Source organism: Sceloporus undulatus, chromosome 1 (genome assembly GCF_019175285.1).
Source record: "Sceloporus undulatus isolate JIND9_A2432 ecotype Alabama chromosome 1, SceUnd_v1.1, whole genome shotgun sequence".
Lineage (NCBI taxonomy): Eukaryota > Metazoa > Chordata > Lepidosauria > Squamata > Phrynosomatidae > Sceloporus > Sceloporus undulatus.
Window position 1 is genome coordinate 200,943,160 of NC_056522.1, and position 72,089 is coordinate 201,015,248.

At 41.3% G+C, this 72,089-nt stretch overlaps 2 protein-coding genes and 1 long non-coding RNA gene across 5 annotated transcripts in view; all 3 read right to left on the reverse strand.

The window, feature by feature from the left end:
* Nucleotides 1-20,722: 20,722 nt before the first annotated feature.
* Nucleotides 20,723-51,521, reverse strand: LOC121928662. Its single transcript, XR_006103543.1, has 3 exons — nt 49,365-51,521; nt 46,018-46,267; nt 20,723-21,005 (listed from the first exon to the last, which is right to left on the reverse strand). It is a non-coding gene; the product is annotated as an uncharacterized LOC121928662 (long non-coding RNA).
* Nucleotides 51,522-54,757: 3,236 nt separating this feature from the next.
* NUP35 (nucleoporin 35) lies at nt 54,758-66,481 on the reverse strand. Of its 3 annotated transcripts, none has more exons than XM_042444907.1 (9): nt 65,903-65,986; nt 64,374-64,545; nt 61,256-61,383; nt 60,157-60,217; nt 58,398-58,539; nt 57,604-57,673; nt 57,357-57,485; nt 55,899-56,063; nt 54,758-55,786 (listed from the first exon to the last, which is right to left on the reverse strand). In XM_042444907.1, the coding sequence occupies exons 1-9, from the start codon at nt 65,978-65,980 to the stop codon at nt 55,709-55,711; spliced, it is 1,023 nt and encodes a 340-aa protein (XP_042300841.1). In that variant the 5' UTR covers nt 65,981-65,986; the 3' UTR covers nt 54,758-55,708. The 3 variants fall into 3 exon arrangements, with proteins under 3 accessions (XP_042300841.1, XP_042300842.1, XP_042300840.1); XM_042444908.1 differs by lacking the exon at nt 65,903-65,986 and adding an exon at nt 66,289-66,481 and having other exon boundaries at nt 54,759-55,786; nt 64,374-64,544; XM_042444906.1 differs by having other exon boundaries at nt 54,759-55,786; nt 64,374-64,544; nt 65,983-66,124.
* A 2,264-nt stretch (nt 66,482-68,745) lies between these two features.
* DUSP19 (dual specificity phosphatase 19) overlaps nt 68,746-72,089 on the reverse strand; it is a 6,779-nt gene continuing 3,435 nt past the window's right edge. Inside the window, exon 4 of the mRNA XM_042444909.1 lies at nt 68,746-69,293. Within this exon, the coding sequence (XP_042300843.1) occupies nt 69,072-69,293 (222 nt within the window). The 3' untranslated portion in view covers nt 68,746-69,071. The remainder of the gene's footprint in view (nt 69,294-72,089) is intronic.

Here is a 72,089-nt window from a genome sequence, read left to right on the forward strand (position 1 = left end):
CCTATGGGCACATGATTTAAAAAAAGAAGATGATGATGATTTTGCAACTACTTGCAATTACTTGAATGGCAAGCCAGGCGATCGGGCCAACAGCAGCTCAATGGGGCAAGTAGTTGCAAAACCAATGAATTGAATCTTCTATCAATTTCTTTTTTTAAAAAAAATGTTGTTCCCAAGCCAGATGCATTTCACTGATGACGTGCAGATGATTCACATGCATTTTGAAGTGGCGCAAACTAACAGGGATGACAATCATGCCAAAAAAGTACTGATTACAAGGGGATAATGAAAAGACCTGCTTTCATAGTGGGAACAACGGACCTTTTGGAATCGATTAACTGACACGGGGCAGAGACGAAATGTAAACCGGTTTAAATGTAAGTGGGACTGGGGCCCAAGTATAGGTATTTTTCTTTTGACTATCTACTGTCCCATTTTAGATGGATTGTTGTTTTTGTTTTGTTTTGTTTTTTTATAGCCATAAAGTAAGTCTTGTTTTTTAACCTTACAAGAGTATCCTGTTTTATACCAGAGGCTCCTGATGGACTGGGGCACACTGTGTGCTCTGAATAATTAATACTAATAATTTCCAATGATCTGTTTATAGGTAGCCTTGAAACAAATTATTATGTTTGGTGGTACAGTATATAGTTCTTTTTCAGAACCTTGAAGATGATATTGTAGAGATCACATTGTTTAATCTATGTTTTCAAACTGGGTTTATATTTCAAGTTCTGTTGTAACAAAAGATGACAATAACCAGGAATTCTGCTGTAATTTATGCCTTGGTGTAGCTGTAAGGAGGAAATCATTTATTTGGTGTATAGAAACAATCCTCTGAAGAAAATTCAAAAAATACAAGATTCTCATTTCTTTAATATTATGAATATTCAAATCTTGAGTTTCCCGGTACCTTATTCTCTTCAGTTCATGTGTCCTAAATGGGGGGGAGGTCCCAAACTACAGCAGATAAAAGCTCATTTTGAAACTCTGTGTGTGTGTGTGTGTGTGAGAGAGAGAGAGAGAGACCCCTTATCCAATAAGCATCACATATGTTTTTCTTTTGAGTTCTCATTAACATGAACTGTTAAACATGGATACTTAACTATTTAAATCCTTCTGATGGTCAGCCCTCATTAGTACTTGGATGGGAGGCCACCAATTAATGCCAGATGCTATAGACTGCATTTCAGAGGAATAACCTAAAACCACCTCTGTGTATTCCCTGCCAAAGAAAACCCTATGAAATTCATAGTGGTGTCATAATTCAACAGGTGACTTGAAGGCACAGACACATGCACTCAGTGCTAATTACAATGTATGGAAAGAGAGGAACAAAACCATTCACACAACCATTTGCAAGAATACTGCTCCAACTGGTGTAACAGCCAGGATTTCTTTGCAACTTCAGATGCTGCTCAACCTTGCCCAAAGAATATCTAAAAGGGGATATTTGAAAGTATAGATGTGGCAAACAAGGCTGAAATAATTATCACAGCACCTTGCTCTTTAGTCTACCTAAGAACAGTTTTCTTCTTTCATTGTCCCTTGTCAACTGCTGATGCCTCAGGAAGCTATTTTTTATATATTAAAAACCCACAATAGCTCCATTTACTGCCAGCTGATCCACAATAAAGGCAAATCTTCCTAGTTTGCCATCTTAAAACGAAAACACTTGAATTCTTGTATGCCTTACAGTTCAAGATATCAAGGCAGTACTTGGCTCTGTAGAGAGAGAATTACTCTGACTGATCTCATAATCTTCAGCTGTTCTTTGCAAAATGGTCTGCACTATATACCAAAGAGCAATGTTTTATTGGTCTGACTCACATCTCTCACCAGACTAACAGCAGTCTATAGTATAATTGTGTGTGTGTGTGTGTGTGTGTGTGTGTGTGTATAGATAGAGAGAGAGAGAGAGAGAGAGAGAGAATATAGTAGAATATAGTCGTCTCCACATTTTCTGGGGTTAGGGGCATAGGACCCCCATGAATGTGGAAAAGCTACATATAACAAAAACACTATGTTTTTACCTGAGATAACACCTCTCTGGGAAGCTTTAGACATTGACCATAGAATTATGTTGGAGGAGCTACAAATGCCTAGTGAAGTGTTCTCTCCAGGAATCTCTAGGTCCTTCAGTGTGACCTTTGGTTAAAGCTGACTATAGAGTTGCGCTGGAGGACCTAGATATTCCTAGAGAAAACATATTAATAAAATCCATAAATAATCAAATCCGCAAAAGTTAAGCCACAAATGTGGAGGAATGAGCTAAAGACCAGGGCTGAGCCAACCATGAGTCAGAATAAGGCAATTGCTTCAGGCAGTAGATACTGATGGGCAGCAGCAGCAATTCTCCAGCTGTTTTTCCTTTTTTTTCCTTGGCCATTTACACCTTTGGGAGGAAAAATCTTTTTTCCCCTTTTGTCATTACAAAAGTCAGAATGAGTATTGACCACATACAATGACCAAACTCCCCACCCCCAAAAGCCACATTTTTGTGTAGTCCCTCCACACAAAATTTACTGGCCAGTGGAGACCAGAGGAGCAGCAGAAAAGAATCCAGCTATATTCCTATAGCTTCTAGCTATATTCCTATAGCTGGAATAGTCCTATAGCTGGGTTTACAGCACTGACGTCATCTTCCAGGTCCTCCAGAGAACACCTGGGAGATCCTGCAGGATATCTTGTCACTGTGTCCAGAGTTAGGAACATTGTTGTTGTATGCCTTCAAGTAGTTTCTAACTTATGGCAACCCTAAGACAAACCTAGCTGAACTCTTTTATGCCACTCCCCTGCTCTCCACTGGCCCATAAATTGGTGTAGCAGGACTTTGATAAGAGAGAGTTTTATAGTTCTTCCTGAACAAAACTTTACAAGACATCTCCCAATCCAGGATCTTGTCTATTCATAGATAAAGAAAGAAATACTATCTCCTTTGGAGTAGATGCATATAGGACCACATAGATATGTATCAGGTCTCTGTTAGGCTGGTTTTCACACATTCTCCATAAACAAATACATGCACATTTTAATCTAAATAAATAAACAGCATCTGTATCAGGCTACATACTCTTATCAATATTCCTCCTCTGTCCCTTCCGCAGGACTGCATATACCCATTGTGATTCCATAAATTGTGTTTCAACTTGAAAGTTGGCCATATTTTATTGTTAAGTATACAGCAACACTTTGAGAAATAAGGCTTCAGGAAGCAGAGAGAAGAATTAGATTGAATCTACACAGGCTAAATAATGCATCTTTACGTCAGTCCCAGTCCTTTTGGAACACACAACATTCCTCTCCTACTGATGTGAAAACACTTCTTTTCAGTGCCTAAGGACTTTAAGGCCATTTTAATAAAAGCACAAGTTTACTGTTCTTTGGAGGAAGAACTGGTTTTTAAAAACTTGTAGTTTGACCTCCAAATTGGGATTATGGTGGAATTGGGGGGTGGCAGGAGAGGGGTGCCAGGGTTGTGGATGGTCACCTAAGTCAAGTGGTCACTCAGGTCACAGAAGGGCCACAGAAGGGTAGCTCCCTTGTTTATATTGGTGTATGGAAAAGATGGTATTGTTTTTAGGATAGGGGGAGATTTAGGGACAAAAAGGATGACCTCAAAAGAGTGGCTTGCTGCTGCCTCTTTGAGTGCCGGATCAGGGCCACAGCAACCACACGCTGCAGCCCCGTTCTGGCACTTTGCCAGCTGTAAAAGACACAGCAAAATGCTGCTCCTTTTACAGCCAACAAAAAGTCAGCCTTTCTGCGGCGGTGGCAGTTTTCGGCACTCTTTTCAGCGTGCATTGTATAAATGCCGTGCAAAGGAGCATGATGGTGCTACCCACCATGCGGTCATATGCACTTACCCTTTGCATGCACACATTCGCAGGTTGGTATTACACCTCCTCTTTCTCTATGGCTTCACTTTATGGAAGCACTGGTGGGCAGTCCAAAGGAAGGGAAAACAAAGGCTATTTCATTAAACTAACACATGAATATGTGCATGAATTGTGTGATTTTTTCCTTAATAAATTTTATTAAATTTTAAAACACAGCCAACAAAGAGACAACAAACAATACAAAAAACATGTAAATATACCATCCACATACATTACAATACATACAGAAAGTAACTTTCAATTAAAAAGACTTCCGAAGTCACCTAATAACTGATTCATAAATCCTGTATCGTAACTGTACATCTTTTTTTACTTTGTTCGTACCTTAATGCATACCCTTCAACTATATATGATCTTTTTAATGTATTTGTAATATTTATATCACATTCCATAATATAATACAAAATGATACAAGCTTTTCTTTCAAAGTCTTTATAGCTATACATGTTGGATATGCTTTAGAAAATATTACAAAATATTGCAGCTTCATCCAAATTTTGTTCTCCATAGAATTATGTGATTTAAAAAAAAAAAAAGCAGCTGCAGTGATTGTGTGACCAGGCATAAGCCCATACAGCAAACACAAGCACACAGTAGAAACACCCCCTTGCACAATGTGGTAACATAGTGGGGGTCCCATGTGGTTTTCAAAACTGATTGGATTAAAGCAGGTGTACAGGGAATAAAGGGGTCAAACTGGAGCAGCTATACTATGCAGTGGAGCTGGCATGCAGCTCTTGTGTAGCTTCAGCCCCATATAAAAATCTCTTTGTGATGTGGTGCTGAAAAGCAGTAGGGACAGGAGAGCATTGTGAGTATTCACCAGAGTCTGATTGCCTTTCCTGATCTTCCCAGAAACACTTTACTCATATTACTGCTCCAGTCAGGTACCTACAGATGAGAAGAGTGTGGAAAGAACAACCATTTAAAAGGATTTAATAAAATATTCATAAGCCAGGCATTCAGTCTTACAGGAAAGCTGACTGCCTTTTGGATGGCAAAACAGATCTTTGCTGCCTGTTTGTTTGGTTCTAGTTTTTAATATTGTCAGGGGATAGGGTTATCTAATGGACCATTTAAAAGCTATGGGTCAGAGACCAGAGGTCAGATCAACAACATCTAGGAGGAGCATAAATTAGAGTAGTGTGGTCCCTCACAGTCTCCTGCTGCTTTATTTTCCCTTCCACTTGTTAAATGGAATCTTTTCCATCATCAAGCAGGAGCAGGAGAGAGAATGCTTTGTTGTGTCCTTCAATTTTGAATGTGTTATTGTTATGTGCCTTCAAGTTGACTCCAATTTATGGAGATCCTATCAACCCATTTTTTTCTTGGTAAGCTTTATTCAGAGGAGGTTTGCCATTACCTTTCTCTGAGGCTGAAGCTTCTCGGCCGTTGCTCAGCCAGCTGCTCAGTTGATGATTCCGGGGTGACTTGGTGCAAAGGGAGCAGCGACTGAGACTGGCTGTTTTGAATTTAAACTAGAACAGTAGACCTAATATCAAAAAATGTGCCCACTGAGCACTAGGGTTGTTGCCTAAAAGGAAAGGGGGTGGCAGCCTGAAAAAGTTTGGGGACCACTAGTCTACACTGTAGAAATAATGCAATTTGACCCCACTTTAACTGATGTGGCTCCATCCTACAGAATCCTGGTATTTGTACTTTTGTCAGAGAAAGCAAAAAAAAAAAAAAGCTCTTATAAAACTACAAATCTACAATAGGATAGAGCTACAGTACTTAAAATGGCATCAAACTACACTCTTTCTACAGTGTAAATATGCACCCCAGAACTTCCCAGAGTACATTCTCCTTGTTTTAGCTTATTTTATTTTTGATGGTAGTGGTGGTGCTGATGTTGTTGATGTTTAGGCCACTGTGGTGGTAATCCAGGGTGTCTGGAGGCCACAAAAAGGGATGGGAACACATGTAGTCAATAGAGCCAAGGCCTGACTCAGCATAAGACTGTAGCTAATAGTTAGTAGATGGATCCAAGGATTGACTTGCGATAATGCAGCTCCCTGTGCATCTTGATCTGTTTTCTGGAAGGTTCCACCTGAATTGATAGTTTTGTCTTTCTACAGTTCAGACTAGAGAGAAAACAGTACAATTTTAAATACAGTGTATAGTTTAACCCTAAGTATCAATATGCCAGACACCACAGAGATCACCTGCCTAGATTTAACACATGATTACTGAAGATCTCATGGGTTTCCAAAATAAATAGGACCCATGACTTTCTCTTCTCTCCCTCAGACCAACTCCACTCCCACTTCTCATTTCTTTTCTTTTATTCATAAACACATCTCTGATTCCATCTGTGCAATGTCCCCTGATGCACTTTATCATTTCTTTGAGCTGCCCCTGCAGCACTGGTGTGCCAAAGGGGCAAGATATAAATTGAATAAAATAAAATAAATCATGGGAGTGAATTATAAAGTCACGACTGTGACAGAATTAATAGTGTGGGAAGAATACATATCCATGGCTACTCATTAGCTTCACATTTCCCAACCTGGTGCCCTCTAGATATACTTAACAAGCCCAGCCAGCATGACCAATAACTGTCTCCTGCCATATTCTCAGCCCTACTCACCAGTGGAAAATGAGGTGCACTAGTTGTTTCAATTCCACTTCAAAGGTTGCAATCCCATCCTCCAAAACAAAAATTTGGAGAAGAGCGGCTTATAATGGCAGAGGTAGTTTTCTTATTATTTCTTTCTCTGCTTTTAAAAAGAAAAAAAATGACAATTTTGCTAGCAGCTTCTTGCCACTGCTGTAATTTTTTCTTTCTCAGACTGCATCCGCTCTGCAAAATTAATGCAGTTTCACTCTGCTTTAACTGCCATGACTCAGTGCTATAGAATTCTGAGATTTGTAGTTTTGTGAACTATTTAGTCTTCTCTGGGGTCATTTAGACTTTTTTTTTTTTAGCATGACAATATGAATCATCTCACTCACGCATTCCAGGTTTGTTATTCACTCTGTGGAATAGTATTGATGCACATTTCTGTGAGTTTGGTTGCTCACATGTGCAAGCATTCAAATAAATGTGAAATCGACGATGTGAATGCATTCAGAACACATTAAAGGCATGCCACATTTTATGCCAGGTCTATTCCAGTCTGTTCACATTGGTTATTTACACTACCAATGAGGTGAATCTTTTTTTAAAAACTTGGAAGGAAACCCAATATCAGTTATCATTGATTAAGTGGTCTTTTTGGCAGCCCACCATCATCAAAAAAACTTAATAGGGTGCATTCAGGATGTGTGTGAACAATGGAGATTTAACTCAGATTTATCCTGAATTATTTTCACAATGTGAGTAACCCACTCCCACCCCTGCTGAGAGAGCTCTAGGGCCACAACAAACTACAAATCCCAGGATTCCATAGGATAGACCCATGACAGTTAAAGCAGTATCAAACTGCATTGATTCTGCAGTGTCTCAGCAGCCTTGGAATGCCTTTGGACTTTAATCCAATATTTAAAGAGGCAACGGAGAGAAGTTCCTTACCCCAATTATTGTAATCTTCCCCCACCACCCCATAACATATATACCCCCAAAATGTAACCAATACTACTGCCTCATAAGGAGACCAGTCCTAGCATAGGCTTGATCATGCCCTTTGTGTGTATATTGATAACATAGAACATAGAAAGGAATAGAACCAAAGCAAGGCATATTGCTGCCTATTCCACAACTCTGCCCATTCCACACCTCCTATAAAGAAGTACCAGATGGGTCTTACTTCAGTGGAGGTGGGCACAACTGGTTGAAGGTTTTCATGTCAGTAGGACAGTGAATCTACTTTGGGTTTTAAACCTAATGTTAAATGGTTTAGGGGCTAAGTTCAGCACCTTGGAAAACACCTTAGAAGTTCAGTCTGGAACTTGGAACCCATGCTGCCCTACTACCATGAATGCAACCAGGCAACCCTGGCGATGGGAGATCATTCTTCATTATAGGCCAGTTTAAGGGGTTTGGAATAGGCTGTGGGGTACACAGAGCTTGCCCTCCAATACTAAGTAGTAACCAGAAGGATAATGAAGAACATTCCAGGAATTGCTGCTGTTGGCACGCCTCAGCATCTGTCACCTGAGCACTTGCCTCACTTTGCCTAACAATAGGCCAGCCCTGATGAAGAGGACCACCCTTTGATTTTCTACCATAGGCCTCACTGTGTCTTTGGCCTGAGGGCAAGGGTCTCTAACATATAATCACTCCTTAAATTTTGCACAGCATCCTAAACTTACAAATGCTTCAGTCATTCAAACATTTGGGCACTGAGCAGGCAGAGGGGAAAAGCCACCTCACCTCCACCGTTTCCCAATTCAAAAGAAGAACCCACTGACTGCACCACTGACTCCCACAATAGGCCAAACACCTATGGGAAGACTGCATCACCACCCTTCTTCTGCAAGGACTGACCCACCAAAATTGGACATTCATGGGAAGAAGCTGTGCTACACCATTATTATGTTTTTGTTCTGTTGCAAATGCATGTGCATGAGTGCACAGGTGCAGCCACCCTCATCCCACCCACCTGCAAGCCCATTCAATGCCCTGTGCAACCAACCATGTGACCAGCAATTCGATCACACAAGAAATTGGCTGCTTGTACCACACATTGGTGCACACCATGACACATTGGCACACCATGATCATGGAGGCACCTCTGCACATGACCCTTTTCCCCTCTTCCCCATAGCCCCCTGTTGGACCAGCCAATTTGTTAATGTTATTATTAAATCCATTGTATTATTGACAAGTTTTTGTGTTGGTCTCATTTCACTTCAAGTAGAGTGTGATGGTCAGTGGTGAAGCTGATCCATGGTGAATGTGCAATCGATTCATGAGCAGGCAAGAAAGAAAATATGGGCAGCAATGTCAGCTCAGTGGCCCCTTCCCCTGTCTGCACACTGATACATATAGTCCTCATGCCAGTGCTATCGTTCCCACTTGAACTGGAGCAAACCAGGGGTTATTTTGCTCTGGTGTTTAGCCCCAGAGCATGCCTTTGTTCTGGTTTCCTCCCATAATGGCTACATGCATTGTCTGAACAGGTAGGGTTCAAAATAGAGTGGAGCTTATTCTTTTAGGCTATGCAGACAACACCTTGGATACTGATGTATCAGAGTGTGTACTTATGTCTTTACTCAGAAGTAAGCCCCCATCGGGAACAATAGAATTTAATTCCAGGTAAATCAGTAAAGAATTGCAGCCTCAGAATCTTTGGATCATCCAGAATGGCTTTATTAAAAACTCTTATATTCAATTACTAACAGCTACTGACAGAGCCCAATTTTTATGGCAGAAAAATATTGCCCTGTGGGAAAACCAGCACTAACTGCCATTGTTTATTATACATTGGGAAAGGTCTTGCTCTGTGAAGAAACCTTCTGGCAATGAATGATAAATGCAAGTAAACTGCACCATCTGCTGGTCAATTTTCATACAAAAGAAAGAAAATCCAGTTGAAGTCCTACAGGCTGAAAGAAGTCTTCTGGTCATAGGACTTTGTCACACGGCTGGCGGGGGGGGGGAGGTGTCAAGGGTTTAAACAGGCATTTTACAGTTGCGGCTAAGATTTTTATACACATCACAATTAGAGAGGATTTATTCCAGGAATAACCAGGAATGCTCTAGCAAAAAATTATTTGTGGGATTTTCCCGTGAATGATTTGTTGCTGGAGCATTCGTGGTTAAAGTCCATAGTTGGTCTGTTCAGGCATTCTGTAACTGTAGAGAACAAATATGGGAGGAGAGCATGTGAGGAGAAGTGCATTTTCATTATCCTTCACACATGATTTCCAGAGAATCTCTGCTATCCATGATCATCCATTTGATTAAGAACTGTGGAAAATCAGGTTTCCTGACCATGGGGAGACCAACTGGGAGAGTTCAGGCTATTTTCAATGTCAGTTGGATGATGAATCCATCCCAGGTTTTAGTTTTAAAGAGCTATCCGCGGTTCTAAGTATATTTTTTGGACAGAGTTCAGCATCTAGGACAGGTCCATTGGTGCAACCTGGAAGAGATTCCCTCCACCTGCCACTGTCCTCCATGGACAGAAGAAGCTCTTCTCTTCAGGAAGTCATTCTTCACATAATGAGAGCAGCAGATGTAGTCATGGAGAGAGCAGAGTTCCCTTCATCCTTGTTTATTATCCACAATTATAGAACATTCAAATAGTGCTAGTGTTAATATACAAAAGTATCTAGTTTTCTAGTTGGACTCCTGGTTTCAGCAGCAGCTGCAAAGCTGTGGATGTAAGCCATGGAGAAAAGTTTCAAAGCAGAGCAGATGTGCCTTGATTTCAGGATATGCACACAAATACCTTTGAATTAGAGCTGCTGAGAGATGGGCAATTGGGTTTACAGAGGTGTTACAGCATGGTGAAAAGCCTAATCTGTTCTGCTCTATAAATTGCATTTACCATACTGTTTATTTTACTGTTTTAGGTTGTGACTGTTTAAAAATGAGAAAAACAATATATAAGCCAATTTACTTGCAATCATCCCAACTACTTAAAACAAATTAAACAAAATATGTCAAGTAACAATGCTGGCCATCACCGCATAATAGGTCTCCATGCCTGAAAATTCCATTTAAGTCTGTCAAAGAGAAAGCAGAGAAGTCTGTCAGAGAGAGGGGGGAGCAACCTTGTTTTTTGCTGTTCCAGAGACAAGGACCTGGAGCAATGTATTCTAACTACAGGAAAAGAGATTCCACCTAATTCCATTAGGAAGTTGTTCAATAAGAGTTCTTTGACAATTGAACATGTTCCCTTAGAGAGTGGTAGAGTCTCCATCTTTAGTGGTTTTTAAACAGAGACTGGATGGCCATCTGTTGGGAGTGCTTTGATTTTGTATTCCTGCATGGCAGGGGGTTGGACTGGATAGCCCTATTCGTCTCTCCCAAGTCTAGGATTCTATGAAAAAGTTTAAATTTGGACTCTCTACTCCTATTGACGGAGCAGGAGTGCTTCAAGACAATTAAGGATTGTTTTTTGAGTTGGGAACATAAGAAAATTTATTCTACCTCTCCCAGAGTATGCTCCCCTTTTGTATTTGGCATCCATCCGTCTTGTGTTACTAAGGGGAGATATATGGAAATTCCATTTGCTAACCGTTTATGTTTTTGTGAAGCATCCCCAGATACCCTACAACATATTGTCTTTCTTTGCCCATTGTATCAAAAACCGAGAAAGAAATTGATAATGAAACTGATGGAAATGAATTACTGTGTAATGGATATAACTCTAGTGCATTTATTGGAGGATTGTAATGAGCAGATTACACGATTGATGTCAAATTTTCTAATGGAGGCAACAAAAATTTGGCACAATTTGAACAGCTGTAGTGCATAGAATAACTTGTATAAGGAAGGAATTTTAAAGTATCTATGTAAATAATTTTAGTTATAATTTTAATTGTGTATTATGTTTTTGAGATGCCTAATAAAGGTTATGATGATGATGATGAAAAAGTTTTACCCATTTGTTGATTGGTCTGAGGGGAATTAGGTTGTTTTTCTAATCCTCAGATCAGAGCGTTAAGGCTGTTAAGAATTTTTTTTAGAAAGGTAAGGAACAAGAAGCTGAATACATGAAAAAAACCCTGTGTACAAATTGTAATATTCAATTGTAATAATAAAACAGGAAGGAGGTGCATGTGGACAAGAAATCCGAGCATCTTTAGGTAGAATTGGCAATGGTGAGGAGTGCTGTGAATTGCAATCTGGCAACACTTGGGGGCCCACATGATTTTTGCCCATCATTTGGACTGCCAACTGACTCAGTGTAACTTACTTCTAAGTAGATATGCATAGGACCACACTATAAGCAACGTAGCAGTTGAGTCGGGTGCAGAGGTGGGAATGAAGTGGCCCTCTAAATATAGTTTACATCAACCCAACATAGCCAATGAAGTTATGCTGGGAGCTGTAGTCCAAGAACATCTAGAGGGCATCATGATTCCCACTCTTTGGAGCAGCAGTTAAAGAAAAAGGGTGAATACCAAATGTAAAGGAGCCTAGGTCTTAAGGACATTTAAGGATTGTCAAAAAATGAGGATTTCAATAGCTACTGCTTGACATGCAGGGGTCATGCTTGAAAAAAAAATCCTCCTTGGACTAAAATTCTCAGAATCACACAGAAGCTTCCAACTTCTAGAAATGGCCGCCAAAGCAGCTTACAGGCCCCGGCCTCATGTGGGATGGACTTGGGTGGCGATTTCTTTGCAATAACACCCAGCTGCCTCCTGAATTAGGACTAAATTTGAGAAAGGTAAACCAGGGTTTAAACCCATGTGATAGGGTCCTTAGACACACACACCATTAGAGGATCTTCTGTTAAGGGAAAATACACTCATTTTTCAAGACAATCTCAAATCATGTGCTGCCTCTGACATCCAATGGATTGAGGAAAATCCAGAACAAATGTATTTATCAATTAATACTGGCTAAAGACCTTTAATCTTTCAAAGAAGCAGGAGACACTTTGAAGAGCTTTGTAATCCACAGGATGGACTATTTGATGCTTTGTTTGGTCACTTTTGACATCCTAGCAATTGGATTAGTTTGTCTACTCTCTTTCAGGGCCTTTACCTGACTTGATTGATCAATTGATTGATTGATTGATTGCCAGAAAGAGAAAAACAGATTGCTCACTGAAAGCACCTTTGAAAACCAAAACTGTTACCTTTTATTCTTTCAACCACCCCTCCCTTATTCTGTAGTGTGTTACCATGCAGTAATAAGTTTCTAATTCTACGTGTTTTAATGGAAACATCCTGAATAAACACTGATGCAAGGCTCCTGATGGAGTTGATCGGTTTCTAATGCAAACACAAATCCTGGCAGCCCTCCCACACTTATGAATATTAGATCGAGGTCCTCTTCAGAAATGCTGATCTCCTAATCCTCTAGCATAGCAATGCATCACCAGACATGAAGCTAAGAATCTCTGTGTGATGGGACCTTTCCAAGACTTGTTATTGTTTGCTGCTCCTCTCCTGCACTAGCATCATTTTATGACACTGGAGGTACAAATAGAGGTTCAGTTTAGCTGCTGACTAGTAAAGAGGGAGGTGCAAATTTCTTGCCACATGACAAGCTTTAGGTTGCAAGCCAAAGATGTGATTCTGCAAAAGCATTCTTCTGGAAGTTATAATCTGGGTCTTTCAGCAACTTCATTTTCTAAATGTAGTGATTAGAACTCTGCATTCACCTGGTAATCTTTTTGTCTTATCTGTGGAACAGATTTATCATCCCTGTGGACTAGACATAGGCGCATTACAGAGCGCCGAGAAGCAGCGCTCTGCCGCCGTCCCGGTTGCTATGTCCGTGAACCGCAGCGGCCAAACCGCGCGGTTCCCAGGCGCAGCAAGAAAGAAGCCGTACTATAGGCCCATCTGTAATGGGCCATAGATAGGCATTTCCCATTTGACCACTGGCATCACTTTTTAGAGATGGAGTATATGAAATTTAACTGACAACTAACCATGAGAAGCATTGGTATACACTCTCTGGAAGACCAGAAATTCCCCATCCTTGACCAGAATGCCACCTTTATGGAACTCAACTTTGTGAGCTATAAAGAAGACAAGAGCTGGCACCAACATGTAGCATCGTTTGGTAACTGCTTAGCCTCAGTGCCCTATTGCTATTTACTCTTCCTTTTCTGCTTAAAAAATTATGATGTTAGCTGACTGGATCTAACCACTTCCATGAAAGCCTGCTACTAACTTCTGACAGAGGAAGGCAAACTCCTGATAACATACTATTCAGAGTACTTTTACAAACAACCTGGTTTTTAAACCAACTTCCTCATCCTCAATCTGTGGAGAGGCAGCAATAATTGCTGTGGAAGGATTAACCTCTTGTTCACTCCACCTGCTTACTCCTTTGTGTATGTCAAATTGTAGCAAATGTTCGTGATGGGTAGAAAAATGACTATTGAAGTTCACTTGAGAGTAGAGGTGGTTAAATGAGCCCTTTTTTGAAGCCTGGTGTGGAAGAATGTGAATTAATGGACAGGACTAAATTTCAGCAGGAGAGCAAATGCTTTGCATGCAAATAGTCCAAGATTCAGTCCCTAATATGTCCAGGTAGGGATGCACAAAACTGTCTATGTGAAACCCTGGAGAGCCAAAGTCAGCAATACTGAGCTAAATGGACCAGTAGCCAGACTTGGTAAAAAGGCAACTCCTTTACAGCCCTATGTTTTCAGTGGCATTTAATCATTGCTAACTTGAGCTGACAAGCGATTCAGTGTTTAACTCTGGGTGAGCCATAGGAAATGAGTTCCAAACCAAGGGCATCCGAGAGTACATTTGGTAAAAGCAGAACAGAGATGGGGGGGGGGATCACATGCTAAAGTCTTTGGGAATCTTTTGAGAGTCAGTGGCATTAAAAGCGGGGGTACAGTCATGTGGCCTACACAAGATGACACCCCAGAAGATAGGTCACACCTGTTCAAGCCTTCCTCCTGTGGGGCAGTGGGAGTTGAGGCAAGGTTGCCCCTGCTGGCTTTGCTATGGCAGCCATGGCCTCTTCAGGAGGAGGTGGGGGTGGTGACAGCAGTCTACTCATGAGTAAGGCAGGGGTGCTAATGAAGCAGGATCTACACATGAATAAGGCAGGGAGGTCTACTCACTAATACGGTGGGGTATACTTGCAAGTAGGCCACTAGCACAGCAGCGAAGGAAATGGTGAGTGTCCCCAGGGGTGGGGGACACTGTTGGAAGTTAGACCATATTAAAAACACAAATGCTGAGTAATATCTTTAATGCTGTCTTTAAATGCTGACTCCACACTCCTACTCAAAAAAATACCGATAAAAAACCAGCAGGAAGAAGTTACAATATATCTGCCTGACATGGTTCTTCCACATTTCTGACACTGAGAAAAATTCCTGCCTGCAACCTCTTGCCATATGCAATTGTTGCTGTTGTTTCTAACTTTCCTGAAGTCGATTCCAACTCATGGCATCCCTGTGGATGAGAATCTCCCAAAACCTCTATCCAATACTGCTCTGCATAGATCATGCAGGCTCATGCCTGTGGCCTCCCTGATCTAAACATCTGCCACGTGGTCTTCCTTTCTTTCTACTGCCTTCTATCTTTCTTAGCATCACTGTCTTTTCTAATGATTCATGCTTTCTCATAATGAAGCCAAAGTATGACATTCTTAATTTTGTCTTCTTGGCTTCCAAGGAGAGTTCAGGCTTAATCCATTCTAGGACCCATCTGATTGTCTTCTTGGCTATCCACGGTGTTCTCAGCACTCTTCTCCAGCACCACATATCAAATGCATTGATATTCTTTCTATCAACTTTCTTCACTGCCCAGCTCTCACATCCATACATGGTAATGGGGGATACTATAGCTTCAACAATCCTTCCTTTAGTGTTCAGAGTTACTGTATATCTTTACACTTTAGGATCTTGTCCATTTCTTTCATAGTCATTCTTCCCAATCCTAGTCTTCTTCTGATTTCTTGAGTGCAATCTCTGTTCTGATTAATATTTGATCCAAGCTATGGGAACTCTTTGACTATTTCAATTTTCTCATTATCTAAGATAAATTCTTGTAGATCTTCCATGGTCATTATTTTTCATTTTCTTAATGTTCAGCATTAGGCCTACCCTGGTACTTTCCTCCTTGACCTTCTTCAGTAATTGTTCTAGGTCTTTGTTTGTTTCTGCTAGTAGTATTATGTTGTCTGGGCATATCTTAAGTTGTTAATATTCCTTTCTCTAATCTTCACTCCTCCTGTCTCTTAATCTAAGCCTGTTTTGCACATAATAAATTGAACAAATAGTGTGATAGAAAGCAGCCTTCCCTGACCCCTTTGCTGATTGGGGACCATTTTGTTTCTCTGTATTCCGGTCTGATGGCAGCCTCTTATCCTAAGGATGGCTTATGGTTCAGTACAATTAAATGTTGTATAGCTTTTTGTGATCTAAGCAGTCAAAGGCTTTGCTGCAGTCAATAAAGCACATGCAATTTTCTTCTGGATTTCCCTTGTGCACTTCATTATCCATTGGCTGAGTGGCTTCCAGGTGTCTTTGGGGCGTGCAGTGTCAAAACATCATGCCCCCAAGCCACCTGGAATCCGGCTTTTCTAGGGCTATCTGTTCAGCCCCCAATATACATTCCCATCCACAAAAAGGAGAAACAAAAGAATGCAGCAATTACACATTTTATATCGTTCTTCTGTGTACCATCTCAATTCATTTGTTTTTAATTTCATCCTGGTCATGTATTTTGCTGCCTTTCTGGTCATTCAGAATCCCCAGCCTTGGTTTAAATTTCTCTTTGAATTCCCAGAACTTTATTCTATTGGCTAGCTTCTATTGCTGGGGCATTTTTATATCACTATTAGATATGCAATAAGAAAAGGCGGCTCTAAAAGATAATAATATATCAACCAGGACCCCCAGTTAGTGGTAACAGAACATCTGGGCAGAAAATTGGCCTGGATTGTATTGCTTTAAATAAAAAAATGTTGTCAACATTCGGCACTCCTGATATTAATCAACTGTTATTCCCCTCCTGCCTCAGCATTGGCCAGGCTGGCTAGAGCTGATGGGAATTAGAGTTCAATATCATCTGAAGGGCCACATGTTTGGGTGGGTAATGATCAGCATATGGAGGCATCCCATGCCTGAAATGGCAAGGTGAGGCCCACACACCCAGCTTGGACTATGAGCGATCAGTGGACATATGCCTCTATACCCTTGACTATGGTATTCTAGGTGACAAATGATAACGTTTTCCATACATGTTACACAAACCCACCCCAGATAAGAAGTATACTATGTGTACTATTTTTTCTGATCTATTTAAACAGACATTTTAACTGTTTTACAGCCTGTTAGAGAAAGCATTGCTATTAGGTCTGAGCTTTTGAAGTCAAGTGAGTTACACTTTATTTCAGCCAGCATCTGAGCTACTACCCACTATGCAGAAAATAAGCCTCACTTACTTCCCTCTGTGTATAATCAGATCAGCTCCACAACTATAGAAAGAAGTGACTAAAACACCACTTAGTTTGGTGATCTAAAAGGCAAGGTCTCCTTGTGTCTCTCCCCCACTGTTTTCAAGGCCACACTGACTCCCTTCTTTTCTGCCCCCACCCCTCTACAATATACTGCTTCTCTTCTTTCCTGAATCCATAATCATTTCACCTGATAAGAATATATACCTCCAGGTTCTCATTTGACAACAGACACTAAAATCCTGGTCCTCATTTGCATGCTCATTTGCAAGACTTGTATTTATTTTTACTGCTTTTGAATCCTTGATATTTCTCCCAGCCCAGAGTCCACCAACATGTGTATTTCATTTCAGCACAAGGCACAGAACATTTTAGTACTATGACATTTCATCTGGGCTTCAGTAGAATAATATCTATAAATCTGTAGACCTGGAGAAGACTAATAGGAGAGCAAAAGATCAGACAGGGTTCAGAATAAACGGCATGTAGGCTACTACATATTTAATCTTTTAGCATTTTAGGGAGGAAAAAGAGCATTGCCTTTAAGTATTTAAAAGCTACTGTTGACAGGTTGTTTACTGGAAGTGCAAACTACTAATTCCTATGGGCATGTTGGTTTCTCAGCCACCAATGAATCTGTGGAGTGTGAGAACCCATTCTATGAACAAATTCTGCATCTACTTGCTTGTTCATGTAGTGACCTCTGAAGAGATGCTTGGGGTGGGGGACAAAAACCAAAACCAAAAGAGCAGTTATCCATGGATTCAAGCTGGAATAAGGCAGCATCCTCCTTATGTGCTTTTTTGCACGGGTATAAAGTCCACTGGTTTCTAGAGAGCTTTGAGAAAAGAAAACACATGGAACACAATGGACATCTTCCCAAGTCACTCCTGCTTCAATTAATCCAAATGGAACAAATGTTCAGTTAAACTCATAATGAATAAAACTGGAGACAATCTTCAGCCTAAAGTAGAAGTGACTCTCCAGATGTTGTTCAACTGCAACTCCCAGTATTCCTCACCATTGGCTATGCTGGCTTGGACTGCTAGGAGCTGCAATCCAACAGCATCTCAGAGGCTGTCTGGTTGCCATCCTGACCTAAATCCAGCTGTTTGTCCCCACTAAACCTGAACAACTGAATCAGTGGAATTTATTTACACGTTGACTTACCAAGTTCCCATTGATTTAGTGGTCCTACTCTACTTGAAACTGATAATTGGATTTAGGATTTAGGCCTACAACCAGCATTTTTCTCTGTATAACTACCTGCTGTGAATCAGCCCAAGCTTTCTCCAGCTCAGCTGCATCTGAAAGCAGCTGTATTTATTAATATAAACCATCCTCCTTAAAGGAACAGATTTTCCCAGTATATTTTCTCTCTCTAACATTATCCCCCCCCCAAAAAAACCCACCTTCCTCCTGCAGCAGTTTTCCAGTTTAAGAACTATCTCTCTTTTTCTTCCTCCTGAGTGTAGGATGAATTTGCACAGAGCACTTACCTTTTATTTTATGACTGATTGCTGAGCAATCTTCAATAAAAGGGAGTGCATGTCTGCATTTCCAATGCAAGGGCACACTTCAAAATACATGGTGGTGTAGTGGTTAAATGTCAGTACTGCAACTACTCACTCACAAGCCACAAGGTTGTGAGTTCAATCCCAGCCAGGGGCTCCAGGGTCAACTCAGCCTGGCATCCTTCCAAGGTCACTAAAATGAGTACCCAGCTAGTTAGGGGCAATTAGCTTACACATTGTAAGTCACTTAAGGAGTGCATAATTGCACTGATAAGTGGTATAGAAATGTACTTGCTATTGCTATCTACTTGGTTTTCTTCAACCTGGTGACATCTCAACACAATGAACTACAGCTGCCAGCATGACCTTAACTTAGGTTGGTTGCAGATGGAAGATGCTGCAGTTCAAGACATCTGGAGGACATCTATTTAAAATAAAATGTATATGAGAGAGCTGGCTTAGAGCATAACTTTGGACCAAAATCCTAAACATATTATTAGGGAGTAAGCACCACTGGATAAATGTATAGAACTGTTAGGCTGAGAACTGAAGAATACTCTTGTATCTAATGGATATGTAGAAGAGGGAATTTCAGCCACTGTTGCTTGTTACCTGGTTGTATGAAAAGCAACATCGGCTGAAATTTTCTTGTCTATACAACCATAAATGGTGTAAGAGCCCTCTCCAATTTTCAGCTTGAAAACCTTACACAGAATTTACTTCTGTATAGGCATGCATAAGATTGGAATGTAAGTTTATATCCTGATAGCTAGGAAACCCTTCTCTAGTGCAAAAATAATAGGAAAACAAAGCAAGTAGCCCGATGAAGATATGGAATCAGCTTCCCCAATGGAGTTTAAATAGAAACAGGGTAAAATCCAAAGCAATTAAGCACCAAAGGGAAACTTATCAGTTATTCCAAGTGACAAAAAAATTCAAGTCTGTGTTGTTTGTTGGCTTTGTATGGGATTCAAGGCTGCTTCAAGTACTGAAGAATAATACTGAGTAAAGTAAAATGACTGCCTCATGGAGCTGATTTTGAAAGAACAGCAGATGGTTGCATAATTTATTCTCTTTGTACCCATCCTTCCAAAGAGGAAAAGAGAGGCTTCGGGTGCCAAAATAACCTGGCTGGCTCACTATTATGCACTTGGATAAAATGGGCTTCTTTGGAGCCATATCTGGGAAAATATGGAAAATAAATAAATAAATTACTGTTTTGTCTCATACAACAAAATGTCTTGGTCAATTCCTTCCAAAAAGAGATTTCCACATTGCTTCAGATAATGTGCCACAGCAAACCACATTTTCAGCCTCAGAGTTTGCTCCATTATCATCATTATCTTTATTTATAACCCACCTTTTCCTCAAAAATTGGACTCAGGGTGCCTACTGGAACTCAAGACAGCCACCATAAAGCTATATCAATAACCCTTGTGCAAAAGGGAGATATTTTATTAAGGCCTTCAACAAAGTCTCCCACAATATTCTGGCAAACAAGCTAGTACAATGTAAGCTAATCAGTGCAACAGTTAGATGGATATGTAATTGGTTGAACAACTGAACCCAAAGGGTCTTAACCTTCTCTTTTCATCCTGGAGAGAAGTGATCAGTGGGATGCCATATAGTTCTGTCCTGGGGCCAGTGCTATTCAGCATCTTCATCAATAATTTGGATGGTGGAATAGAGGGCATGTTAATGAAATTAGCAGATGACACCAAATTAGGAATGGTACCTAACACCCCAGAGGATAGGATCAAAATTCAAAGTGACCTTAATACATTAGAAAGCTAGGCCAAAGCTAATAAAAAGAATTTTAACATGGAGAAATGTAAGGTACTGCACTTAGGATGAAAAAATGAAATTCCTAGATATAGGATGGGGGACATTTGGCTTGACAACACTGAATGTGAAAGGGATCTAGGAGTCCTAGTAGACCACAAGTTGAACATGAGTCAACAGTGTTATGCAGCAGCTAAAAAAGCCAATGCAATTCTAGTACCACTCTATTCTGCCTTGGTCAGGCTTCACCTGGAATATTGCATTCAGTTTTGGGAACCACAGTTCAAAAAGGATGTTGATAAGCTGAAGCATGTCCAGAGGAGGGCAACCAAAATGGTGGTCTGGAAACCATGTCCTATGGGGAGTGACTGAGGGAGTTGGGTATGTCTAGCCTGGAGAAGAGAAGGTGAAGAGGTGATATGATAGCCCTGTTTAAATATTTGAAGGGATGTCATACTGAAGATGGAGCAAACTTGTTTTCTGCTACTCCAGAGAATAGGACCTGAAGCAATGGATCCAAACTACAGGAAAAGAGATTCCACCTCAACATTACGAAGAACTTCCTGAGAGTAAGAGCTGTTTGTTTAGGACTGTGGTGATGGAAGGCCTTGGGATAGCAGCAACTGGTCACCATGGTCCTCTGATGGTTGGAGAGGAACTGGGGCTGGAGTGGCCACTCCAAGCTGGCCATCTTCTTCACCCCCTACTGGATGGAATGATTGCCCTCTGGATCTCTGAAGAGCTCCTGTCCACTGGTGTCAACAATACTGAGCTGGCTGGATCAATTCGCTGATTTATTCACCTTCCCTATGATAAATTCAGATAGAAGTAAACATAATCATAAGGTAGTGACACAGAACTGCTCTGACATGGCAGAAGGGTACCAAAAGAGGCATACTAAACTAACCCACCACCCCACCCTAGCCCACTAAAAATATGGTGGTTCAGGACAAAATGTCTGATATCAGCAAAGTACTAAGAAAGATAATTCCTGATGTTCTTTCACAATAGGAGCAAACAGAGTTGAGCAACACAATATATGGACTGAGGAGAAATAATGCTATTCAGGAAGCATGGGGCAAGCCATGACCCACATATCTGCCAGAGCTTCACTTTTAAATTTTACTTTGAAAAGATTCTTGCCTTACTTCTTTTGTCGGTAGAAACAAACCCAGAATGAAAGCCAAATTAGTGGTGTCTATCAAAATGTGTCCCTGAATGTATGCTATGTTTTAATCATCAAGGTGATCCAGTTTGCACTGCCTAAGTAACTATCGCGAGGCGGGATAGCACAGGTTATGGAACATGCATTTTCTCCAATATTGACATACTTTAAGGACAGGACAGTTTAAGACAACAAGGAACATAGAACCAGAACTCTGAAAGTTACTTTTTAAAAATATTTTTCCTGCTGCATATTATAGTAATTTGAAAGTATTACCTTGCTATGGTGTTTTAAAAGGAACTTGTTTTGTCACACATTGCATTGCTCATAAGAGGGCTTTTTGTTACTTTTTCAACAGTTATTTTTTTCAGATTGTTAAGAGAATAGCATAAAAAAATTATATCCATTTGCCTCTAAAATACCTTAAAATGCTCTTAAATTGTGAGTTTTCAATATAACTATAAAACATTGCTTGTTAGTTCAATAGCTATGTTCTGTTTGTTGCATTTTTTTAGCGATGTAACTTTGTTATGCCCTTTGTTTCTCCCCCACCCCACAAAGGCTTGTGATAAACCCTAAAGCCAGATACATTGGCTCAGTTACACAAACTATATAGCATCTCCCTAATGGGCTGACATAGTGATTGGTACCTACCCTAAAGCTTTTCTTACCAAGAGCTGGGTCCCAAGATTGGTCCATAAATCATCCAGTCAGCATTTCTCTTGTAGAGAAGGATACCGAACCTGCCTACTTTGACTCAAACTTGAATCCAAATCTGGATAAAGAAAATCACTAAACATGTGATAGGACTAGGGTGGGTGATGGATGTAGAACATAGGAGTTTATCACACTAAGGAGATCGGGACTTTATCCCGTGAATATCTCAGAAAAATCATGTAATTACACAAAACGATTTCACACGACATTGCACAAACCCCATCATTAAAATGGTCACAAATAAGCATTAATGTTCATCTTTTTACTTTTAGGATTTCAGCAACAATGCATTTCTGATATCACTTTATTTGTGCAACTGCATGTGATAATCATTTGTGCAATTACTCGGCATTTTCCCTTTATTACCGGGATGCTTTAAATGGGCTTTAATCTATCTTTAATTAGTCCCAGTGTGATAGTCTCAGTGTGATAAACTCCATAGAATGTAAAAGTCAGAATGACCTGAATATCCACCATTTTCCAAGAGAACACCCAATATCATGATCTGCAACAGCTTCTGCAAACTCCATCAGTGTTAATATTCTTCCTCTTGGAACAGTAAGCTAATAAAAAGAACTGAACAATGAATCAATTTTCTGTACCCTAATTTGAAGGCACTGGGATTGGCAAACTTTGATAAAACTGTTTCCATTGTTTAGAAGATTGAGCTGCCATTGCAAACCATCTTTTCATGACAGTGTTTCTGAAGACTACTGCTGAACAGCATTAACCAAGGATTCAGTTTTATTGGCAAATTCAGTATGTGTCTCTGGGTCTATAAATAAGTCACCTGAGAGATCTTTAAAAATTCGTATGTGAAACTACTGGACTAAGATGTGTTGCTGCTGCTGTTGCTGCTGCTGTTATTGTTGTTGTGTGCCTTCAAGTTGTTTCCAACTTATGATGACTCTATGACAAATGTATCATGGGGAGAGGTACAGTATCTTCTTTAAAAAAAAATACTTTCAGTAAAGGCTCTGATTGAAGTTTCCTGAACAAAATATAGATTAAGTGGAGTAACTAAAATAGAGAGAAGTAAATAATGGATTTCCTCAGTTCAGAAGACCTGGAGAAATGCCTACTTTCTTGTCAGTATTCTCCCTAAGAGTAACATTATTTACTCTATTAATAAATGATCTGAAATCATTGAGGTTTGATCTGGGCCCATGAGGTAATCAAAAATGCAGGTCAAAGTATTTCAGAATACTAAACTTGCATGTGGATTTCTCACTCGTGAAACCCCAACGTTCTTTCTAAACTGTGCCATTGATCAGTGGAAGGAAATACCGGACTTAAATATAAACAAAGGCAACAAGGTATACAACAAACAAAATCCATTCCTAATTTTACATCTGGCTTTAAAACTATTTTTAGAAAAAAACAATTAAAAGTTTTTGCAGCTGTCACAGTCACCTTCTAAAATAGCCACCATTACCTCAAAATAATTTTCCACATGAGAATAGGACAGCGAGCATAAGGAAGATTTTCATTTGGCTATAACCACCCAGAAATGAATTCTTGAAGCCACAGTAGAGAGTAGAAAGGCCTATCAAGATTATTTAATGTAAAGAATAAGAAGCAGGGACTGGAAATGGAACAGCAAGTATCAATAGGAAAGGCTGTAAATCCCAATTTTAAGTATCATTATGTTGTAATACGTCTCCCCAATATAAAAAGTCTGACTAAATCAGATGGAATAAAAAGAAAAACAGGTAATGTTCAAGAGAGGCACTGGGCCATTGACAACACCACTTTCTGAACCACTGAATCTCATTTGAGCAAGGTGCAAGCACCACTGGACTGAACCAGTGACAACACCACTTTCCTTTATATGTTGCAGTAGACATTAAATGACTAGTACATATATATTTTTCAAGTTAACACTGAAAGATATAGCAGTGTTAGTCTGTAAAATCAGTATGCAAAGAGATCTTGTAGCATTAACTGAGGAGATTATTGCACATGCATTTTTTGCCTAATCCAGCCACGGGACGGGATCAGGCTGCAACAGGGAAAAACAGGTATTATCACACACAAAATTGCTGCTGAACAACTGGCCGACCACCACTCATCCCCGAGCTGCACTTATCCCACTGATTTTGGTAGTACGGAAGCTTTCCATTCATCAAAATCAGCGAGATTGGGGACCAGTGGTAGTCACCCAGCAGCACAGCAGCAATTTTGTGTGCGATAGCACCTGTTTTCCCCTGTTCCATCCCAATCCCATCCCATGCCCAGATTGGGCAAAAAAGTAAATGTGATAATCTTCTGAAACTAACTTAAAGAAAGAAGTTGGTAGCATGATTGTGTCCAGTTCTGGGCGCCACAATTCAGAAAGGACATTGAGAAACTGGAGCGTGTCCAAAGGAGGGTGACAAAAATGGTGAAGGGTCTGGAAACCATGCCCTACGAGGAACGACTTAGGGAGCTGGGGATGTTTAGCCTGGAGAAAAGAAGGTTAAGAGGTGATATGATAGCCCTGTTTAAATATTTGAAAGGATGTCATATTGAAGAGGGAGCAAGCTTGTTTTCTGCTGCTCCAGAGAACAGGACCCGGAACAATGGATGCAAGCTACAGGAAAAGAGATTCCACCTGAACATTAGGAGGAACTTCCTGACAGTAAGGGCTGTTCGACAGTGGAATGCACTCCCTCGGAGGGTGATAGAGTCTCCTTCCTTGGAGGTCTTTAAACAGAGGCTGGATGGCCATCTGTCAGGGATGCTTTGATTTGGATTTCCTGCATGGCAGGGGGTTGGACTGGATGGCCCTAGTGGTCTCTTCCAACTCTATGATTCTATGATTCTATGATCTTTCGTAGACTGGAGTCTACTTCCTCAGATGTGTGGGATGGAGACTCAAGTAGACTCAAGTATAAAAAAGCTCATGCTACCAACCCCCTTTCTTTCAGTTAGTCTCAAAGAATCATAGAATCATAGAGTTGGAAGAGACCACCAGGGCCATCCAGTCTAACCTCCTGCCATGAATATGCAATCAAAGCACTCCTGACAGATGGCCATCCAACCTCTGGAGCTTATAACACAGGCCCTGGGGGATGGGATCAGAATGGAATGGAACGAGGCGGGAAGGGAACAGGACGGAGGAATCACGCATATTACTACACGGGAGAATGCCACCGATGACACTGGAAGTTCCCGATATGTTCCCCATCCGTCCCACAACAGCTGATTTTCAAGAACTGTTCAGAATTGTTCTTGAAAATCGGCTGCTGTGGGATGGATTGGGAATGGATCAGGAACTTCCGGCAGCATCAGCGGCATTCTCCCGTGTGGTAATATCCATGATTTCTCCATTCCGTTCCCTTCCGTTCTGCCCCAATCCCATCCCCCAGGACCTGTGCAATAAGCTCCTCTGTTTTAAAACCTCCAAAGAAAGACACTCCAAAGGTGCTACAAGATCCCTTTACATACTGATTTTCAGGTTAACAGTTAATTGTATAGTATAGTATTGTTATATAATGTTGTTTTTAATCTGTTGTGCACTTTGCAATTTGTATTTTCAATATTGATGTGATCCTACCTCAATCTGTAGGGAGAGGTGGGAAATAGAAATAAAAATTTATTATTATTATTATTAATCAGTTTGCCCTCCCTTTTGGCAAAATGAAAACATCAGTCTCAGACGATGGATATGGAGTATCCACCATCATCAACAGCATTATACACTATACAACTACAGTGGACCCTTGTTATACGCTGGGGTTTGGTTCCAAGATCCCCTGTGTATAACAAAATCCGTGTATGCTCAAGTCCCATTAAATATAATGACATAGCAAAATGGTGTCCCTTAGAAAAAAGGGAAAATCAAGGTTTGATATTTGAAATTTATACTTTTTTTTTAACCGTGTAAGCTTGAATCCGTGTATAAAAAATCCGTGAATAAGAAGGGCCGACTGTATGTGTGTGGCATTTAGATTTTCTACCTCATCAAATGCCTCATGACATAGGTCCAAAATACACTGCAGAAACACTCCAGTTTGAGACCACTTTAACTGCCCTGGCTCAATGCTAGGGAATTCTGGGAACTGCTGTTTTGTGAGACATTTAGCTCTAGTGCCACAACAAACTACAATTCCCATGATTTCCTAGGACTGGATTATTTCTGCAGTGTGTTTTGGACCATAATCTGCTGTAATTAATATTTCTGCCTTGCTGGAAACAGACTTAAATTACAAGACAATACAAAGTGGTCTCTTGTAGCTGCAATATATACATTCTGACCAAAACAATGGATTATGTATCTTTCTCCTTAAATATACTTAGACAGGATAATAAACGGCCCCTTTGGCCAGTAATTGTCCTCTCTCCTAAAGAACTCTTCAGCAGGTACTATGTCACTTTCAAGAGAATGAGACTAAAGCTGCAGGCTTGCTCCCATCAAATACAAAGCCATGCTCTGCTGTGTTGCTTTCCCCAAGATTTGGCTGAGAGGCTAACATGACTTTCTCCATTTTTATCTTCTCTTTGTAAGCACTCTTGAAAGTAAATCATTGGCTGCTGATTATCTACTCTTGTCAAGGAAAGACAGGGAGGGATTTATGGTATATTTTTGCTACCATGGTCCTAATAGCATTTTTTAACTGCAAAGTGGTGTGAAAATGTTGGGTTTACCTATAAGGGACTTTTCCTGAGGCCTTTCTCACAACTTAGCCCTACTCTTTATTTAAACAAAACGTATAGCCCCACATGGCCCTGTTGGCAAGGCACATCTCATTCTCTTTCCAATTTCACTGTGCTCTTTTGATAATGAAGAGAAGTATGGTGCAGGAAAATAGGCTTCTACCTCACACCCACTCTGACTTGAAGTATTTTTTTCATGTTAATTCACATTGCTCCAAGCAGATATTTTCCAGCACCCATTTACCATCTGACATACGCATACCCGGCCATCCCCTCCATCCCTGAAGAAGCTCCGCCGTTGCTGCTAGAAAATAATTATTCTTGCCAGAAAGCTGCATACTGCTCCAGGGCCTTCCTCTCTCTGTCTCTCTCTAATTTGACAGAGCCCTCAGGCTACAGAATGGCTGCCCCATAATAAATCCACTGCTCTTGGAAACATTTGCAAAGGTCTCTTTATTTGTCCATATCACCATGAGCGCAATACATGCTATGAATAACCACTCTTTGAAACACTGGCTAGGATCCAAAGCATTGCTTAGGCTCACACAAGGGGCTTAAATAAACTTAATGGGATTCCCTCCCTTCTACACACACACACTCCTTTGAATTGCAGGTCTTTTTGAATGCCTGATTCAAGTGACATATCACACACTATTTTGGTAGCTTCTCCCATGATCAGTTTCAAAGCTAGATTGTCAACTAATGTGGAAGCTGCTGATAGAAGGAAACAGCTACAAAACTTCTTCTGGACTCACAGAAGCAGTTACACAGTTATTTGGTACTGGGCCATGACTTTGGCATTAACCTGCTGATGTAAGTGAAAATTGAAAGACCTCTAAAGATTCAAAGAATGAATCTGATTGCCTCACAACTGTTGTTGTTGTTGTTGTGTGCCTTCAAGTTAACAATGACTTATGGAGATTGATATCAGTGTGGTTTTTTTGGCAAGATTTATTCAATGGAGGTTTTCCATCACCATCCTGTCAGGCTGAAAGTTTCCCACTGTCTTCTTGAGACAGTATGACTTGCTCAAGGCTACCCAGTGGAGCTCCATCATCGGTCATAGATTTTAACCCTGAGGTTTTTGGATGCACATGCTAACAAAGCATTGTTCCAGGTCAGCCATGAATATGTTTTCATACTGTGATGCCATGAGGGTGTCCAAGACAGTGCCACTGACTTATCTTGAACTTTTGATGATGATGATGATGATGATGATGATGATGATGATGATTTATATTTATATTTCCTGCCTCTCCCTGAGGATTGAGGTGGGATTACAACAATAGAAACAACATTACAAGATAAAAAACTACAATTTCATATAAAATACACTCAATAAAACAGTAAAATCACTATCAATATAATACACAGACTAAATCATCATTTAAAAAACATATCTTTACAAATAGAGATGGGGTATGTCTAACTCTCTTATAGCAGATTGTGTGGATAGGCCTGCCAGAAGAGATCCGTCTTAAGTGCTTTCTTAAAGACATCTAAGGTGGTAATGAGATGGATCTCCTTCGGCAAGCCATTCCATAATTTAGGAGCTACGACAGTAAATGCCCTGTGGGAAGTTGTTGTTAACCTGGTGTGTACATACCCTAATAAGTTCTTCTCGGTTGTTCTGAGAGTGCGGAGCGGATTGTGTAGGGAGAGGCGTTCCCTTAAGTAACCTGGGCCCAAGCCATGTAGGGCTTTAAAGATAATAACCAAAACTTTGTACTGCCCCCAGAAGCTAATCTGTAGCCAGTGAAGAGATTTTAATGCTGGTGTTGTGTGATCTGATCTAGATGTTCCAGTGACCAATCTGGCTGCCGCATTTTACATCATTTGAAGCTTCCGAACTTGGTACATAGGTAGCCCCATGTAGAGCACATTACAGAAATCTAAACAAGAGATTACCAGTGTGTGTACCACTGCTTCAAGGTCCTTTTGGTCCAGGTAGGGACGCATTTGGCGTATTAACTGAAGTTGGTACCATGCACTCCTGGCCATCATATCCACATAGGATGATAACTGTAAAGATGGGTCCAGGAGTATTCCCAAACTGCGAACTTTTCCTTTAAGGGAACTGTGACCCCATCCAGGACTGGTTGACAAAATTCCGTCCCTGGAGTTGTGGTACCTATCGCAAGTACCTCCGTTTTTTCTGGATTCAACTTGAGTTTGCTTTCTCTCATCCAGTCCATTACCGACCCAAGGCAGGCATCCAGAGGAGAGATGCCATCCTTAGTCACTGCAACAGTCGGAGATTTTGATGGCATATAGCCTGTGAATTGAGTTCATATATCCCCAACAAGCATCTAGGGGTTGCTGTGTTGGCCATAAAGCAAATCCAATAACCTCTGAAAAATGATACGTTTACTGGGCCAACCAAAATGCACAATTACATGTTGCAAGCTTTCAAGATCACACTGGCTTCTTCTTCAGGCAAACAGGAGAAAAAAATCAAAGATGTTAGTCATAGGCCAGCATTTTCTGTTTCTGGTCTTAGTTCAGATGGTAGGGAGGGCTATCTGCAGGCTGGCACCTCCCCCTTTGGCCATGTGGTCACTGGGAGATTTTCAAATTCAAGGAAATTTAATGTCCATTTGCAATTCAGAGAAGTTGTTTCCTTGGAATCCAGCATGTCTCCTTCCTTTATGAAGCCACAAGTTCCTATGTAGGTAGAGAACACTGAATTTCTCAAGAAGTCTTCATGTTTTGCATCAGGAAAACTTTAGGTGATATAGAGACAAAGCATGCCAATCAGTCCCAATATACAAATAAAATTTTTATTTTTTTATTATTATTATAAGCTGGGATCATTGGTCTAGAAAGCACAGATCGGTTCTTTCCCTTCTGCCAATAACATCTGTCAAAGAATCCATCTATTTTCTCTATAAACCAAAAAGAAACAGTATTCAGGTGGTTGGATGGTTGCTCAGGGAAAAGCAGACTTAGCTTCCCATTTCCTTTCTCTGAAGTCCTCTTTTGTGATAAGTATTTTACCTTCATTTTGCATTTGCAGCACCAAATGTAGCTCTAACCTGTTGGTAGAATTTAAGGAGAAGAGGGGGAATATCCTCTCTCATTTATTTCCATGAGAGCATCTAAGTGTTAGATCTAGGCAATCTGATCCTTAAATCTTTATAATGTTTAACATGTCTGATGTCACTTTTTATGTGTAGCAACTTTATCTTCGCTTCATTGTGCCAATAGCATATATTTCTCGAGCAGAGGCCCTATTCTTTCCATCCAAATGGCAAATTGGATTTTCTTGTCCAAAAGAACATTTCTTTGCTTTTCAGTGTTTCTTTTGCTTGAAAAGGGAAAAGGGTCCTTGTCTGCTTTGTCACTTGCACTGCAGATTAAAGATCGTCTCTCTTTCCACATGAAATCTGAAGCACTTAGGAAATGTGTTGCCAATTCTGTCCATTGTTAAAACCATTCACACCACTGACATACACACTTTTATATTTTTTAAAAAGAACAAATGTGCTGCAGCATTCTGCTCTCAGTGAAATGAAAAGATCGGCATAGACATCTTCTTGTCATCCTACAAAACCCACCTCAGTTTCAAAACACAGTCGAAGGACAATAAGATCACTGAGCACAAGGAGACACTAATTCAGCATTTTGTACCATCATTAGAGTTTCATAGACTCAGAGGCGTGAATATTTCATTCTGCTAAGGATCTATAGAAAACACGTGTCAAAGCCCTATATGGGGGGGAAACCAACTAGTATATTTAATTTTTAGTAGATAGTTCAATTTGATTTAATCAGTCATAAGAAAAGAAAGGACAAGTTAGATTTTGTAAGTTAGCCAGTGAAGCCACATACATTTGTGTCAATAGTTATCACAAACATAATATAGATACTGTTCTGATTCAGGAAGATGTGAATTATAATGAGCATAACCACAGGATACATGCAGACACTGTTTTCCTCAATCCTCCCACACTATGGTTGGTGTAAATTCTGTAAAGGACTGTGTCCATGACCTACCCATCTGATTATCCACCATGGTCATCTTGTCAGTGTGCATTAAGCAGTGTTATAACTCATCTGAGGTACTGCTCTCAAAATGTATACACAACTAATGAAGACAAATGACAAGCAATGTTGTTTGGCTCTGTTCACAAATGGCTGAAGACATTGTATTGCCTGTGGTGAAGGACAAGATGGCACCATAAGCCATGCCTATCCCATTTCCTCAGACAAAAACTGATCAGACATGCAGCTGGATTTGCTTTTAACCAGTTTTTTTTTTCTTATGATATCTTCAGTCTCATAGACGTCTGTTCAGAACGATGCGCAAAATAATAATCTTCATTATTATTTTGCACATAAGAGAACTGAAGGGTGATACCCAAAATTTAAAACATTGGTATAACAGAAATGAAGCCCTGCAACAACAACAAAAAGTGTACCTCAGGCTGCATCAGAAAAAATACAGTTAGCACCACTTTAACCGTCATGGCTTCATGCTAGAAATCCTGGGATTTGTAGTTTGTTGTTGCATCAGAGATCTCTGACAGAGAAGGCTAAGTATCTCACAAAACTACAAATCTCAAAATTCTATAGCATTTGGCCCTTGCAATTAGAGGGGTTGTCTGCATGGGCCAAATGGCTCGGGTTCACCCCAGCCTTGTATCATCTAGTGCAAATGACAAAGGCCAAAAACCACAAAGCAGGATCGAGCTCGATCCTACCCTTTTGCATACATATCTGGCAGATCCAGCCTATTATTATTATTATTATTATTATTATTATTACTACCCTGGGGTAATTTAGCCCCAGTTTTCTGGGAGTTTCTAGGAAAACCAATCTGTGCATATGTCCCATACTCACGCATACACACCCCTTACCTTTCCAGTGTTGGATCCAACTGAAAAGCCTCCCAGTTGCCCCATTTGATGCAGAAATGAGGCAACTGGCCACATGGGTGCAACCTCCTCCTCCTCAGGCAGGTGATTAGAAAGGTAAGAAGTGACCAGCTGGTCCTGGGTTAATGCAGGGATGGGTGAGGTTATCCTGACCCATCTCCTCAGGGCCAAAATGGTGTCAAGCTGCATTATTTCTGCAGTGCAGATATTGTCACTGAGTGCTTTTGGTAAAGGTTTCACCCATTCCAGTCCATCTCCCCCTCAATTTTTAACTCTCCTCAATAGTCAGCATTCCACCCAGCCAGGCTAAGCATGCCCAGGCCACACTGAACTTTGAGGGGGTTCTTCAGTTTTGTTTTTTGCTTCCACACTTGGTGGGATTAAATGGATATACTGGTGCTCAGTTCTAGCATCTTTAATAGCTTGGTTTTCTGTATAATTCTGTAAAATTATTTTGTACTGTATGCAGCTCTTACATCTGTCTCTGTAGATATTTAAAATAGCTGCTTGGTACAAATCATCAATGACTTTTTCTTCACCCAAAATGCCAGACAATGAAAAGTTCCTCTAGCCTTTGAATATTTGTGTGCCTCTCTGGCGAGTTACAGACCGCCCAAAACGGGCAGTCTGCCACTGCTGCGAGTTACTGCATCCGGGAACCACAACAGCCAAACCGCACGGTTCCTGGGTGCAGCCAGAAAGAAGCGCCAAAATGGCGCTTTTTCTGGGCCCTGGAAGTGGCGCTGCGAGGCACTAGTCGCGCACTCGCGGCATCCGGATGCTACGCGTCTGCAACGTCAAAATGGTGGTGGCCATTTTGTACAGACTTGGTCCGTACTAGGGTTGAGGGGCGTCAGGAAGTGACGCCCCTTCTCAACCCTAGCACGCCCCTTTGGTGCGTCTGGAACTTACTCCATCCTATCTTCTTAGCCTCTCCATCCAGTCAGTTCCTTCTCTCACCTCATTTTCTGTCCCCCCATTAGCATTGGTCACCCTGATTCTTTATGTGGCTGTTTTGAGAAGTGTTCCCACCTTAAGCTATTTTTTGTGCTCTGATTTATTTTTCTGTACTTGTATACATCTTATGCTAACCCTCTGCCAGCTGATACCTTTCTCAAAATGTTGTCATGCAGAATGGTTCTATCCAAGGGCTTCCGCCACATTCCTCACCCCACCCCACTAGAGGCAGCTAAATCTCTTCTGGGTTACCGTCTGAAATTTAAAGGAGTTATCCAAGGTGTTACACCTATTTCAGGGATGAAGCACAACACCATGAAGCCCTTTTTTAAACCCTACAGCAGATTCTCCAGGCCACTAACATGGAAGCTATCAGCCAAGAGTGCCCCCCGAAACAGCAAGTCAGCATCTCTGTGCTAAGTATAAGTAATCTACATTGGGCCCTAGGAGGTAGGTGGGAGTGCAGCAGGAAAACACAGGCACAGCAATAACTAAACAATAGCAATGGAAGAAGAGGACAAGGAAGAGGAGAAGAAATAAGACCAGGAAGACAAGGAGGACAAGGAAGAGGAGTTAAATGCTGCCACTGCTCTCATTTATATTATTACCAACTCAGTCTATGAACCAAGTGGTGCTAAAAACAGCGTTAAGTAAATGAGTGCCATTGAAAGAGAGGGGCCTACTGTAAGGGTTTGTTGCCCAAAGTTTCCTTTTAAAACATTTTAAATTAAAAATACATTTTTAAAAACTCAATATGGATTGTTCCTAATCCTGTAGTGACAAAAGCATGAGAACAATTCATAGATGAACTCTTGATAAACAAATATGGGAGCAGGATCAGCCCAGGACGTTTAGCTGCCTCAGGTGAATTATAACATCGGTATATAGAAAAACCAACTTGACTGGCTGCTGGATTTTTCTTTGTTGGTGGTAGTGGGACAGCACCCTCTGCCAAGCCTGAAGGCAACCAGCAGTTTACTTCAATGGATGCACTGCAACTTTCTTAACCCAAAGCATTTTCCTCCAGTGCCTTGCATTTTCTTCCCAGCTTCTGCCTCCTGAGGCAACGTCTCTACATCAAAGTAGGTCTAACCTGCAATAGGGAGCATTCTTCATCGGGCAAAACCTTATTTTTAATCAACTTGCTTTACAAATCCATTGTCTCATTTTGTTCTCTTTTATAAAAAACAACAACAACCACAACAACAACAATGAATTGGGTTTTAAAACAACCATGTTAAGCCCAAAAGACTCCAATCCCTGATCTCTATTTTGAAAGGTAAGTGCAAAGAAAAGAACGGCTTCATGCAAGATTTGGCTATATTAATCATAAATTAATTGGTGAAGCAAAAGTGAGGGGGGAAATGTTCTTCAAAGGCTAAATGGAAGAAACCCTCAGTGCTGTTATTCCACACTGCCCTGTTATACAACACAATTTATACTTTGAATGGTTTTCAACCTTTCACCTGCTACACATTAGAGATATTGCTCCATATTTTAAAAGGCTTTTCTTTGGAGATCAGTTTTCATCATGGCATCATAAACGAAGCCTGCCACTTCCCTAAGTGGGCAATTGTTGACAAGAGCCATTTAAACTGTCATGCATTCTAATAAATAGCTATTCAGTCCACAAGCTCTCAGAAGAAGGAAGCGGGAGGGGAGGAAAGACCACAAAAAATAAAACCACCCACACACAGCACCAAAGCCTTTTAAGATATAGATGGAGCTGAGAGCTCCGTTGCTGGGATAAGCTTTGTGAAACAGTGGGAAGGAGAACGTTCTAACAATGCCAACCCACAAACACAGTGGCACTGAGGGGAGATGCAAAATGCTGGCATAGATAATAACCACCAAAGTGCAGTGAATTCACAACAGCTTCTTAACCACCAATGGAAATACCTAGCTACCCTCTCCCACTTGTTGGCTGGGTATGGGCATGGAAAATAAGCTATTCATCTTTACAACAGTGCCTCATGAAATGATTGGTTACCATCTGCTATATAATTTTGTATGCCTGCCCTTGTAAAACAGCCAGCATGGCATAGTGATTTGAGTGTTGGACAAGACTCTAGAGATCAAGGTTTGGTTGCCTGCTTGGCCATGAAACCCACTGGGTTACCTGGAGCAAGTCACGCGCTCTCAGCCTCAGGAGAAAGCAATGGTGAATCTTTCTCTGAAGATGCCAGCCACAGATGCTGGCGAAACATCAGGAAGAAACTTTTCTGGAACATGGCCACAAAGCCCGAAAAACCCACAAAAAACAATGGCGAATCTCTTCTGAACAACTCTTGCCAAGAAAACCCCATGATAGGTTCACCTTAGGGTTGCTATAAGTTGGAAACAATTTGAAGGCATACAACAACAATAGGTTAATAATAACAACAACCTTGTTAAAAAGCTTCTTGCAAGTACAAACCTCACCCAGGGCATTGGGGGCATATTGTTTGGATTTACAACTCCCATAGTCCACCCCCTAATTTTGGCATTCTGGGGATTGCAGTAAAAAATGTGCCTCCCCCCAGCAGACTCTTATTGTCTGTTTTTGAATGACCTGGCTTTCCTAGGTAGAAACTGCCTGCATACATGCTAGCATGCATCAGAGATAAAGAATTAACATCGTCCTATTCTTTATGGGGACTGTATTGCCTCCAGATGTAGTTGGATGACAACTCTCATCATTCCTCAGTATAGGCTATGGTGGTTAGGCTGATGGGTGATGCAGTTCAACAACATCTGGAGGGCCACACCCTTAGTCTAGGCCCTCCATATTTGAGGGCATGGAAGAATGTAACCATATGATCCATTCTCTGGATCATATTGGAGACTGTGGAGACCAGTTTCTATCCCATTAGTTTCAATCAGCTTAAGACGATCGTAACTATCACCACATAAACTGTACACCATTTCACCTTAGTTGCACCAAATAGAGATGGAAGTTGGCCCTTGTTATGCTTCAGTTTTTATTCACTGAAGAGATTTTTCATTTGAGCTATACAGGATGAAGGGTTTGACAGAAGGAGCAGAATTCTAGACTGTGGGCCTGAGCAGATGCGGCAGGAACCCACACTATCCTGCCCCCAGTGCTCACTCCAGTTAGTTCCCGAGTTAGCAAAGGGAAGGGCAAGTGTTCACACACCTGTCCCTGCACTGACCCAGGACCAGTGGACCACTCCTTACCTTGCTAGCATGTGAACCATTGCCCCTTCCCCCCCCCGGTCACCCCATCTGACACAGAAATAAGGCACCTGGGTTCATCCATGTGTCAAGGTGCCCTGTTTCTGCACCTGACAGGGCAACCGGGGGGGGGGAGTTCTCAGAGAGTTTGCATGCCAGCAAGGTAAGGAGGGCAGGAGGGCCGTCAGAATTTGCCCAGTTTTGCCACAGAATATCTTAGAAAATCTGTGCAAAATCAGGGCTATTTTATCCCCAGAGGCTCTTTTCACTGAGGGCAGACCAGAAGCTCTGTACTGGTGGGATCAAACCTGATCCCATCATGGGTGTTTCAGCCTGCATCATTAAACTATATTATGCAAGGCTGAGGGGAACCCAGGCCATTTGGTTTGTGCAGCAACCCATGAGAAAACAGATAGATTTCAAATATTTGAAAGGATTAAGTGTCCTTGATAAAAGCTCCTCCTGTGTAGAAAATTAATACAGTGGGGTGGAAGGTTTAGCACCACCCTGTTATACCTCCTTTTCTTTGTGCACAGAGGGTTTTTTACATGGACCAACATCCAAAAATGCAGCAGTGTATGTGTATGCTTCTAGATTTCTGTTACTTCAGGTGACTGCTGCATTCCAGGCAAGTACAGAATGGCTCTCAGTTTTACTACTGCTTGGGGAAGTTCCTTTTTTGGATTACAGTTCTCAGAATGCTGGCTGGAAGATTTGAGAAGTTCTGCATCCAAAACAGGACTGTATCCAAGCTCTGCCTAGAAGTAAGGACATCCATCACCTCTTTGGGAAGCAACCCAGAGAGGTAGGACATAACGTGGGCACCGGAGATGTTCCAAGTCTGCATTGCTCCCTCAAGGACACCTGGAACTCTGCTGACTAGCACTTTGCTTTGTTTTGTAGCTTATTCTGCAAAACTGACCTCCTCAAGTTCTTTGGGCAACTTTAGTTACTGAAAACATCCACTCACTTTTATTGTTTGCTGCTGCCAAGCAATGCATCAATCCCACATAAAACTGTCACCCAACATATCCTTCACTTTACAGCTTCCCCAATTTCCCACCAGTACTAGTAACCAATATGCTTCCTGATTGTTCACAAAGGTCTTAATTTAAAGGATTTCAAACAGCAGCAAACACAAGGGAAACCTGAATGGCTGAAAAGTCTCTTCTTGTTCATTTCGTGGGTTTTTTTACATTTGCTTAGCCTCACAATGCTTCTGAGCAAGAAAGATGACAGTGGCTTTCTTTTTCAAAACCAATGGTTTGCTGCACCATTGGGTGAAATCCAAAGATTTAGTCAGGGTTGTTTCCCTTGCTGCCTGGCTTAGCACATGTAATGAAAATTATGTCTTCCACATCCATGCCAAGTGGAATACATTAGTTGCAAGAATAACAGAGTCAGCATTATACTAAGATAGACAGCGCTGCAGAAAATTGGCTAATGCATTCTGATGCAGATGGCATTCAGCTTCCAGGTTTTAGAATTAATGAATGACAATGGGGGATCTTGAACTGGTTTTAGGAAAGGTCTTCCCTTTAAACCACCAGCACAAACAAACAGTGTTCCTCAGATGCTTAAGGCTGGATGATCCAAAAATGAAGGTAAATCTCCCAGACTGCTGCCTCACTTCAAAATTAATGCAGTTTGACACTGCTTTAACTGTCTTGGCTCCATCCTATGGAATCCTGGAATTTGCAATTTGAAGTGGCACCAGAGCTTGATGACAAAGAAGGTGAAATATCTCACAAAACTACAAATCCCAGAATTCTATAGCATTGAGCCATGGCAGTTAAAGTGGTGTCAACCTGCATTAATTCTGCAGTGTAGATGCATTCACAGATGTTTCTCTCTATGCTCCAGATATCCTAGCTGGGCTGTATGTCTACAGAATGATTCAAGATGGTCAGAGATGAATGGCAGCTTCCTTGTTTCTATTTGTGTAGTGCTTTGTTTCACTGCATAAGTGAGTTCCATTGTTTTAACTGAGGCTTAGGCCTGTTACAGACTGCCAAAATAAAGCTGCTTCATGTCTCTTTGGAGGTATGCTGTTTAAATGATGCATGCATCCTAAGAATCCGGAAGCTGCACCAAAGCTGCACTCCAGTGCTTAGGAATGGAGTGTGGCTTTGGCACGACCTCCAGACTCTTAGAACCCATGCATCATTTAAATAGCATGCCTCCAAAGAGACCCGAAGCAGCTTTATTTTGGCAGTCTGTAACAGGCCTTAGTGTCAGATCAATGTGAAAGGATTTCAGCCTGAAGTGCAATTCTGTATGTGTCTGCCTAAATGTGGGTTCCATGTGTACATAAAATAGGTCAAAGGGGCCTTGTTTCTGGCAATTAAGGGAAAACAGACATAGCATTGTGCATCTGTGGTAGATTAGATTGCTACTTTGAGGTAGTTGTGAAGAAGGGCACCCCCTTCAACTTGGGTCCAAATCCAAATCTTTGTGCCACTTACCATAATTGAAAATCAACAAACAACTGTACCCTTTTCTATTGGTCAGAACTAGATCACATTTGCAAGCATAGTACCCCTTCATTGGGCCAAATTTCACACAAGTAGATCTGGGGAAGTTTGTGACACACATCTTTCAAAAGTGGTGGCGTGTGACTTCCATATCAGTTGGATGGTGAATTCACCCCAGGATTTAGTCCAGACTTTAGAGGTGGTGCTGTCTTCTACTAGGTTCAATAGCTTAAATAGCTCATTTAAACAAATAGACTTCATTTATATACCGCTTCATACCACCTAAGCAGTGTCTAAGCGGTTTACAACTGTAAGCTAATTTGCCCCCAACAGTCTGGGTACTCATTTTAGCGACTTTGGAAGGATGCAAGCCTGAGTCAAGCTTGAGCCCTTTTGCTGGTCTTGAACTCGCAACCTTATGGTTTTGAGTGAGTGGCTGCAGTACAGGCATTTAACCACTCTGATAGCCTTATGCCTGAAGGGCGGGGTATAAATACCATAAATAAAATAATAATAATAATAACCACTGTGCCACCAGATTAAAACCCAGACTGGATTCACAGCCCCCACAAGCATGGGAACCACCAGCTAGCACTGATGTTATGTATGTGCTGGGGTCTTTTCAGGGAATGGAAAATAACTTCTTTTTCAAATTTCTTGTCAGCACTGGATGAAAATTGTATTTGTTGCTTCTTCTGAAACAATAAAGCCAATAAACGCTGGAAGAAGGAGTTATGAGAAGGTTTGTTTTTGTTAAAGCCATATTTCCCTGCTGTTAAAGGACACAATTATTTCCATTACTTTGGGATAGGAGAGCAATTGCTAGGAAGATTATATAGAGGATGAAGTTGCCCACTTAAGAAACACAGGAACTTACCACAGGAACTTTAAAACCAGCTCAAGCCTCCTGGACTGCAGCCAGGACGCAGGATGGCGGTGGGGATTATCACATGCTAAATCGTCGCTTAATCGCCAGCTGCCATCAGCCCGGGTCCCAGCCACACTCCACCAGCACTTTTTAGACGCTAGAAAGCTTCTGACTTCAAAAAAGTGCTGGCAAAGCACAGCTGGGAGCAGGCTTGGACCTGGGCTGATGGTGGCCAGCAATTAGGTACCAATTTAGCATGTGATAATCCCAGCCTCCATCCCGCATCCCGGCTGCAGCCTAGGAGGCTTGACCTGGTTTTGAAGTTCATGCGATAAGCTCCTTACTGATTTCAGGACAGGTGCAGTGTTTTTTGTGGAAGGAGAGTGTTTAAATGGGGGAATTATATGCTTCCTCTTACCCTTCTGCATTCTGGGGGGAAAGGTTTCCAGTAGAAATTTATATAAAGATGGCATACATCATGGAGGCATCCTTAAACAAGAATCATGCAAAAATTGGGAATTATAAATTAAGTGCTTAGGAAGCTATTGATGAAGTATGAAGTGGAAGACAGAAAATGACTTCAGCAAACACACAATGCTTTGCCCTGACAGGTCCCTTCAATTTAAACAGAACAAATCTAACATCCCTGCTCTTGTAAGAACTAACACAAGGGCACTTAATATTGGGCCAGCCACTTGATGTGCTACTTCAGCATCCCTCCTGCAAAACAGTGGAGTTGGAGAGCCTTGCTAAATCCCTTAACTGTGATTAGCATTTTAGAGCTGCAGCACACAAAACTATACCCCTCCCCTCCTTAGAGATCTTTTGTTAGCATACCCTATTACCTCTATGGCTAGATTTGGGTTTTCATAATGAAAATCTAGCACAGGGCTAGAAGTCATGATGATGGGATCACAATGAACCAAGGTAGCTGGAAATGGACCAGTGTCAGGGTCACACTAACCAAGACATGACAGATCAATAGAAGAAAAGGACACACATTGCTTAGTTATGTTAAACAGTCCACATTTCTCATTTTGCATTTTCTCTCAAAGAGGAAGCCAAAGAGGACAATAACTGAAAATTCCAGAGACAATTCCCATGCTTTTCCTTTGATGTCCCCCCTATTTTCCTACCTATGTGACCATAAAACCAAGATCCCACCTGTGCATTGATACTGTAATGTCAAAACAATTACATTTTCTGGAATGCTTTGTCCAAGTCTTCAGTTAATCATTAAAGCTTTTGTAGCTCCTTTTGGGGAATACAGCTCATGCTCCAGGGGCAGGAAAAAGGTATGAATGCCCCTCAAACCTCAACCATCTTGTTCTCTTTTCTCTGTGCACCCTCGGATGCTGTCCAAGTCTTTCTACATGTTCCTACGAACCCTTCTTCAGGATAGGTAAATATACCCTTCTTAACTTTCCACTATCCAGCATTTCAAACCTTCCCTTTCAGTAGCTTTGTGTGAGTGTTACTGCCGAATCAGTTCTTACATGTTTGAGTGATTCCTTGCCTATATTCTAAATAAAAACTCATTTAGTCAGGACTGAAGTTTCTTTGTGGTTAGTACTGGTATAAACAGGTGTAAACATTTCCAAAGTTACCCACCTCTTTCATGCCTCCTTTTGAGCTAATAAATTCCTCAACATTTCAAAAGAAATGCTGACATTATTGGTGAGGACCCAAGCCTCCCCACACAAACACACACCTCTTTGGGTAATACTTTGTAGACATGGGTCCAAAACACACTGCAGAAATAATCCAGTTTGAAACCACTTGAACTGCCCTCGCCCAATGCTAGGGAATTCTGGGAACTGTAGCTTTGTGAGATATTCAGCCTTTTTTTGTTAGAGAGTTCTTGTGCCACAATACACTACAATTTCCAGGATTCCCTAGCACTAAACCAGGGCAGTTAAATCGGTCTCAAACCGGATTATTTCTGCAGTGTGTTTTAGACCATGGTCATTGTGTCTCTGCACCTCCTCAAATCCAAACTGCTATCAAACTTTCAAAATGGTTCAGGTGCTGCTTCAGCAGTTGCCCAAATCTGCCTGATTTGATTTAGAAATCAGCATTTCTTAAATGTGAAGAGCACATCCTTCATTATTAGCAATCACAAGTCCAGGTGTAAGTCAAAGGAAATGGAAAGAAATTCTGCTTAGTTCCCTAATGAGGAACCAAATAATTGCCAAAAATAATTATGTGACCAGTTTGGTGTTTATTATTGTCCGCTGAAACACAGTTAGGTCCCATAATTTTTCAAGTGCTCTGACAATGTGGCCAAGGAAGTAACAGACCTCCTAATATTTGCCTGTGCAAATAGCACTTTCTTTATGCCTCAGCATGATGCAGTCTATATTGGGACATCAAACTGTCCTTTAGATACAACGATCAGCAAGCATTGTACCTGCTTGGCTGAAAGTTGAAATTTGGTTTTTTGCCAGAATCTGTAGGTAAAAAGAGAAGCCAGAGGAAGCAAAGAGCTCATTTCAGGCTGGCAAAAAGCAGTCCTGGGGGACTGAAAAGCAGTCCTGTGCTGCTGGGGTTTTTTGGGGGGAGGGGGTTGACACTGTTGACCTTCCGATTTGTACAAGTCACTTGAAGACTCAATTACTCTAATGCTTGGTCAATATCCAAGGCAGCGTTCTGAGCAACATAAAAACATTAAGATCATGAGCTCATGCAATCCATTGTGCCAGCAATGCAGAACAAAAGTCTCCTTCAAAGGGAAGAGAAGGTGGCACTAGACCTACAAAGCTCCACTTAGGGAAAAGCTTCCTTATTATTATAGCATGGGTGGGCAGGATAAGACAAGAAACAGAATTATGAAGGAATCTGATAACTATTTCTTGAGTTTACCCAGCTCATCTTTAGCATACTAGGCTGAGACTTGGGAGATCCATGATCAAGCTGACACTGAAACTCAGCTTGGGCTAGTTCTTTAGTCAGGCCCCTTTCCCACTATAAAAAGAATCAGATTGCTGAGCGAATTAAATGACCCAAGTTCCCATTTGAAACTGGTTCCTGTTGCGATGTGATCGAATCTGTCATGATGAAGCGAGGTAAAGGCAAAAGAACCGGTTTTTCAAGGCACAAGCTAAAAAGAGGTTCTTTTGAAAAAACACGATTACAAAGGTTGTCGAGTAAGTGGGAACGAAAGATTGAAATTCCAGCATTCTGGAGGGGAGGGACTGATGGCAGAGGGGTGTTTATCATTCCTCCCCATTTTTTGGGTTGTCAGCCCCCCCCAGTGCTGTCTTGTCATTATTGGTGTGATGTTTGGTTCTTTTAAAAAAAAACCTAAGCGACAGAATAGTTTAGCAACTACTTGCAAAAGTGCTAAACCACTCTGTCGCTTAAGCACTTAATTGTATTTACCAAAAAAAAAAAAGAAAAGAAAAGAAAAGAAAACATGCCCTGTCCTCCTTCTCACAGGCCTCCCTGGGTCCTGGTGCCCTCCATTTCCATCATCATCATCATCATCATCATCATCATCCTCCTCCTCCTCCTCCTCCTCTTCTCCCTTCCCGGCCTGGTGATGTCCCTTCCCCGGCCCCCAAGCTCCCTTCCAAGCCTTGCCTCCGTCTCCTCCTCCTCCTCTTCTCCACCACCCCCCCCACCTTGCCTTGCTCCATTGCCATCCTCCTTGTCACATTCTAACAGCCTCACACTCTCTCAGCCTCAGAACACACTCTCTCAATCTCCAACCACCGCCCCCCCCCCCCATTTCCAAACTGGGTTTACATCAGATGATTGACAGGGGAGTTTAAAGCGGTGCTCCCAGTGGGAACCACAATCGCCTCAAGAAAACCCCAATCACACAGGGTAAGGAAAAAACCCTTTCATAATGAGAACTAGGGGTCTTTTGAAATCACTTTCCAAACCAGGGCAAGAGTGAATCACGAATCAATTCTTCCTACCAGTGAGAATGACCCCTGACTCGCCTACTTCACATGGTGAGTGTGGATTAGGAGAGCCATATACACCACCTTGAGCTCATTGGAGGAATGACAGCATGCAGAGATAACAAACAAACATGCATACCAGTTGTTTTTCACTGGTAGTCTGTTTATGAAGGTTGTGTGTAGGGTTGCTAGATCTCAGGGCCTGGCCCTGAGTCTTCAGTTTTCATGGATCATCTCCAGGTGGTAGACAAAGGTGCAAATTCTCCAGTTTTCTTCATCTCCAGGCAAGAGATGCCATACTCAGAGGTGGTTTTTCTACTTCCTTACTCTGAAATATAGCCTACAACAACCAGTATTCACTAGCACTCTGCCATCCTATTCATATCTGCCTAAATATCAAGATGCGGTGGCTTAGTGATTAAGATGCTAATTCTGACAACTGTAAGATCAAAAGGTTGGCAATTCAAGGCCTGAGTGCTGCATGATGGGGTGAGCGCCCGTCACTAATCGCAGCTTCTGTCAACCTAAAAGTTCAAAAGCATGCAAATGCAAGTAGATAAACAGGTCCCACTTCAGTGGGAAAATAACAGCATTCAGTGCAGTCATGCTGGCCACGTGACTACCTGAGTCGTCTTTGGACAATGCTGGTTCTTCAGCTTAGTAACAGACATGAGCACTGCCCCCTAGTCAGTTAAAACCAGACATTCATGTCAAGGAACCACCTTTACCTTTGAATACTTTAAAAGCACCAGATCCTATCTGATCTTGGAAGCTAAGCAGGGTCAGCCTGGTTAGTACTTGGATGGGAGACCACCAAGGAATATGGGTGCGGTAGGCTATATTTCAGAGGAAGGAACTGGCATAACCACCTCTAAGTTTTTCTTGGCTAAGAAAGCCCTATGAAATTCATGGAGTCACCATACATCAACAGGCAACTTGAGGGCATAGTCTCTATACACACATACAGTATATGCTTATTTTGATGTGATTAGAAATGTGTCACTGCATTACTGAGTCTTTAATTGTTTGCCTGATAAAATTTGGGACAAGTTTGACTGAGAAAATATACATTAAGTGGCATTACCTCTTTTCCTCCATGGGAATTATCTGTTGCAAACTGTATTTCTTTCCCACCCCCCACTTTCAGCTATGGAAGGGGAAACAAACATGTGTAACCACATTTTGTGTGCATTTTATTACCTCTTCAGTAAAGCCATTGAGAGTAGGAAGAGATTTTGATGAGGGACATGACATAGTGATAAATGGTTTTGTTTGATTTACCAAAGGGAGGGGAGAGCTCTCCTGTCCCACTACCCTGATCCAAATACTCCTGGTTTTGTTTTTTTGTTTTTGCAACAACCAAAAAGAGATTCAACCACATGACTTTGATATCATATTTAGTTGGACCCTAAGAATCATTTTATATACAGGAAACTCACATTTATCTGATGGAATAGGGACCGAAGGAATGTCAGAAAGTGAGATTGGTTGAAAAGTGAAACCCAGGGGGGTTATAGATTGCAAATGCACTTTGACCATGGAAGATGTCAATAGCACACTACATATCACTTTTTAATATGTGCAGAAATTAACACTACACACACACACACACACACACACACACACACGTGCACAAGTGGTCTTAAGCAATCCTCGTAGGAAAGAACTGATAAGAGAGGAACTCCATCTCTCTCTCTCTCTCTCTCTCTCTTTTGTTTTTAAGCAAATACATTTCTACTGTATATTTGTTTTACGAATCATTGGTGCTATACAGACCACCCAAAAAGGGCAGTCTGCCGGCGGCTTGTTTTGCCGTGTGAGGAAGCCGCAGCAGACAAACCGTGCAGCTTCCTCACGTGGCAAAAAGAACCCTCAAAAAGCGGGGGGGTTTCTGCGGCACTCATGACGTCGCAGTGCGCCAATGGCGCACTCGCAACATGACAAGGGGGCGCGACATGCAGACACTATGCATCCATCACGTCGTAATGGCAACGCACATGTAGACAGGGCACCGCCATTTTGCCGCCACCAGTACATACTAGGCTAACCCTAGTACATACTAGGGTTAGGGAGCATCTGAACGGTGCGCGCTCCCTAACCCTACTGCCACCACCATGCTACATTTTGCCGGTCTGTATCCCACCATTGACACCTAACTAGTGATGGATCCCATGATTTATAAGCACGTTATTCATCAGTGTCTAGTACTGTACAGGGTATGCAAACAAGCCAAAATGCTAGCCAAAAAAAAAAAAAAAATGCAATCCCTCTACATGAGCCATGTCGGGAGGCCCTCCTGATGTTGTTGGATTGCAAATCCCACCAGCCCTCACAAACATACCCAAAAGTGAGAGATGATCTGCAATCCAACAGGATCTAGAGGAGCCTCATTCCCCATGCCTGCCTTCTCTGTCTGCAGGTGTGCTCCTTCCTAATCCACCAAGGTCAGCCAAGCTGTGAAGTTCTGAGCACATTCTGACAGAAGGCAAAGGGCAAAGCTTTCTAGGCGGCACTTTGAAACAAGCCATGACAAGGGGCATAGAAAGGGCAGTCACTGCCTCAAGTCTGCCAGCAGCAGTAAGCAGCTCCCATTTGATGGCTTCAGGTGAATCTTATCCCAATGCATAATTCAAGCTCTGTCCTGGAAATGATTTGTGCCAGCCCAACATATAGTCAGAGGGTTTCTGTTTGTAAAAGGACACCAAGGAACCAGCCAGGGAATATGCTGGAAAGGAGTAAAGTAACCTCTTTGAACATCTAACGGTTGTACCATATAAATGTCTTGAAGAGCCTTCAAGTTGCAGTTTTCAAAGGAGTGTAGGGCCCATTTCTACCTTTAAAGTACTAAAATGGTGTTGAGAAAAACAGCTTGAAGGATCTTAGAAGATGTTTCAGAATCTCACTCGTATCATCCTATCATTGGTTTTCCTTCTTTTTCTCAAGAGTGTGCAGCCACATACTAAACAGTCAGACTCAACATACCCACTGACAGTGGTGGCACAACCTTGCTACAAAGAATAAAATTCTCCTTTTCCACTCACCTGCTTTGCTTAATATTCAGCTCCCAAACTTGCTGTCAGGTTGGCCGTAATAAAATTGCCTTGATGTAGAAGATTATATAACTGTGGGCTCCATTTGCACCTTTGTTTTGGTATGGTCATTCATTAGCTCACACAGTAAAGGGCAACCAGCTCCTGGAAGCAGCAGTTGTCTCTTTTCCTTTTTCCTTTTTCCTTTTGTCAGAAACCTAGGGAAGAGCCATAAAAATGTGGCCTTGCATGATTCCTACACCTATGAAACAAAGCAAGGGCAGGTTTAGTAACAGCTATTAACTCAGATAGGTAAATGGAACATGCATGTGTGAACTCAGTACATCTGTAAATTCAGATGCTGAAGTCAAAGCAGGGAATGCTGTCACCTCTATATTTGAAAGAAAATTGATGAACCTTTAATCTGAGCCAGCAGGGATCTTGTTTTCAGCCAGCAAGTGTTGGGAACAGCGTCATTAATTTAAGAAAAGCACAATGCCTTCTATAGCAAAGGATTTATGAATGCCACCTTTATTCTCATGCCCCCAACCCACCCCTTTCAGCTAATGTGAAAGAACAAATAATGTTGCTTAAGGCTAAAAGGATTTTATATAGTATAAAACTCACTAAATATGTACAAAAATTAACTAAACATAAATCACAAGCATGTTGTCCTTTAGCTACATCTCTTACACATAATTTGACTTCAACAGGCTCCACTTTGCCTAACACCCTCTGAGGGGCAGCTTCAGCTTTTTTAGGAATGGAGTTTCCTATCACTAATGTACATATACCTTACAACAGTTGTGCAACTTCCACATTTTACAGAAGAGGGATGTCTTTATTATTATCTTTCTATTGCCCTGTTCCTAAGAACTTGTGCAACTTAAGCATAAAGCTGAAGAGAAAAGAGAAAATACACCATCTAGTGCTGAAAGCAGATAGTGCCATATTATTGAGGGGGGGGGGGCGACCAAGTTCAAGTCTGACTGCATCTGCACTGCAGAAATAATGCAGGTTGACACCACTTTAGACTGCCATGGCTCAATGCTATGACATTCTGGGATTTGCAGTTTTATGATATAGTCTTATTTTTAAAATTTAAAAATGTAAATTTTAATGATGAATGTAAATAGAGGAAATGTTAACAACACATAAAGCAATTAAATAGAAGATAGGGGAAGGAGACAGAGGCCTGGTAACAGACGAAACAAAAAAAGCAGCTTCCGGCCACTTTGAGGGCATGGTGTTTAGACAGCGCATGTAACCAAAGTGGCCCAAAGCTGCTCTGATGCCACGCACCAGTCCTTTGGACCATAGTAAAAGGAGCTAGGATAATCTGGCTCCTGGCAGCACGGGTAGCCCGTTTTCAGAGTAGGTTATGCAGTCACCATGGTCCCGGCCTGCTTGTGGCTGGAACAGCCTCGGGTCACTCCTTCTCAGCCATCTTTTCTAGGCCAGAGGAAACAGGACACTATAGAAGGAGGGATTATATGAATATTGCCAACAATATAGGAGGAGAAAGCAACTTTGAGAAAGGTCAAGAAGATATAAAGGGGGAGAGAGAGACAGAGGAGAACAGGGACAGGATTCAAAACTGTCCTGCAAACAATAACAGGATTCATAAAATCAGGGATCATTTTGGGGGGTAATATAATTAATGTTCAATTACAATTACAATAACTTTATTACAGCCATTTTGCCAGCACAATAATTAATGTTCAACATTTTGGCAAGAGCATTTTGGTCAGAAACACAGTTTAGTCTTTAAAAAAAAACGCAGAGATATATGCATGTCCAACATGGAAGCTTTAAAAAGAAACACATTGGCCCAGTCCAGTCCGGCGCTTTGCGCCGACCTGGCCACATACTAGGGTTGCATGGGGGCAGACCATCCGCATGCCCCGCAACCCTAGTACGTGGTGGCGGCATCATCATGGCAGCCTCCCGTCCACAAGGGGCCTGCCATGATAATGTCACACACGGCACATGCGTGATGTCTCTGCACTGCCCCAGGCGGCCCCTGTCTCCCATGGCTGCGGCTCCCTGGGTGTCCAGGGGCATGAAGCCCCAAGGACACCCCTTTTCCGCTTCTCCGTGGCCCGGAAAAATTCTGGAATGGGGCCGCAGGGCTGCCAGTGAGGCTGCCCTGCCCACAACCCAGAGAAAAAGGGGGCATCACAAACCCACCTCTTTGGGACAGTCTGTGCCGCACCATTGTTCCCCTTAGGAATAGAATTACTTTGACTATTATTCCAAATATAAAACTCTATGCAAATAGGATTTAAAATGAAATAACCCCAGTTAAGAAATCATCTGTACAAGTATGTAGGGATGTTGTTAATTTCAGCATCAGGGTTTTTTAAATAGGTGCAAAATGTAATTTTTTTTTCATTTTAGTACAAATGTTAGGCTATGCTTGTTTATACTTTTTTTTATAAAAAATCCAAACTTGGTTATCTATTTCTTCAGGTGTTTCAACTATCCAGATGTCAAAGAGGAGCAAAGGCCACTACCATTCACTCATGGCTTTACAAATGTAGCGCCTTAATATGGGCATGAAACTGTTTTAACCCTTACTAGCAAAGGTCGGGGGGGGGGGGGGGGCTGGTACTTTTTTGGAACTCTTATTGCTACCCAATGGTCATTTGCACAAAACTAAGATGGCATCCAATGTGGAGCAACATTTAATGCAATCCTTGCTCACAGTGGGAGTCTTCTCATGTTGCTTTTAGTTTTCCTATAACAAAGAATATCTTAGGTGTCTCCAATGTGATGTGAAAGTGAAGTGCTTTTTCTTCCTATTTCTTTCCTAAGATTTCTTTCTCTCTTATTGTCTTTCAGATAGAGAACATCCTGAAAAAATGGACAGTAATCATGAGGAGCATTGGAGGAAGAGGGAGGAGGCAAAGCCAAGAGGGCCCCCCTCCTCTTCTGCTGCCTTGGCTTCTTCCTCAAGGAGAGAGCCATGGCAGTGAAGAAGAAGCAGTTGGCACTGGCGGCAGCACTGCACCCTTCAGCAGCTGGAGGAGAACCCAATCAATGTCACCCCTCTTCTGAGGTGTCACCCAATGTGATTCGCACCCCCTAGTGACGTCACTGGTCCAAACATATAACAGTGTACAAGATTTTGCTTTGACAGTTATACAATTTAAAAGTTAGTTCTTATCATTTCCTAAATCTCACACAATCCATGAATTCCTTTGGGGTCCTTAGGTAACCCGCTAATTTTTCAAGGTTTTCTGTGGTCTGTTTTTTATCTCTTACTCAAAACGATTTTAATAGATTTTGACTACATCAAAAACCTCCAAGGCTTTGAAGAGGATGGTAAATAAACACTATAAAGGTTCCATACCAACCTTGGATTCACTTTTAGAATAATGCTGCAGGCCTGTTTTCTTTTTATGGCAAACAATTCACCTTCTGTAGTGGGAAAGAAAAAGAAAAAAAAAGAATTCAGACCTCAGAGGTTGACATTTCCTTAACCCAAATGAAAACAACATTTGCTGGAAAAAGCAATAAGATCTAAGACAAATGTAAATGTGTATATATAGCCACTATGAAATAATTTTTAAAATTTTATGATGTCTCATTTAGGGATAAGAAGTGAAATAATATCACCATTAAAATGCACACAAATTAAATGTTGGCAATAGTCACTCAGAAAACAGTGGGATGATTAATATTTATTTCATCATTCTTCAGCATATACTTCATATTTCTGATGCTCCCTGGCATGATTTTCCCTTCATCGCCTTCATCCTACAAATGAACATGTTATGTTTATGTGTGCAATTCAATTACAAAGAAATAGAAAATGGTGTCTGAAATCAATAGTCTATTACAGTACTGCTATGGCTGGCCATTTCAGCTCTAGTTAGCGTACTGAAATATAAGCCTATGCTGCATGTTTGTAAGAACCAAAGTACCAGAGCAAAATTCGTATTTTTTCACCAATAGCCTTTCTTGCATACCATTCTATGACATCCCTATTTCTCTGGGTACATTGTTAGAAATAGAAGAGCTCAGCCCACACAGGAAGAGCACCAAAGCTAGTCAAACTACAGCTCATGGGAGTCATGTAGATTCCAAGCGTTTGTAAAGAATGAATTAATTCATTTCCCACAATATCTATTGTTGTTGTTGCGTGCTTTCAAGTCATTTCTAACTTATGGCAACCCTACAGCAAACCTATCACAGGGTTTTCTTGGCAGGTTTTTTCAGAGGGGTTTGCCATTGCCATCCTCAGAGGCTAAGAGAGTGTAAGTTGCCTAGAGTCACCCAGTCTGTTTCATTCCTGAGCAAGGATTTGAATCCTATTCTCCATAGTCATAGTCCAATGCTCAAACCATTGGATTTAAAATTAAGAGAACATGAAGACCAGCCTATTCATCACATGTCATTTATTTCAGTTGTTCACACAGAAATCCATCCCCCCCCCTTCACACACACACACAAACAACTGCAGAAACTGGAAACGCCAATAGACTTCAACTGAACATTAGAAGGAACTTGTTGACAGTAAGAGTTCAGCAATGGAATAAATTGCCTAGAAATGTAGTGGGTTCTCCTTCTGTGGATTTTTTTTTAAAAAAGGCTAGATAGCTACCTGCTGGGGATACTTTAGCTGGAGATACTGCAATTAAGCAGGGGGTTGAACGAGATGGTCCATAAGAGCTCTTCCAATTGTATGATTCTAGGGGATTATCCACATGGGCCAAAAGACCTGGGTCCCCTCAGCTTAATGTTATCTAGTCCAAACAACACAGGCAAAGCAACAGGGCCAATATTGGACTTGATCCTGCCAGACCAGATGTGGATCTGGATGATCCAACTTGACCCCAGTTGATACCACAAAGTAATTTACCCCTTATTTTCTGTGGAGTTTCCAGGAACCTCCATAGCAAACCCAGATTGTTCACACTGCCACATTCTCCTTACCTTGCTGTGCATTGCTCTGACTGAGAAGCCATCCCCCGCGTCACTGCATCTGATATGGAAATGGGGTGCCTGGCCATATGGGTGCATCCAGGCACCCAGTTTCTGTGTCAGACATGGCAGGAGGAAGCTTCTCCATTTGAGTGACACATGACAAGGTAAAGAATATGCACCTGTACTGGATCCAAGATCCAATATTGCACACCTCATGGTTGGTGTCAATGTGCTATATATTTGCTTGGTTGGACAGATACTGGACAACATGCTGAGTCTTGACACATTACTCTTCTAGTTCAACTAGCTTATGCAGCAGTGCTCTCAGATCTGGAGCAGAATTCCCAAAAAGCAGATGAAAAGGTTAATTAATTTGCTAGCAAAGCACTATTCCATAGAAGGCTACCATTAAAAGTTTCGGAAACCAAATTGAATAAATGGCAAGAAATATCAAATACATATTGTAATAGAGGGGAAAGAACCAAACTAAATAAACAACTTTGGTATAAATCACAAAAAAGAGGGAGGGTTGGACCTTCCCAATATAAGAAGGTATTATGAGGCTAATCAACTGAGATATGTGATAGAAGGTATGTTAGGTGCGACAGATTTAGAATGGTTAGAATTAGATACAGAGGAAGTAAATATGAGAATATGGAATATTTTTAGGGAGTTTACTAAGAAAGAAATTAAGATAATTGGAAATCCACTTATGAAAAATATATTAGAAATATGGAGTAAATATAAAAAAGAGTTAATGACTGAAGATTCAATAACACCAATAATAATGGAAAAGAAATTTCCAAAGAACTTGAGAGGATTGTTAGGAGAAGGAGGTATATACAGGGAGGAAGGGCTTATGGCTGGAAGGCGCATATTGCTCCAGAAGGGCCTGAAGGCTCCCCTGGAACTCCTGCAGCTGCTTTCTCGTGGCCATAACCCTCTGCTCCAGTCGGTGAGCTGCAAGGAAAGAACAAGGGAAGCGATTGGTTAGGAGACAGATATGTAGCCAATCACAAAGGGGAATGGACAGGATCCCCTTGCCCCTCCTTATCCTCTGCTGACTACACAGAGGCATACCTCTTTCTGTCCAACTGTTAGCTTCACCTATTGCTTGTCCTGTCACAGTGGGCAAACAAGCATGGCAGGATGTCCCTTTCCCATGCCATGGCTGAATCTGGATCCAACCATTGTCAACTGCTGTGAGGATTGGGTCACCTGTCAGGTCACCAGTGCTAGAGGGAGGAAGTGGACCAATAGGACTGCCACAGCATCTACACCATTCAGCCATGACCCTCTCCTTGGAAGACCTACCTTCTGGGAATCCAGACTTCTGGCCCACAATGCCAGGGGCCACCTCCTGGTAGTGGGATGATGGGGAACTAGATAGCTTGCCTTCCCCACTGTGATCCCCGTCACCAGTGCCTGCACATCCTTGTAACTAGGGACAATGAGAATGCCATCAGGCACAGCATGTGGCAGCAGGGGATAGGAGGGAGGACAGGGGCACATCCCTAAGGGCATTGGCCAGTATGGTACAGACCTGGCACTCACCTGGAGGTTGTCAGCCATGTCAGCTTGATTGGCATGCCCTCATCCATAGGGCTTACAGCTGGTCATAAAATGGGGCCATCTCCTCACTGAGGGCTCTTTCCTATGATTCTCCAGCACACGAAAGAGTTGTCCCTTCAGTGCCTTGAAGTTGCTCTGCCACTGAGGATAGGTCCTATTGAAGCCCTGGCGGTGCAGGCTACTAGGCGGCCACTGTGAAGAACCTCCGGTTTGGATGATTGCTGCTGCTCATGGTCCTTCCCATAGCAGCAGCATCCATGAGGCTGTCTGGGAGGATGTGGACCTCCTGGTCATGCCAGTAGGTGATCCGGTAGAGCACCCTCCTGGCAGCTATCATCTTGGGACCTCTGCACAACCCCATTCACGCACCTCAGGGGCCACTCATGGATCTGTCCAATCTGGACCCTGGCAGACCAGGTTAGAATCAAGGCCCTAATGTTTGCCCCAAGTAACCATCAAGTGGCAACAGTAGGAAGTTGATACTTTTTAGAGCAATGTTTAGTCATTGGTCCTGTTCCCATCACTGGCCAGGAGTCAGCTGTTCCCCCATGCCATTTTGCATCCTTTCGGGGGGAGGGGAGCTCCTTAGGTAGATGGACTACACTGAGCGTATGCCTGCATACATGATAGCCATTCACAGAGGTTGGATGCTGGGACGTTTATTGGACTGCTTTGCATGACAGGCTACAAGTGGCATGCAGGGGCACTGTGGCCCTATGCCCTCCTGGTCAATCATACAGAACACCTTACCTTCTGCTTTTTGCTACACCTACACTTCCACAATGGGTGCCCCCAGGGTGTCCAACACATGGTGACCGGCCTTGTCCAGCACCCTGCTCACTGTTCTGCACATGTTGTGTAGAATCACGTATGAGGCAATGATGGGGACAATGTTCTCCTCAGTCATTTTCAGCGTGGCAGTCAGGCCCTTCCACTCTTTCCATGATACTTCTGGTATGATTCAGGTGCTTGTTGAACATTCTCCCCTTTGCACTGGTGGCCCTATATTCTATCCTTATAAACTAGGCGCTGTCTATATCTACTAAGTTGAGATTGACTGTGCCCATTAGGATGGTACAGCTCAATACAGTGGAACCTTGTTATCTACTGGGGTTTGGTTCCAGGAACCCCTGTGAATAACAAAATCCATGTATGCTCAAGTCCCATTAAATACAATGGCATAGCAAAATGGTGTCCCTTATATAAAATGGGAAAATCAAGGTTTGATACTTGAAATTTATACTTTTTTTTGAATATTTTCAAGCAGTGGATGCTTGAATCCGTGTATTAAAAATCCATAGATAAGGAGAGGCAACTTACAAATCATGGTCTTCTGACGCACAAACGAGAAATTCTCATCAAAAACTGATCCCCAGTGTCAAAGTTGCCAGAGTGCAAAAAGCCCTGTCCTGATTCAAGCTAAGGCAGGACAGAAGTGCTGTCTCATTGCCACCAAGACTCAACACCAATGCCTCAGAAAGAACCAGCCAGTCTGAACCTTCCTCACACTCTGTGGACACTTGCTCAAGCACACAATTACACATTCCATATTCAAGGAGAGATCTGAACTGTGTGCATTCACCAAGACATTTAGCTTGACTGTGCCCATTAGGATGATAAAGACTCAGGTAATAATGACGTTCAGCCAGTGATCCTGGCCCAATCTCAAACTTTAGCTGGAACATAAAAGCCCTGTCCCAATCCAAGATGTGGCAGGATGGAAGTGGGAAGATGGCTCTTCATCTCAGAGTGGTAAGGATGCCTGACAGATCAGAAGCCATGCCTGTGAAATCCAAGGGAGGAGCCAAACCCAACATGAGAAATTACCTCCACAAGAAAACAATGAGGTTTAGACAGGTGTTGATTCAAGCCACATTAATGCAGCGGGTCTACTCTAAATGGGACTAACAAATGCATTTGGCTTGACTTTTTTTCTAATATTACATCTTCTATGATAGAAATGGGACGTAGTGACTTAGCAGTTAAGAGGCCAACTCTGATGACTGCAAGATCACCAGTTCAAGACCCAAGCACTGCATGACAGTGTGAGCTCACGTCACTAGTCCCAGCTTCTGGCAGTTTGAAAGCATGTAAAACTTGCAAGTAGATAAATAGGTACCACTTTGTAGGAACGTAACAGTGCTCCGTGCACCTTGGCATTTAGCCATGCTGGCCACATGACCATGGAGTCAAAGACACCACCAACTCCCTCAGCCTAGTAACAGAGATGAGCACTCCCAGACTAGACAAGCGCATCAAAGGGGAAATCTTAACTTTTACTTTCTATGAAAGAAATACAAGATATAATATTTTTAGAAATAAAATCAATGACATTGGATTATCTGTTCCAAATAGAACATTTGAAAACTATGTAGAGATTTCATATTACAATGCCAAATTGTGTCACAGAACATAAGGTAAGAACTATAAACTTTCCAGAAAAAGTCCTAGATGTTGGACATAACTGATTATATTTTGTCAGCTTTTTAATAATTTATTTCATTGTCGACTTGTGTGCAAATGAAAGTGGAACTATGCAACAATGTACACCGATTGTGCCTAGGAAGATATTTGTTTATTGATGTGCATACCAAATTCACTAGCAGTGATATCTGTATAAAGTTGTAGGAGATGTACAAACTATGGTCAGCTCACAAAGCTATAGCACCACAAATTTTATTAAGAAAGATATAAAAAACAGTTTTGGAACACTTGTACGTATTAGAATCAACTTGACCAGAGTTTATATAAACACTGATTACTTATGGGAAAGCGTTTAAACTAAAATATTTGGTTTAAAATTGACACTGTATCTCAGTTTCTTTATACAGTAGTCTACATAACTTACCCTCCAGCTAACAACACCATCTTTCCAGATAGAAAGAGAATCCTACTACTGGGAAATTATGCAGTGTTAGCATTTCCTGGACCCAAGACCTGTTTGTTAAAAGTCAATGCTTACCCAAGTCATGCAATCACCACAGCAGACAGAGCACAGAACAATGATTGCAACCATTCAATTTCTTAGTAGTCAAGCATAGATCCAGATGTTGATTAAAGTGCAAATTACATGTGTGCCAAATTCTGTTCAGAAGGCAGAGCTGATGTTTGAAGTGCTACCATGAACGGTTATACAACTAACCAGAAATGCTGGCAGTCTACTATAGGCTCTAGCCACAGATACTCGTTTTTCTTCTGACTACCAGCCAAACATGTACTCCAGAGCTTTGGACACAATGCTTTCATCTTTCCTGGGAGTTTGTCTGTCAGTAACCACCTACAAAAGATAAATGTGTGTCAGATGTGTCTCTTCTAAATGAAGAAAAAGGCATTTCTTTTCTCCAGATCAACATGCCTAGAATTTTTCTCACAATGCTTTCTTATAGTACCTGGTAATCACTAGTTGAAGCTTTATATGCTGTAGCAAGAGGTCTCATAGTGGAAATCCTCTGTGTACTTGAAGGCTGCACTGGTGTACCTAGTGTTTGCATTGGCGGCGTGAAGACTGAGGTTGGGGATGATGTAGGACCTCTATCTATGTTTTCCATCACACTCTATAAATAAAGTATTTGGGGGGGAAAAGATTAAAGTTATCTGGATCCAAGTTAGAAGCCTAACAAAGTATTGCATTTCATCAACACAAGTAATCTAAGACACTATTCCTTTTCCATGTAGAAGTGTAAAAGACCATTTGTATTTGCATTAGCAAAGACTGTGCACCATGCAAGCATGTGCAACATACAGGTACTACAGGTAAAGAGGATATAAATGTATTAGAAAGTAGGGTGCACAGTTTTTGACAATTTCTTGTATGTTCAATGACACTAATGCTAAAAACTTTTATGCTATTATAAGAAAGCAAGTCCCACTGAATTCAGTGTGGCTTCTCAATACATGACTATATAGTAAAAGTTATTTTAAAAAAATAGATCTCACAACAATGAAATTCCTATACATTTTCTTCCAGAAAAAAATATGCTTTTGGCACAAGCTCTTTATAGTAGATTTTCCTTTGATCTACTCTCCATCAAAAAAGTCTATTTGATTATTAGACAATCACATGACCATTCTGGAAGAAAAAATACTGAACAAACAAACAAATACCAATGTTCTATTCAGCTTATCTCTTCATTACATTTTTATGCTTACTGATACTTGAATTAATAATACATTATTTTAGCAGTATGTCAGGTGAGGTCCAAAATTTAATATCACTGAGGTGCTTGAACAAAGCATGTAATGGTCAGAAATGAAACAAGAAAAAATGCTGGTCAGGGAAGGACAAAGTGATGGACTCACAAGATGAGACATATGCATACTCTTTAATAAGGGAACTTACATTCAATACTTAATTTATAATGGGACTCTCTAAACTTGAATAAGAGTTATAGAAGTGGATTGTGCACTTTGAGAATTTAAAATGGGAAACTTCAGAAGGTATGGGGGCCACTTTTCTGCCCCAGGATCTTGCTCAGGCTGCCAAAACAATGGACAAAAACAAAACAAAACAAGTATCTGGATAACCTGCAAACTAATTTTAAAAAAACGCAAACTGTAGTTTCAGGAGACTTCCAGGAGAAGCTATTCAATATTTAAGAAATAAATCTTCTTAAACAAACAAACATAAAAACAGCAATTCAGAGAACTCCTATGCCACACTTTGCCCACTCCTGACCTAAAAAATCACATTGAAGCTCTGCAATCAAGTTATTAGCAGTTTCCTTACTGGTAAAAGGAATTAATTTAGTGACAGTGATTATACAATCTATCTGATTACATGTACCCAACGTGCATTATGTAAGAGTTCCCAAAACACATGTTTACAAAGGCCTATAAAATTAACTCACTTTATCTATACAAGGTTTCACTCCTATCATGATAGATTCACCAAAAATTCTTCCATCTTTGCTCAAGGCTTTCCGGGCCTGAAGTTTTGATTGATATCGAATATGCATCCAGTTTCCTGTGTTAGACATCTGTAAAAATGAGTAAGAAGAGATGAAAATAGAAACCAAGTAAGAAGATTAAGTAAGAAACCAAGCTAAAAATTTGAGTGGTTTTTGTTTTTAGAGTAAACAACATATCTAGATTTACCACATGCTTTAAGATGTTTCCATACTGTGCAAACTGTAATAGGATGTATGACGCTGATGCTTGTGGAAACCTGTAACAATGACAAGATTCACATTATCATTGGATTGGACACAAACGTAAACAGTCAATACTTAGTCTGCTGTCAGCATCTAATGCTATGCCATTAAAAGTGTTCCCAGAAATCCAGATTACTGTACCATGTAAATCACTGGAAACATTTAGAATCTGCCAGTCTTGTTACTCACAGTTTAAAGCTCCTTATGGGCCAAAATTATTATTACTGTAGGATTCTTCTAGTGTGCAGATGAAAGACTGAGATGCAACACAACAGTACTGGAATACAGACTGACTCTGTACAGTAAATCTGGCAGTTAAGATCTCCAAAGAATCATTTAGAATGTTTTAATTACTCCAAATTATATTATATAAACTACTTTCATTAGTTTGAACTATACAATAAAAATACCTTAAATATAAAATAAACCAAGGTAAACACCAACATTGATATCCTAAATATATAATAAAAATAATTTAACACTGACACCTGCATCCAACCAACTTAAGAATCAAAGGCATTCTTGTTGAAAATTATTCCATGGAAACACTGCACAAATCATTATCTATACTGTTACTTATCTCTCATGGTCTTCATCCTACTCCCCTACAGAGCTTATATTTCATGAACTGAAAAAGCTAAGCTTTTAAGATTCATACTGTAGATGCCTGCTCAAATGTACACTACTGTTCTAAGAGAACACAGTAATCTCTGTGTTATAGAATTAAAGATCCCTTACCCAAATACAGTAACCCAAGTGTCATCAAGATGATCTTCTGATGTTAGGGCATCTCCTTGAGTGTAGAATGGATCTAGCTGAGCTGGAGACATTGTAGTTTTCCTAGGTTGTGCAAGACTTGCTGGACTAAACACATTTGCACCTGTCAAATTGTAGTAACACATGCCTTAAATGTCATTATACTGAAACGAAAAGCAGACAACATGCATTAATATCAAGAAGCTAAGGGGTGAAACAGACCACCCCAAAGGGACTGCTTCAAGCCACCTCTGACAAAACTGTATTGGGGCCATGGCAACCACATGACATGGCCCCAACACACCTTCTTGCTGGCCGAAAAAGAAGAGGCAAACAGCCGCTCCTCTTTGCGCCAGCAAAAAGCCAGCTTTTCCTCCCCGCCACGGCTGGAAGCTGGCTTTAAAGTGCTCCAGCAGCATGTGGCGTGTAAACACTGCACCAGAAGCTGGTCCACTTCCAGGCAGCTTGAGGGGAGTGTGTACACCATACCCTCAAGACGCCTGGAAACTGGCTTTTTATGCCAGTCTGTTTCATACCTAAGTAACAGAGTGCTTGAATTCACAATAATTTCACAGATATGTCAGAAAGAATTACGTATAGGAAAAGAAGTTGTGAGGATCTACTGCAAAAATGAACATTCCTGGTCCTCCAAATGTTTGCGGACTTTAAATTCTACAATCTCTCACTCCTGGCTTTGCTAGGTAAAGTTGATGAGACATTCTGTCTGAGACTGGAAAGGCCACAACTGCTGATGTTTCAAGGCACGACAAACAGCTTGCTTGCTTTCCATTACAAAACCTGAAATTCTGCAGTTCCTGGGGCTAGAGAACTCAATGCCGACTTCCCTCTGAGTTCTCAATGAAACTCCAACCTTAAAAGTAGTCCAAATAGTGGGGTTGCCTTGTGGTCCCTTCCAGTCACTATAGAGGCATCAAATTCTGAATGTTTGGGGTGGGCAAAATGCATCCCTCCAAATATCAATAAGCTGCAATCCCAGAATTCCTCAACACTCTGCAATGGATAGAAATGGTGTGTTCACAATGAGCGAAAAGTGCTGCTTGCAATAGGATGGGATTTCATTTTCAGGTTTTTAGAAAGCTCTGTTTGAAGGGGAGGCAAAAAAAAAAAAACAACTCTGTTATTTCCACGCTGCCATCAAAGCCCAGCAGACATTTGAGAAGGACAGAACTTCCAAAACAGGGCTCCTTCCTCCTAGGACTGCTACTTATTTAAAAATGTAAGTTACAAGAACTAGCTATCCCAAATGCAATTTTTCCAACATCTGTTAAGGAGGAGCCAAATGAGGATCAGGAAGTTAGCTACTAGACTGAATCCTCATCAAATATTTGCAAGAAGCCAAGAATCAGATGTTGACCTTCTTTCAGTTGGGACATATACCTCCTCCTACAGAGCTGACGCAAAGCATTCAAAAATCAAGCTGACATAAGTCAGAAATGACTTGAAGGAACACAACATCTATTATTAAGATGTTTTTTCCCTATGGTCAAATTTGAATAAAATGATGGAGAAAGGAATTCACCAATAACTTTTTAACTGGTATGTTTTAAAGAATGGATTATATGAGTGTACTTTAATGGTTTTATAGTATTGTATTCTAACCATTGGTTTTATATATTTTTAAATTGTGTTTGTATTTTAACATGTTGTACCCTGTCTTGAGGAGAAGCGGGAAAGAAATAAAATTTATAATTATTATTATTGCTATTACTATTACTATTACCTGTTCCTGGAGTTGTTGGCATAGCTCCAACAATTGGGCTCTGCATTACAGAAAAACTGGCCTGCAAAAGGTTATACATACTGGATTAGAAAGTGTTTTCAAAAACAGAAAAGAAAATATTCTTCATAATATAAGTAGTAATGTATCCATGCACAGCCACTGTTGAAACTGTATTATTTTCTACTAAAATAATGCAGGTAGACAAGTTTCAACCATGAGATGGCAAAGGTATGCAAAACTTAAAGTGGTTATAATAGCCATTGACAACTTGGAAAGCAAAGGAAGTTGCCTCTTTGAATAAGTGTTTGCTTCTACATACACATACTGACTTCAGTAACAAAGGCCCAAAGGAGACAAGTGGCAAGGAGTAGCCTCCAGCCAAGACTAGCCCGGGACTGCAGTGATGTACAGCCTACTCACAAAGCAGGCTGCCAAGGCATTCCCAACAGCCTGCTCCCAGGGGCGGATTAAATCCGCTCCTTTTTCCAGCGGCTTCGGGCTTCCAGCCCCTTTGGAGCATGCGTCCTCTGAATGCCAGGCTCCTGAAGTGTTCAGAAGCTGCTTCTTTTGGCCCATCTGTTATAGGCCAAAGCAAGCAATAGTCCATCTTGTTGTTCATACAACAAAGTAACTGCAACAACAAATTGGAACTAAATATTTGCAGCTTTTGTAGCAGGTACAGGTTTTACAGCAATACAGAGATTGTGCTGCAATGGCATCTATTTTTAACCACTAGGCTGGGATCTAGTATCAAACTGACTGCAATGCTTCAGCACACAAATAAATGAAAAATATCAATTGTTTTAGTGGAAGGCTAAAACGTGGAAGGACATAGAAAGGGAATTCTCAGCTATGCAGTTTCATAGAGCTACCTATGAAAGCTGCTGCATTTTTCTCAGCTTAACATACAAGACAACAACAGAATCAGACTACTATGCGAGCACAGAGTGTGCATGGATGCACAGCCACTTGAGACTAATTTCATTAAGTAAAATCACAAGCTATATTTTTTAAAAAATATGCTGAAATATTTATCTACTATAGATCTACTATGTGCAAGCTTTAGTTTAACAGTGCAACCTGTTTTAGGGTCACTTACTGGTCTTCTTGAAGACAAGGGTGTTGATCCCAGGCCAGGACTAGCTACTTCATCATATATACTTCTAACTGGTGGAGCACCACCTTTATCTTTATGTGTTGGAACTACTGGTTGTAGAGGAGATCCACCTATGTTAAATAACAAAAAAAATTGTGTGTCATTTTTTATGCGATTCTGAAGATAATTTTTACATCCAAGCAGTCAAATGACCTTGCGAAACTAACGTTGCTAAGAAACAAAGACCTATTTCTATTAAAAAGCTTTCCAGAGCTTGCTAGTAATCAATCGTTAGTTTCATCTCAGAGAATTTTTATCTTATTTATATAGGCCTGTTACAGACAGCCAAAATAAAGCTGCTTCGAGTCACAGTGGAGGTATGGTGTTTCAATGATGCATGCGTCCTAAGAGTCCAGAAGCCACACCAAAGCCACACTCCAGTCCTTAGGGCTGGAGCATGACTTTGGTGTGGCTTCTGGACTCTTAGGACGCATGCATCATTGAAACACCATACCTCCACTGTGACTCGAAGCAGCTTTATTTTGGCTGTCTGTAACAGGCCATAGTGTCACAGCTGTGTGCAGAGATGAACCACTACTCTCAATTATGCTTATATATTGCAGCTTTAATTTTCTGTAGTTATAATATTCAAACACACATACAATAAAAATAGCAGTTGATCAACGCTTAAAAATTGCATTGTATAACTTGGCTGGGAAGACAGCTGGAAAGAACAGAGTACAGACATACATTAAAGTCTCTGCCAAAGTCTTTTTACACCTGCCTACTCCACCCTTTCCTCCTCATCCTTAGCCTACACTAAGGCCCATTGCTGCCTTGAGTCCCATTTTGGGAGATAAGTGGTATATAAATGTTTAGAAGATTTACACTGAACAAATGTATTCTGCATATAGTTTAACCATAACTAAATGTAATGTGCATATTCTTTTACTCTTGAAAGCACCTGTGTTTGAAATTTGCATGCACAGAAATATTGACACAGCATGACAATCTACATATTAAAAATAAATGGGGATTCTGAACCCAATAAATCTGCTCTTCTTGAATAAAAACACCTCACTCTGTGAAGGTTTTCTCTGCTTTCTAGTCTGCCTTAAATTATCACACATCCCAACTCGTTTTATAAATAGAAACTGCACCTAGAAATCTAATGCATTTGCTAGGGAAGACGTAGCAGCTGCCAAGAAAAAAATCCCTACAATATTTTGCACAACAAATATGAGATTTTGAAAGAACTGTTTTATTAAAAATAACAACATAGTAAACGGACACTGTAGCCTAATTAGACAATTTTAAAAATACCATTTTCCCAGGTGAGTAGCCCTGAGAAGTGAATATACAATTTGTTACTTTTTTGGCATACTGAAATTAATGCTATCAAATTTCCAAGGGTTACTTGCCCAAAAAATGTTCTTTGGAGAATTATTTAAACAGCTTGAGAATGCCAGCATTGTCAGTAGCAACAGCATTTAAGCTTTAAAATAACAAAACTTCTCTTAACAGCCGCTGTTCTCTCACTTGCTGCTACCAGACATACTTACTTGGGGGTGACATAATTATAATCCCCACAGAGACAAAAAACAGCTTTGATTGTTACTGTGGGCCCTTGGTATTTGCTGGGGTTTGGTTTCAGGACCCCTGCTCTGGATACCAAAATCAATGGATGCTCAAAAGTCCCATTAAATACAACGGTAGAATGAAAAGGTGTTCCTTATATACAATAGCAAAAAATAAGGTTTGCTTTTGGAATTTATAAATTGTTTTGAGTATTTCCAAGCCATGGATGGTTGAATCAGTGGATTCAATGGGTAACACTGTGGATTCAACAACACTGAGTTGTTGTGTATTAAACCATTTATAGCTATTCTCATTGGAAAAAAATAGGTGAAATTGTCTGTTCACTTTATTGTGGGTCTCTCTTTTTCTGGTAAACATTTTAGTCAAAATACTCTTGTTGGAAAGACTTGAGATACAGAACGTGAAATTTATGGCAAACCTTTAAAGCTCTGCTTACTAAGGAAAAGCCAAACATGCTTAATCAGGCTCTACTCCAAATCAGTTTGGATAAATGACATCTTCAGGAGCCTAAGAAATGAGGTTCTGTTCTTCAAAAGTGGGAAGCAATCCAAAGAATAAACAAATGCTAATTCTTTCCGCAAACGTCTTGCTTTTATGCAAGTTGTTTACTTGGTCTGATGCTACATAACAAGGTCACATCCCTGTACCTAAGACTGGGCAACATTCAAAGATGCCCCTTGTGGTGACACACATCCTTGGAGATAAAACATGGAATGAATGTACTGTATATATACTTGTGTACAAGTCGACCACATGTATAAGTCGAGGGCAGGTTTTGGGGTCAAAATTATGGATTTGGATATGACCCAGGGATAAGTGAAGGGTAAAACTTAGGGACATGCAACAAAGGATCTAAAGAGGAAAACACCACTTCCTTCCCTCTTCGGGACCTGTTCTGACCATCTATCACCACTTTCTTGGTGCTGGAGGAGAAGATTTTAACATTGGATTGGGAAGGAAAGGAAGTGGAGGTAAATGGGGTGTTTGGTGGTGAGAGAAGGTTTTAACACTGGATTAGGAAAGAAAGAAAGTGGAGGGAAATGGGGTGTCTGGTGGTCAGGAGAAATCCAAGGAGTAGGATGAGAAGGAAAGGCTTTAACATTGGTTTGGGTAGTGAAGCAAGTGGAGGGAAATAGGATATTTGGTGATCAGAGAGATCAGGAGGGGGAGAGAACATCAGACTGAGAAGGTTAATCACCTCTTTCACACACTCCCTGTTTCCATGGCTCTTTCAGAAATCACTGCCGAGGCACAAAGAGTGGAGCATTGGGGCAGAGCTTCTTTCAGGACATTTCCAATCAGTATTACTGTAATGACCCATATATCACTCAACCCAGGATTTTAGGGTCAATTTATGGCATAAACATTTCTGTTTATAATTGTGTTCACAGACACACATGATGAGAAGTACAGCTTTACCTACATTTAGGAGAACCATTTCACCAAGAGAGAATGCCCTTTTGTTGTGAGCCCAACACCATTACTATTATTAAACTACAGTGCTGTACAGGATATACCTTACCGGCAACCAAGGGCGACCTCATTTCCAGGACACCAATGGCAGGGCCGCTTAAGGAGCGAGGTTGTGGTGACACCGGCGTTGGCAAATCGCCCATCAAAAACCCAGGGAGAAACTGAGCGCCGGCGCTAGGCTTCGGAGAGGTAGGGGAGCCCAGTGTCATCGGCTCAGCACCTATTTGAGAGAGCGTTTCACATCAAAATGGCTCAGCAATTCTGCAGAGAAAGAAACTAGCTAGGACTGAGTGTCCAGGTGGCCTTCCTGTTGTCGCTAGACTCCAAGTGACAGCATTCCTTGACACAATTAACTACAGCTGCTGAGAGTTGCGATCCAAAAGCATAAGAAGGGTGTTTAAGTAACTTAAGTAACAAACCATGAATTGAAGGTGGGAGGGATAAGGGTGAGATGCCAGCATGGCATACAGTGGCTTTTAATGATGGACTATGACTTTGGGGATCAGGATTTGATTCCCACTTGATCATAAAAAAGCCCAATTGGGGGGGAAGCAGACCAGTAGTAAGAGTCTGTTTAGGGGCATGGCAGCTTCTTTTTGCACCGGGGAAACGCCAGATTGTGTGTGTGGTTGTTGTGGCCCCAATCCGGTTCCTCTTTAGGGCCGTCTGTTTTTGGCCTGGTGACTGTGGACAAACCCTCCTTTTAATTTAATTTGAAATTCAAGACTAAGACGAAGGCTTGGGAAACAACGTAACGCATGGAGGCCTGTAAAAAGAGGAGTTTAATGGTAGAAATAACAGGTTAATCAAGTCCACAGAGGAAGTGCTAAGTTTATGTTTTCCTGTCATTTTATATTTATGTTTGTCAAAATGTCTGTCTTTGATATTTGTTGTTGGTCTGAAGAAACTTGTAAAGAAAACTCTGTGATAGGTCCAGCTTAAGGTCAACCATACATCAAAAATTACTTTAATAATAATAATAATAACAATAATGTATTTCTCTCCTGCCTCTTCAACAAGAGCAGTAAAAACCCATATAATAGAGTGAAATAAACTGCCCCTCCCTCCTCGAAACACAAATCAACCTAATCATCCCAACATAATGACCATAGTAAAAGAGAGTCAAAATCATTAGTCATCATTATATAGTTATAATGTAATTATTAAAGCAGGTTTTTATTTATGGTTGACCGTAAGCTGGAGCCATCACAGGGTTTTCTTGGCAAGTTTCTTCACAAGAGGGTTTTTTTTTTTTTAAAAAGCACACATTTATTTAGGTATTGTTAATTCCAAGAACAAATATCACAGATGTTTGTCAGGTCACACTCTCTCAGCCTCAGGGGAAGGCAAAGGCAAAACCTCTTCTGTCCTCTGGAGTATTAGCTACTCCTCCTAATTTGGTGTCATCTGCAAATTTGATAAGTGTGTCCCCAATTCTGTCCTCCAGGTCATTGATCAAAATGTTGAATAGCACTGGGCCCAGTGTGCCTTCAAGCCCCTTCTGACTTATGGAGACCCTACCATGGGCTCTTCTTGCCAAGGCCTTGCCCTCCCTGAACCCCTGAGGAGTGCCTTGTCCTGCTGTTGTTGCCCGAAGTTTCCCACCGGGATTCGAACCCCGTTCTCCACTCTGCCACCGGGGGCCGCTTGCGTCATACCTAAGACAAGGGCTTCAGAAGCAAAGGTCACTTCCCGGGCGGGATGCGCGCGGCGCCTGTAGGAGCTCGCGGGCTCCATCGCGGACTTCTTTCCTACTGACGTCACGCAATTGAGGGGAGTGACGCCACGCCCTCCTTTCTCCCTCCCCTCCCTCCCTCTCTCTCAGAACTGATGCCGCGTTCTACAATCCCACCCGCCCTGCCCCGCATTCGCGCGCCACAAGCACAAGCTCGGCCGAGGAGGAAGGGAAGGAAGCCGAAAGGGGTCAATAAACTGACCCCGGCGGCTCAAAGCAAAGTACTCACCTACAGAAGGGGAAGGCAGCGGCAGCTCCATAGCGAAGGCAGACATTAGAAAGGAAGAGAAAGCGTGCGCGACGCGCCAGGGAAAGCAGCCGCCGAGACGCACGTGCACCAGCCAGCCCCGCCCACTCAGCCCCTCTTCTTTTTTTCCGCCCAGAGAAGCCGCTTTCAAATAGACCGGAAGTCGCTCTGCTTAGCCGGGTTGCCCGCTTCTTAACGTCACTTCCGGGTTAAGGGGTAATGGGGCGGAGACCTCTGTGGGGTTTTTGGGGGGAACAGGCGTTTCCGTTACAAAGCCTTGGCTCAATGCTGTGGAACTCTGGGAATTGTAGTTTTTGTTAGACATTGGGCCTCTGTCAGAGACAGCTCTGGTGTTGTCACAACAAACTACAACCCCCAGGATTCCACAGCATTGAGCCATAATGGTTAAAGTGGCAGATACTGGATTACATGTGCAGTGCGGATGCAGCTACTGTGAACTAATGCAGGCTGAATCCACACTGGAGAAATAACCCGATTTGGCACTGCTTTAATGCTTTTTGGCTCAAGGCTATGGAATTCTGGGAGTTGGAGTTTGTTGTGGGGCAATCTCCAACTCCCAGAATTCCATAGCCTTGAGCCAGAAAAGAGTTAAAGTGGTGCCAAACCTGGTTATTTCTCCAGTGTGGATTTAGCCACCGTTTGGTACTTTAGCTGCCATGGCTACAGAACCCTGGGATTTGTAGTTTTGTGAGGCACCAGCACTCTTTGGTAGAGAGGGCTGAACACACCTTGTAAAACTACGAATCCCAAGATTTCATAGGTTAGAGGTGTAGCACTTGGTGGTGTCATACAGCATGGTTTCTACAGTGGAGATGAACCTGTAGTCTTTATTTGAACCGCCACAAATCCCCACCACCACCACACACACACACACACTTACTTCTTGGCAAGGCCTTATAAATAACTGAAAAGGCCCATGGGAGAGTCATGGGCTGCATCCATACTGCAGAAATAATCCAGTTTGACACCACTTTAACTGTCCTGGCTCAGTGCTATGGAATTGTGGGAACTGTAGTTTTGTGAGACATTGAGCCTTCTTTGTCAGAGCTCTGGTGCCACAATAAACTACAATTCCCAGGATTCCCTAGCACTGGGCCAGGGCAGTTACAGCATTGTCAAACTGGTTTATTCCCGCAACCTGGGTGTGTTTTATTTTTATGTTTTAAAGTAATTTTATATTGTTTTAATTGTGACTTATTTTAGTTGTCCTTAAAATCGCACTGGTAGATTTTAGGTTGATTTCCTTCTCTGGAGAATAACCATTATATGTACCAGCAGCAAATTCAGGTGTTGAATTGAAGTGATTATCTCTAGCCAAAAGTAGGAACTGAGTTTATCACCCTGTTATGGAAGCAACAAAAAGGAGGCTAACTAACCGCAGTAGCCATAGAAAGCTTGCGTGTTTGTTGGGAAACTCAGGCCACGCTGCCATTAGGAACAACAGGACTTGCCTAATGGCAAGACAGCCACATGCATGTGGTGCCACTGGGGACAATGTGGACAAGTCCATGGATACCAAGGTCTCACTGTATATAAAGTGGCAAAATTAAGATTTGCTATTGCTACCTCTGCCTTTTAATCCTACAGAAAAAAACCAGAGGGAGAGATGGGCAGGCCAGCTCCATCAGGCCTAGCCAGAGTAAGAAGAGAAGAAAGGCCCTCCTCTCCTCCTTCCAGTCCATCTGCCTTGGTCCAGGCTTCAGAGGGAGAGAAGATCTACTGGATTTTTCACCTTCCCCACTGCCATTCCCTTCTCCTTTTGTGTCTTTTTAGATTGTAATCCTGAGGGAAGAGAAATGTCTGATTAAGTATTTGTAAGCAGCTCTGAGAGCCTTTGGGCTGAAGAGTGGGATATAAATACTCCAGATAAATAAATATTTGGTGTGTGTCTGTATAAATATTTTCAAGCCATGGATGGTTGAATCTGTGGATACAGAGAGGCGACTGTAATGTAATTTAAGCTTGATACATACTTCTTATTGTGTGCCTTCAAGTCATTTCTGATGTAGACGACTCTAAGGCAAATCTATCATGGGGTGTTCATGATCTGTTCAGAGGAGGTTTGTCATTGCCTCCTCCTGAGGCTGGGAGCGTGTGACTTGCCAAAGGTCACCCAGTGGGTTTCATGAGTGGGAATCAAGCCCTGTCTCCAGAGTCCCAGTCCAGCACTCAAACCAGTACAAAACAGTGCCTTGGATATAGACTGCATGTGACCCTAAAGTCAACACATTGTTTAGAGTTGGTACTGACTAGCATGTACTGTAATTCTGAATGGAAAACTTGTAGTTGGATCGTCTAGTAAGTTTACCACGAACCCAGAGCCTAGCCCTCCTGGGGCCTAACAATCACCCTGTAATTCCCCATTTTGGTAGAAATGAGTTCTTGAGATAAAGTGCCCTTGAAGAGAACGCAGGAATATTTGAAGGTTAAATTCTTTTATAAAGAGATAATACAATAAATAAGTAGAACGCTATTGTGAGCTTAAAGTTTTTTAGAACATAGCAATGGACCCACAGGTAGAGCAATGAGGCACAGTCAATCCAGGTTAATTCATTATATAATTATGTCCATTATTGTGAAAACTTGGGGAAAACACACAAAAGATTTAATCTGATGAAATGGATATAAACATATACACTGAAAAGTGAAGCCAAATTTAGTAATTCTGGACATCTTCCATTACATTGTAGTCAAGTTCACTTTTTCTCATTGCAGTGCAGCCAAAAAAGTTAATTCATCTCTCATCATTCCGAATCGTTTAGGTTCCCATTTTTGTTGTTATTCAGCTGGTGATATTTGTGGAGCTGCTCCATGAAACCGGGATTTGGACAAATAGCAGGCCTTGCATTTTTCACCAAGGAAAAAGCCTTGGCAAAATTGAGTCCTTCTGAGTGCATGAGGAAGCCTATTATGATGGCTGCTGCACGAGACACTCCAGCATTGCAGTGAACAAGCACCACACCATCCTTGAGAAACAAAGGAAGAAAAAGAGTGAGAGAGGTGGGGAAATTAAAAAAACAATTGCCAGTAAAACGCCAAAGGTAAAGGTAAAAGTAGTCCCTTGACATGAATCATAACCAACTGTCATAACCAACCGTAGAGGACTTGGCTCATCTTTGTTACTAAGCTGAAGAGTAAGCGTTGTCAAAGATAACTCAGGTGGCCAGCATGACTGCACCAAACGCTCTTACCTTCCCACTTAAATGGTACCTATTTATCTACTTGCATTTGTATGCTTTTGAACCGCTAAGTTGGCAGAAACTGGGACCAGTGACAGGAGCTCACCCCATCATGCACCATTCGGGCCTTGAACTGCCAACTTTCCAATCTTCCGATCATCAGAACTGGCATCTTAACCACTAAGCCACTGCACCCCTGGAAAACTCTACTTAAATAAAAGTAAAACTCTAATGCAAATTTTTGAAATATACATTTTAAATACTAATTTGAGCAAGCAGTCCCTCTACCAAAAAAAAAAGGGGGGGGACCTCTTAAACATAGATCTTAGGTTTCCTTCTCTCACATCAAAATCTTGGTAGGTTGCATGTGCTCTACTGTGCTTGAGAAACCTCCCATTGGTCAGTGTTGTCAGTTGTGTCTGATTACTTCTTAGAAGATTGTTGACCAGAGGTATGGAATCTCTCCTCCCAACTCACCTGATGGTGCCTGGTACTTATAAATGCTATGCCTATTCAATGGCTGTGTGTGTGTGTGTGTATTTTTGTTAACATTGGTCCTCTTCTGTTGTAATCTACCCTTGACATTTTAAGAGAATGTGAAGTTAAAATATAAATTTGCAAATATCAAAGAAAATATTAGTTTACTTAGGAACATTCAAAGGCTTAAACAAGATCTAAGTAAGAAAGTATTTAGAAGGAAATAGCACCTAATTTGAATATCTATATAATAATTTTTCTATGGGGCACAACATCTGCCATACCCTATAAAGTGTACGTTTTAAAATTAAGGCCTTTTTATGCATGCTTTTCAAAAGTACACATTTTCAAACATTATTAACTGAATAAAGCATTTTTATGAAAACTATAAGCATTTTTGTATACACAAAGGTACTAATTTTTGTGCATACTTTTAAAGTATACATATTTTGTACATGGTTTGAATTGGGTTTAGTTTCATTTTTCTAGCCTACCTCCCCATTTCAGAAAAGCATGAATTTAAAGAAATAAATACCTTGTAGTTACTCTTCAGATCATGTGAATTTGTTAAATAATGAGAACTGAATTAATTTCTCTTGCACACTTTCTTCTCATTTGTTTTCCATCTGAGCCATTTCAGGCAGAATAGACTGGACTAAAAGGAAAACAACCCTATATTGAGCTGGGAAATACTAACAATTGGTTTCTCCTTCTTTTAAAAATTTGGTCACTTAAACTGATAGCCAAACAAGTGATCTCCATGGAAGTTTACACCATTGTGTTTTTATTTCCCTAGGATGCTTAATTCAAATCTAACCATTATTTCACCCCATCATCTGAAGGGTCCAAATATGGTGTGGTTCATATATGGTTTTAAATAGAATTGGTAATGCCAGCTAGAGTAGATCAGTTGAATCAATGGGTTTTACATAAGTATTGGCTTATCACTCAACAAATGATTCAATGTTTGTACAGCAGCTGGGACAAGAAATTGGATTTAGGCCATAGGGCTGAATGTGGTGTCTAAGTAATTTTATAAATAATTAAATATGTACTAGGACACTTGCATATCTTTCCACACCAGCCCTTTGTAGCATTCAATGCAGCAGAGGGAGAGGAATCAGTAACAAACCTCTGTTTGAATGGAAGTGCTTTCTGCAAATGAAGAGGACTTAATAGGGCCCAGTGAATAACTGTACATCAGTTTTTTCAGTCATGTTTCATAGATACATTGATTTAGTTTGGACATAAGAATAATTTGAGAGTTGCTCAAACTTGGTGTTTATGTGCTCCCGCCACCACAAGCCAGAAGAGACTGGAAGCATTTGTTCTCTGGTTTAGACTGGAGCAGTATATGTCTTTAAATGCATATAACTGAGAATGGTAACTAGTTTAAACCAATAGCTCATTTTAACAAGCCAGAGTCAAAACAAAGTTTGATCTCTGCTTGTTTCAATCAATCTTACCTTAAACTAGCCATAGCTTGTCCTTGTGAGGTATAATGACAGCCAATAGTGACTTTTAAATTGGAAACAGAAGCATCCAATTTTTGCCACATTGCTGGGGTGGCATCTGGAAACTTCAGTTACTTCAAAATATGGCAGCCAGATTGGTCACTGGAAAAACTAGAAGTGACTAAATAACACCTATTTTAAAATCACTACACTGGCTGCCTATTAGTTTCTGGGTGCGGTACAAGGTGTTGGTAATAACCTTTAAAGCCCTACATGGCTTGGGTCCAACCTATCTAATTCCCTCTTCTCTTACTTCTTTACTGTAAGAGCAGTTTGATAGGGGAATGAACTGCCTCGGAAGGTAGTAGACTCTTTACCTTTAGAACTCTAGAGGACGAATGGGCATCTTTCAGGAATGCTTCAATTGTGTATTTCTGCCTGGCATAGGGTTCAGTTAGATGAAGCAATGGGAGGACATCAGTTTCGGATTGCATCCTTAAGGGACATTTGACCCCAAAAGCAGAGAATTAGCCTGATATATGTTCCCGTCCATCATATTGCATAATACAGTTTCATTGCTTTCCCCACACACATACACCATTTATAAAGTAGATAATTTTGGAATCCTGAATTCTCTTATTTTAGAAGTAAA

What these genes read in the sequence shown, in the direction of transcription:
- NUP35 (XM_042444907.1), bottom strand. Translation starts at nt 65,980, where the DNA reads ATGACGCAAGCGGCCCCCGGTGGCAGAGTGGAGAACGGGGTTCGAATC. An exon ending in CCTTGTCTTCAAGAAGACCA is followed by an intron (nt 60,218 to 61,255) that starts GTAAGTGACCCT and finishes AACCTTTTGCAG; the next exon opens with GCCAGTTTTTCTGTAATGCA. An exon ending in GCCAACAACTCCAGGAACAG is followed by an intron (nt 58,540 to 60,156) that starts GTAATAGTAATA and finishes ACAATTTGACAG; the next exon opens with GTGCAAATGTGTTTAGTCCA.